Consider the following 72,089-nt stretch of genomic DNA (forward strand, 5'->3'; position numbering starts at 1 on the left):
TAAAGGAAACTCTGTCATATCAACAATGATAAATCTGTTTCAGATACTTATTCCTGTTTCAGGAAGATGGCGGGAGGTGCACTGGGCTAGCATGGCTGTTGCTGTTGGCCATCCAGAGACCTGCTGCTCTAAAGGAGCACTGCCACAGAATGAAACCTCACCTGACCACTTTGTGTGTGTCTGTTTAAAGTGAAATTCTGTCTTATCAACAATGATAAATCTGTGTCAGACATTTGTAAATCTGTCACAATTTGCTGCCCAGGATTTCAAGCACAGGGGTTGCAAAAACACAGCTAAACTGTTGCATAACAATATAGAAATGTGCCAAAATTATACAAACTAATACTTATACAGTCTGCCCCATAGAACAACTCTATATCAATATTAAAAAAAAATAAAATTAAAAAAAGTCCAAAAAAAAGTCCAACCAAATAAATATAAATCCAAAAAATTCAAAAATAAAATAAATGAAATATTCGTGACAACACTCTGGTGATTATCCAAATAAGAATATCATTTTTTTCTTTTGCTAATTAGTGTAAAAAGTGAATCAAGTGAACAAACATAATTAAAAAAGAAAAATTAGTGCAAAACACTGTGTACTGTGAATCACTCTTCCAGTGCTCCAAAACAAATCCACACTGTGCCACTTCTATTGTAGTAAGGAATATATACCCTTACCAACACTCCTCAATAAACCTGCTTTCAATATTTAATAGTATCCTATGGATGGGATCCTCCTAAAGTGCTCCCCAGATTCCACTATATTCAGTGCACTATTCCAGCAGGATTTTCCATATCTCCATATCATTGGCACCATATAGACAAAAAGCATATGAGGGACAAATAGTATAATACCGCCAAAGTAATGTACAGAAAAACACTTTATTAAAACTGCTCACATTTGAAATGATTCAAAACCGCTTTTAGATACCGTGAAAACCGCCAGGCTACTATCCAGGGAACATCCAGGGACCAACACACAGTCCTTATCCTCTTTTTCCCTTTTGCAAAATGGCCACCGGTCGACTTCCGGTTCCTGTATGCGTCTTGACGTCACAGCCCTTGACGCGTTTCATCATCGACTTAATCATAAGGGATCCCTTATGATTAAGTCGATGACGAAATGCGTCAAGGGCTGTTTTATTTTATTTTATTTTTGATTTTTTTGGATTTATATTTAATTGGTTGGACTTTTTTTTGGACTTTTTTTAATTTTATTTTTTTTTGAATATTGATATAGAGTTGTTCTATGGGGCGGACTGTATAAGTATTAGTTTGTATAATTTTGGCACATTTCTATATTGTTATTTCATATCTTCAAGGGTGAAGGTTTTATTTGTGCTATGGGGATTTAAGTTTTGTTGTATATTGATTTTCTGAATTTGTCACTTATTATATTTGAGGAAGTGGTAGTTATAGATAAACTGTTACATAGGCATTTTATCAGGAGGTAGCCTGGTTTCCATCTAATTGTGTTGCCAATTTGTTTGATAATTGTCTCCTAATATGTCTAGGTGCCTAGTATATTATGACTGGTAATACTCCAAAAGCAGGGTAGAGAGGAATGGGGAAAGCACAGGTTCACTTTGTCCTTAACACCAAACTTAAGTCCCACCCCCTAAGCTTAAAGGAATTCTATGGTCACAGCACAGACTTTCCTTTTTTTAACATCAGTACTGTGATAGCAATACAATCAATAGTTATTTTTGACAATCCAATATAAGCTTACTTAAAAAAAATTCTGCTTTCATGTCATGAGTCCTGCCTGTCTGCTGGCCATCTCTTTCCACAATTTCTCAGATTCCCTGCATGCTTTCCAGCTGCTCCTCTGCTGCATGCTCGCCATTTCTAAGGACTACATATCCCATGGTACCTTGCTGCCTGCAAGCTGTGATTCCTGTACTGACTCCGCCTCCTGAAACTCCTCCTCTGAGAACCTCTGTAGTTCAGAAGGCAGGCTCTGTGAAATGTGTGACACAACAGTGACTATCAATAGGGCATAGCGAATTTATGTCACAGAATTCAAGCAGGGAAATGTCTGGGGATCTTTACAAAGTGAATTGAAACCTTCAAGGTTATTTAGATGAATGGGAATAGGCTAGAAATAATTGAAACACAATATGGAAATGAATATATGATTTTAAATTTTGATCATAGATATGCTTTAAGGGCTCCTACACATGGGTATCTGGGGATGAGGGGGCACGGTAAAAACAAGTGGTTCAGACGTGTTTTTTTTGCGCCCTGGCTGCTGTAATTACTGTATTGTTGTTACAATACACCTGGATGGGGCTGTACACATGCAGCATTTTTTACTTGAGGTACAGAGTTTGATAAGTAGAAGCTACTGATCTGAGACCAAGGGGCAGAGTGAGAGCTCTGCTGGCAGTGATGGTAATAAGGACTTCCATGTGATCTCAGACCAAGAGACTTCAGCATACAAACATGGGAACAGAATACATACATGATACCCCGGTTTTCTCCTGTTCTCTCTGCGTAGTTCGGACGTATTCCACTATATTACGTAGCTTCCTGTTCTTGATCAGACGAGGCCTCTTTGGGTACTTTCCTCTGCATTCAGGACAGGTATAATATATACCCCCTTCCTGGGTGTCCAGTGCAGTTACTATACAGTCGTGGCAGAAGTAGTGACCACATCTCAGTGATACGGGATCCGTGTAAATGTCCAGGCAGATAGCACAGGTCAGCTCCTCTCTTATAGCAGCAGACGCCATGATGAACACAAAATGAAAGTGAAAGAATTTCTAAGAAGAACAGATGACTTCTTGGAAACCCCCCAGATACTGAGTCACTGGTCCAGGATAAGTATGGAGGAAGTAAAAATGACAGTTGCTTATCTGCGTTCTTGTCTTGAATGGGTGAAGATATTCAGCACATACTGGAAACGACAACGAATGCTGAATACTTTCAGCAGCCGACCCAAGAGATGAATGCAGATCACATGTTAAAGGGTATCTATAGCCAGGGTCACTGATAGAAATCCTGTACAGTCTACCTGATAGGGCCCCCTTTGACTCCACCCTTGATCCCACCCCTGGCCCCTCCCCTGACCCTGCCTTGAAAAAAAACTTTTTTTCTGGACCTGAATGGACATGGAGGTAGGCGGATGTAAATGGCAAGAATTCCATTTACATCCAGACTCCTGTAGACCCACATGGAGCTTTCAATTAAGGTAAGCATGAAAAACTGGCAGGTGGCCCTAATTGGAAAAGCTTGGGTGAAAGATTCTTAAAGGAGAGTCCTATCTTTGTATTTGGCAGAAAAGAATTATAAAGCTGCCCCAAACACCCCTGTTGAGCTGATGGGGCCCAGGTCTAGTACAACAAGACCGGCTGAACTGTCTTATCAGCAGCCCTGTCTATAGCCAAAGCCTTGGCTGGATGCTACGCAGTAACGCTTCTTTTGACCTTATGTGGGAGCAGGGGCGGACTGACAACTCATGGAACCCCCGGGCAATAGGGGATCATGGGGCCCAAACTCAAAAAAGCCTATGAAAAAGGTACCAGGAACATCTCATGGGGCCCCCTACTGACCCCGGGCCCTCGGGCAGCGCCCGAGTTTCCAAATGGTCAGTCCGCCCCTGTGTAGGAGTAATCCTAGATGTCTGTTCTTATGCTGGCAAGGCTATTGTACAGTATCCCTTCTCTGGAATCCCTTGAAAAAGGTTGGATGGCTACTCTTAAGAGCTGTAATTCCTACACCCTTCCTCCAATTTGGATGTACATACCTTCAAATTAAACCTGAGAGTGTGCACTTTCAGCCCATATCCATGATATAACTATAGTTTGAATATGTGTTGGTAAATACCTGAAAAAAAAACTAAAATTGTGCCTAAATATATATGAGCTGAACTGTACGTAAAGCACTACGTAAATTGACAGCGCTATATAAGATTGTAAACTCGAAAGAGCAGGGCCCTCAATCCCCTCATGTTTTGCATTGTATTGGTATTGTTCTGTCACATGTTCTGTCCCCCTTTGTAATGTACAGCGCTGAGCGAATCATCGGTGCTTTATAAATACTGTATAATAATAATAATATAAGTACCTGTAATAATAATATCTGCGCGACACCTCATTTTTTAATCTGAATGTTTTAAGTCAGGTGCATTGCTTTGATTGTAAAAAATTTTGTGCAACCCTGGGCGCACTGGAAAGAGAAATCCCAAGGAACGTACAGTATATCATACCACAGTGAACGTTGGAACAAAAATAAAAAAAGAAACCGCATGCCTTCCTATGCACAAAATATAGACATTAAGCTAACTCTATGCCTTTGCCTTCCTTAACTTCAACATTTGTGGAAAAAAATAGAGAAAATGCAAAAAATAATGAAGCATATACTGTGGAATTGCAACACAAGCCATGTTGTAATGTTATCTTATTAAAATTACCTTTCTTTTTCAATCTGATGCTGTAATCTTATGAAAAATTCAATGTAATATGGCAACCTGATTGTGTTCTATACACTGCTGGTGTAGAGAAGGGTCCCAGAAATTCATATTCCTGTTTATTTGATTGGTTCACTAAATTTCCCAGATGTTTTCACTAAGATATAAGTAAAATTTTTAAACACCCCCTGCACAAGGGATTTCAGTTTGGGTTAGGTACTCCCCAAGGGTTAAATGATTCTTCAGGGATGTAGATACTGCAGCTTTTCTCATTAAAATACTGAGAGTACACCAGCTGATTATAATGAGTCAGCCCCTCCCATTCAGAATCAGTCTGCAGAGGACATGGTGAAACAAAAACAGAGAAAACTTCATGGTAAAGGGCAAGGCAGGAATCTGCCACAAAGTTTGATAAAATCCTTGAGATGTACATTGGTCACCCAATAGGGATTGGAGCATACAGGTGGCGCAAACACCTAGTGCATTATCCAAGTTTTATTGAAAAGTAAAAAAGACGAAAACATACTCACAGACATATCATGTGTGTAAAGCTTTGTATGATAATAGAGATGGCCACTACAATGGGCAGGGTGTTCCTACTGTCAGTGTGGTCGGCTTGCTGACACGTTTTGGGGATGAATCCCTTTCCTCAGAGCTAATGATGGAAGCTTAGCTTAGCTCTGAGGAAAGGGATTCGTCCCTGAAACGCTTCAGAGAGCCAACCACACTGACAGTCGGAACACCCTGCCCATTGTTGTGGCCATCTCTTATTATCATACAAAGCTTTGCACACATGCTATGTCTGTATGTTTTTGTCTTTTTTACTTTTCAATAAACCTTGGATAATGCAGTAGGTGTTTGCGCCACCTGTTTGCTCTTTTTAAGTTGTTGATTTCCCTATCTGAGGAGGGCTGCATCTCCAAAACGCTATCCATAGGCCACCTTTTGCCTTGGTTCCCCTGGCCTTCCTTTGGCAATTGATTCCCGGAGTGCTGGAGAGTACACTGTTACCCAATAGGGCTTGCATTCTTCTCAACAAAAGTAGAGTTACTCTTTAAGTAAGAACTTGATTAACTAGGTTGGGTACTAGTTAGCAATCAGCAACCGCTGAGATAACAAACCCTTAGGTCAGGAGTATGTAATGTACAGCACAGCTTATGAAATTCAGTGGTATTTTTGCAGTATGTTCACATAGTGTTCAGTGTGGTATCACCTTATATTCCTTACATAGGCAGTCATAGGTGAAGTGCACCTTTTCACTGATTGTCAGTGGAGAAGTGTCTCCTACATTAGTGGTCAATGGTAAAAGTGGTCCTTTTAGGTTGGTGGTCAGTATTGTGTGCCCCTTCCATTGGAGGACATTAGAATGCCTTCTTTTGTTGGTGGCCGATTGTGAGTGCTCCCATCACTTTCCATTTTGTCACCTGACCAAACAGGGAAGGAGCTGCAGAGAAATATATTATTATTATTATACAGGATTTATATAGCGCCAACAGTTTGCGCAGCACTTTACAAAATGAAGGCAGACATTACAGTTACGATACAATTTGGTACAAGAGGAAACAGAGGGCCCTGCTCGTTAGATATGTTGCATTATTACCATCTCAATAACTAATAAAAAGCAAATTTTCAAAAACTAACTTTTTTTCAGCCTTCTGGACATGTCAGGGCCCACACTTAAAGTGATATTAAAGGCTATAATTTTTTTTGTTAAAGTAAAAAAAAGAGACAACCTTTAAAGCTCTCACCCCCAGAATTGCTCCATGGATTGAGCCTAACCATACTGTATCTTAAATCAAAGGAATAATATACGTTAGTTTGACTAATGTACCACGATATGATTGGTTTAACAGTAACTACTTAATAATTGACCCCCCCCTTTTTTTTTTTCCTTCTCTCCCTCCCCTCTATGACATTATCTTTCCTATCTTTTCATCTGATGCTCCCTTCTCCTTTCTTTTCCTTCTTTCCTTCACACCTTTTTCTTACCCAACTGACTATATCTCTTATAAGGGATGGAGTGTCCTCTCGCATATAGGTGTGCATGTCCTTTATAAAAAAAAAAACCTACATTTTTTGGATACGGACACATACGATATGCACGCCTTTAGATGATATCGTTGTCCAATGCTTCATTGTCCTATTATGTGAGCACTCCCTACTCAATAGATCAGCATCCATCCTAATTTTCTAGACTACCATTTATAATCAATACTTTACTGGTTTATATCGTTCACCTGTTATAATGTGTTATTTTGCTTCAGAACGATTCACACTTCAAATGAATATCTGATAACCCGTCTGCGTTACGGGAGAATAGGCCAGATGTATATACGCGGACTGTGCTCCGTATCTGTATATGACCTGATATGCCTTTTACTTCAATAAATACCTTTTGGAATTAAAAAAAAAAAAAAAGAGGTTATACTTACCTGCTCTGTGCAATATTGTGGCTTTTATTTTAAGGTTTTATTTAAAAGGTCCCTTACCTCCTCTTTGGCAATTCCCTACTGGCACTGTCTGATCCTCCTGCTCCTCCTCTGGGTGCCTCCCCAGCAAGCCGGATGCTAAGAAGGCACCCATGTGTATGCGCTCCCAAGCCGAGCGGTGTGCATGCATAGATACACACAGCGCTGGTAAGCCATGCCCATGCTCCCTCCTTGCAGGAGTTTGACTGGCAGCAGAAGGAGCTCCCTTCTATCTGACACAAAAAATGTTTGCTTTTAGTTATACTTTAATTCCAGAAATAAAGATTGCAGCACTTCGGTACTTAAGAGTATAGTAACAACTTCTGCTTACACCATGTTATCCTGGAGAAAGGGGCCCTAAAACATTTCCCAGTCCTTAGCTGCATAATGATGTGAGGAAGCATAACTTATCAGATAGAGAAGAGTCTGGGCCTTCTTCAATTTAAATTCTCAGACCACTGAGAACCATACAGAAGAAGTTGGACAGTTCCCCAATAACCCTTGAAGTCTTCATCTGTTATATTTCAGTTTCATACATGCGATATCACCTACAAATAATTTGTATTTATTCATTCTATGCAGGCAAAAACTGAAAGGTTATTTGCCCAGCGTAAACCTTGATTGGTATCATATAAAATAAAAATGGTGAAAAATAAGAAAAAAACTTGTACTCTTCAATGGGCTTTTGGCTACTGGCAACCATTAGAATTCATACACAAAGACCATTTTTATTTGTTAGTTGTATAGTTTTTTTATTTTGAATCTTTAGTAAAATCTGCATGGCGGCACCACGTAAGTTCACACGGTAGGTTCTGGCACTGTTCGCTCAGTTGGGCTACTGATGTCAGTGAATCTTGCTTCATTTTGCCTTTCAGTTCTGTATTGACTTTATATCCATGTACCTATGCTGTAAAAAAAAAAAAAAAAAAAAGAGAGAGAAAGTAAAAATATTCAACAGAGAAATACTATTTGCTATTTGTTTTTGCAGCACTACCTGTATATACCCAAGACAATCCAAACTATTGTGTTAGAAATTGTTAACTAAAGCTGACCGTAGACAGTTCCTCCAACTACACAAACGGGTTGGATGGAGGAATCCATCAACCCCTCCTACCCAACTGGGATATTGTATTCTGACAGTGGGGCCCGGCGCTGTCAGAATACACTAATTAGCAGCTGCAGCCAATTGACTGCAGCAGTTGATCATCAAAAGTTTTCCGGCTTGTTCATTTGACAGTCATCAATCTAAGGGAAGGTCTCACACTAATTGAAATTTGTCCGGTCCTTGCTGAACTGGTCAAATTTTGATCCATCTATGGCAAGCTTTAGTCTCCAGACTAAAAAACCCTGTATGATGACTATATAAAGTCTCCTGAGGAAAAGGACATCATGCTTATAAACTGCACATTCAGACCTATTTATCAGATAGGGACACAAAGGAAGAGGGGATATTTGCCTGCAGCCCAGCCTGGTTCATATCTTCTTACTGACATACATATGTATCTGCATCTTTACTGACCTGGGGCCCATTCTGCTTTGCATAGATCTCAGAGGATCCACATAAACCACCAATAGTCTAATGCATTTTATAAAGAAGATGTATACTATGTATGTATGTGTGGTTATATTGGTGCTGATATCACATTTTTATAGGCATTTTTGCACACTACATAAGCACTATTTAAAAGAGACAAAGGGTCAAATTTATATCCATAGGTTGATTGGATGGCTGCATAGAATTTAACAAAACAATACAGTTTTTAGCACAAACAACACTTTCTTTTGATTATATTGTCTTGCAAAAAAATATTTTATTGTCTTTTAAATCCATAGAATATCTATCTATCCATTCAGTTGTATCCGACCCTTGGCAATTGCATGGACCATCACTCGCAAGCGACTTCTTCCATGAATTCTCTTAGCAATTATTGTACAGGGTAGGTTTCCAGGTCTTTCCCCAACCCCTACCATGCAGGAAATCCCGCATGGCCAGGGATAGAATATAAATAAATAAATATATATATATATATATATATATATATAAAAACTGTTTTGTTTTCTACTTTGAAAAGTATTTTTTTAAAACAACTAGTGTAGTAGATAAAAATGTCTACATTGTTCTTTGATTTGTCCAATTTATAACAACACTAAACTTACAATAATAGAACAAAGCATTGGTGGACCTACTTATAATCAAAATAAAAGTTTTTTTTTTTTTTCATTTGGAGCATTTTTAATGTGATAATAAAATAATTAGGGAAAAAAATTAATTCAATCATTAGAGAAATAGCTAAGGGGGGGGCGCAAGGGCCCAATCACAAGTGTGACCTTTGCGACCTTGGTAGTTCCGCCACTGGTGTCAGTAGTTTTCTTTATTGTTGTTGTTTTATTTTATTTATTATTCTTTTTACCATTTTTAAATTTTTTAAAATTATTTTTTACAATTTTGTTTTTAGGAGCTCTTTGGCTTTGGTGAGATATCAGGGGTCTAAACAGACCTCTGATGTTCCACCTTTGGGACAGAGAAATGAGATTAAGGAGACAGCCCTCAATCTCATTCTCTGCATCCTCAGCTGCACAGAATGAATGGACAGGAATAGGTCTGTACAGATTTCCCTGCCCATTCATAAACTGAAGCATAGTAAACACAGTTTACTGTGTTTCAGTTATGAATAGATAGAGTCAGTGATTGGTACTGATCACTAACTGTCTGTTGAGAAAATGAAAGGGCCGCTAAATGACAAAGCAGAAAGAAGCTGGATAGGAGGAGATAAGGGGGAAGCTGCATATAGAGGAAATGATCTCTCGATTTTCCTCCTGTAACCACTGAATTCCTGCGGTCGAAGCTGCCCTGCCTCTCCTCCTATCCAGGCGTACAATTGACCACATGGGCTCCCTGAAGCATGGGGCCAGGTCTCAGTTGCGACCCCTGTAGGTACACCTCTGGATACAGGCATGCCATAGAGTATAAAAGAGTGCCTGCCTCCCTGCATGTCTGTAGATAGATGGGCATTCCATTATACTCCACAGCAGAGAGTGCAATATTGCAGGAATGCATGCCACATTCAAGGTCCCATTCACAGTGCTGTGTCACATTTGTCACCCATGTTTTTCTGTGCTTTTTCCGCAACAGAATATGGCAGTTTATTCATTTGAATGGGCTGCCCTATGGGGGACAAACGTGCCAAAAGAAGCTCTCGGACGTTTTCGGGCATTAAGTTTCGCACACGTTTTACCATGCCGCAAAACACGTGTTTGCTAGCCATATTTGGGGTACCATTAACAATTAATGGCAAAACAAGTGTGATGTGCATTTTTAACACATTTTTTGAGCATTTCAAGAATGCACATGGAGAGTTTCCGGAATGTGCGCCTTAAAGTGAATGTGCCGCTATAATAAAAAATTCCTGAAATTGGATTCAGTGCCCACTGGATAGGTAAGTACCGTGTTTCCCCGAAAATAAGACATACCCATAAAATAAGCCATAGCAGGATTTCTAAGCATTTGCGCAATATAAGCCATACCCCGAAAATAAGACAGTGATAGGCGTGGCTATGCAGTGTACGGGCGCGGAGCCGGGCAGCCCTTCTCATCTCCCCCATTGTGACAGCTGCTATCTCGGAGGTGAATGGAGAGGTTGCGGGCAGCCCCATGAACAAGGTCGGCTCCCAGTCATTCTGTGCGTGCTGCAAGCCAATTCATAGAGGGAGATGGTGAAGAGGTAGAAAGTGAAAGTAAAAGTCTTCTCAGTGAAGTGAGGATCAGGACGCTCTGCTTTAGGTACCATATTGTGTGGCCTCGGGGAAGAAGTAAAGCTGTGCCTGCTGTTTTACTCGGCACTGTGGGTCTCTCTCCCCCAGCACCAACCAGCAACAGTCTGTGGGTCTCTCTCACCCCCACAAACACCAGTAAAGCTGCTGCTCCCCAGCACTGACCAGCAACAGTCTGTGGGTCTCTCTCACCCCCACAAACACCAGTAAAGCTTCTGCTCCCCAGCACTGACCAGCAACAGTCTGTGGGTCTCTCTCACCCCCACAAACACCAGTAAAGCTGCTGCTCCCCAGCACTGACCAACAACAGTCTGTGGGTCTCTCTCACCTCCCACAAACACCAGTAAAGCTGCTTCTCCCCAGCACCGACCAGCAACAGTGTCGGTCTCTCTCACCCCCACAAACACCAGTAAAGCTGCTGCTCCCCAGCACCGACCAGCAACAGTCTGTGGGTGTCTCTCACCCCCCACAAACCAGTAAAGCTGCTGCTCCCCAGCACCGACCAGCAACAGTCTGTGGGTCTCTCTCACCCCCCACAAACACCAGTAAAGCTGCTGCTCCCCAGCACCGACCAACAGTTTGTGGGTCTCTCTCACCTCCACAAACACCAGTAAAGCTGCTGCTCCCCAGCACCAACCAGCAAAAGTCTGTGGGTCTCTCTCACCCCCCACAAACACCAGTAAAGCTGCTGCTCCCCAGCACCGACCAACAGTTTGTGGGTCTCTCTCACCTCCACAAACACCAGTAAAGCTGTTGCTCCCCAGCACCGACCAGCAACAGTCTGTGGGTCTCTCTCAGCCCCCACAAACACCAGTAAAGCTGCTGCTCCCCAGCACCGACCAGCAACAGTCTGTGGGTCTCTCTCACCTCCACAAACACCAGTAAAGCTGCTGCTCCCCAGCAATGACCAGCAACAGTCTGTGGGTCTCTCTCACCCTCACAAACACCAGTAAAGCTGCTGCTCCCCAGCACCGACCAGCAACAGTCTGTGGGTCTCTCTCAACCCCACAAACACCAGTAAAGCTGCTGCTCCCCAGCACTGACCAGCAACAGTCTGTGGGTCTCTCTCACCCCCACAAACACCAGTAAAGCTGCTGCTCCCCAGCACCGACCAGCAACAGTCTGTGGGTCTCTCTCACCCCCCACAAACACCAGTAAAGCTGCTGCTCCCCAGCACCGACTAGCAACAGTCTGTGGGTCTCTCTCACCCCCCACAAACACCAGGGGATAGGGGAAAAGCTTCAGCTTAAGACAACTTAACTATATTTGAATAAATGTAGATTGCTGTACGATACTTAATAAAAATAAGACATCCCCTTAAAATAAGCCATAGTGTGTCTTCTTGAGGAAAAATAACTATAAGTCGGTGTCTTATTTTCGGGGAAACACAGTATTTAGCTTCTCAGTGTTCTTTCTCTTCCAGAGCTAGTGGCATCACTGTTTTTCAACACTTCCGGGTTTGTAGGTTAGTGTTTTCCCTGCCGTGTTCTGCAGTATCACCTACCTGCTCCTACACTACTTTAAGGTGCTGGAGTGACATAGTGACCAGCAGATGGAACCACAGAGTGCAGTGAGTACACACTATCTGACACACCCAGAAGTGTCAGATAGCAGCAGCACCCTTTAGCTCTGGAATAAAACAAATACTGGACTCTCTGCCCACCGGACAGGAAAGTATTCAGCTCCTTCTTTTACAGAGTACTTTGGGTTTATATCCTGGTATTACAACAGGGTCACTTTAAAGCTTGGAATTGCATTTGCTCTGCAACATATCATATGCACAATATTCTATCATCAGTAAGGGCAGATATGGCTCACAATTATGCCCTTTTGTGGGACATTGTTCTATATCACCAAAGAATACATGGGCAATGAATACACTTACACAGCTGGTTCCTGTTGCTTCTGGCATTCCCTACAGGTGCGCACACAGGACAGTCACGTCGTGTGCAATTCTTCCAATGAGAGATTATCTGCCTGGAGGAAGCGCAGTGGGGAACTAAGGGATGAAAAGGCACAATATTCTGTAAGTGCATACTGTAGGGTAAGATATAAATAAAAACTTTATTTCATTTAATGTGGCCCACCCACTACACGCTGCCTGCAAAATACAATAGGGGCAGATACAAGACTAGTCACCCTGCACAGGGAGAGAGATTAGCAGTGACCAGTCTTTATTAGGTCTTTATTCATAGCCATGGCTATGAATAATGTTTTTTTACCAAAATGCGTAAGCTGCTGTAACTTGCACACTGTACCCTTTATTAACCATTTCCCATCCTGCTGTTGTATATAAACGGCTGGACGGTGGCAGTGCAGGGTGGAGTGGCCGTTTATAAACGGCCTCCCCGCACCCTGCTTGTGCGCGCTCCCTGGGAGCACGCAGCACCACGATCTGGAGCCCGCTGTGTCCTCCGGACACAGTGGAACACCGATCGTCAGATGGGACTGTCACGATCGCGGCGTCAGACCCCAGGCCTTCTCATTAAACTTGTGACCGAAGGACTAGCTGATCTAAAACCGCGATGTCACGTGCGTAACAATGCCACACCCAACTGCACCCTGCACAATGATTTTCCAGCTAATTGGACCACAATCGATGTACCGGCAGCCTGAGCGATTGTTACTGGGTCAGGTTAATTACGCAATTAACCCTTCACACTGCCACTACCTCCTTTTTGTACAGAGAAAGAGGAACCTCGGAAATCTCAGCAATAACACTATAATGGTTGAGGTAATCGTCTGCATAACACAGTTATACAGAGGATTAAACAAACAGCAGCATTTTCTTTAGAGGCAGGAATTCGTAAATTGCAATAAAAGCGCTATAGAAACAGTTCAACACTTTCAGAAGGAAAGATTTATTACTAAAAGGTCAAACGGGTGCAATAAAAATATTTACAGAAAAGAGGTAACTAAGATATATATATAAACATACAGAGACCAACAGCACAGCAAAGAGATATCAGAGAGAGGTGAAAGGGTTAAGGTACTTGCCAAAATCCTGGGTTAGCAGATCCAAGTTTCAGAGCAAAAGGGCACGGGTCTCCCCAGGTGGCATTGATGTTAAAATGGGAGACGTCTTCAACTCCCACTCTTAGGCCTGACAGCCTATTTTGTAGTCCCCAGCAGGGGGTGTCTCTGAAGTCAAGGACCAATACCCCGTGTAGGGCGTGGAGGTATGGGTGGATACCTCAACTAGAGCCAAAATCTCCCGTTACTCATATTTTGGCCCTTAACTTTCCATCTGCACAAGTGACATTCCACCCGCAGGTAGATTATTATGCAGACACGTCTGAGGATTGATTAGAGGTGAAATATGTAATTCTATACTGAACGGTTCACGAGATCTACTTTTCTGCTTTCCTGTGTATTCGAGACAAGGCAAGTAATCCAACAAACTGTTCGCCTTTTTGTAGCCAATCTGACGATATGTCAGGTTTTTATGTAAGTCTCTCATATTCCAAGATATGAGACATAGGGGGAAAATGGATTTTAACAATGGTTATCTGATTCTGTCACATACGCTGAGTTAGGTTTATTAGGTCGGAATCTCTTTCAACTCCTGGGAAAGCTTACCTTATCTCTTCTGAGGTGTTACAATTTTCAGGATCTTTGGACAGGGAGGCCCCGGCTCCCTTGGGGGGCTTTATAGCTCCTATGACCCTTCTGTGACACACATACACACTGGCCAAATGTCGCTGGGACTCTCAGAAAGGTAGGGGGGAAGAATCAGGGAGAAATATATTTGTCAGGATGGTTAATCCCTTTGCCAAGATGGAGGTTGAAGCCAAAATGGTTGAACTGCGTCCATTTCTGGGTATACGCTGTTACAGGGACCTCTGTGCGAGGTCCCGATCATGTGATCACTGATTGGCAAGAGTAGTAGGGAAGATGTCACTTCTGACATCACTGCTTACTACGTGTGAAATCTGTGAATGATCACAGAGGTCACATGGTACAAGGCTATTTACAACAGCTGTGACCAATCACAGCTCACACAGTAGTTCTCAATGGCTGCAAGAATGCAGCTACAGAGACAGAGAAATTATTGCTTTTACAGCCTTTATGGGTGTAAAAGCAATCAGTGTAAAAAAAAAAAAAATCTTCATCACCCCCCACAAGTAGTACAATGTCACCATGGTGACACTGTACTGCTAAGGTGACAGTATGTAAAAAAAACCCATAAAAAAGAATATAAAAAAATAAAAAAAATGTTTAAAAATTATAATTTTGGGTTATAAACTAATTTGGGTTATTTTTATTTTTTTACTAAAAAGATAACGGAATAAATTTTGGCCAAGATTTATGATGAAATACTATTTATTTGCAAAATTTTATAAGAAAAACACTTTTTTTCAAAATTTTTGGACATTTTCATTTACATAGCAAAAAAAAATAAAAATCCCAGTGGTGAATAAATACCACCAAAATAAAGCTTTATCTGTCTCAAAAATATGCTAAAAAATTCATATGGGTAAAGTGTTGCATGACCGCGCAATTGTTATTCAAAGTGTGACAGCACTGAAAGCTGAAAATTGGCCTGGACAGGAAGGGGGTAAAAGTGTGCGGACTGGAAGTGGTTAATAAAGTAGTTTTATCTGGAGAGCGATTGCTGGCTCTTCACCTTATACTCTCATGCTATTTAAAGTGCCAAGAAGACACTGTCCTTTGGAGCACCGTCGGTCTACCTCAAAGGGAGAATTCACTTAGACCTACATCTTCGTTTGTGAATCCCACAGGTTTATTTCAAAAGTTGAAGAAGAAGCCTACAATTCTTTAGACAAAGCTCTGTTATAAAATAAAACACTCTTAAAACATTCAGTTTTAGCCTACCTAAAAGCTTAAAATTGTTTCATCTCAAACGGGCAACCAAATCATAAGCAAGGTGGGCTATTTAATGTAGAATTGAAGAGTCAAATTTGGTTTCCAGCAGCAATTTTATGGAACCAAGAAATATACAGTAAAGACATCGAAAATGATTTAATAGCTGGCTCCTGAACGCTAAGATTTACATATTGGAATCCTATTCACATTCTGCATCTTTTTTCTTTTAATTTCATATTTTACAGGCACTATGATGTCACATTCAGAAGCTACAATGACTGAGCAGCCTGACAGTTTTTGCACTGAAGGCAATGGAAAAAAATATCTAAAAGTAGGGAGTCAAAGGTTGGGAATAGAGATGAGCGAATCGAACCAGGCGAACCGGAATTCGATACGAATTTCAGGAAAAATTCGATTCGCGGCGAATCCGAATATTTGCCTACTTCGGGTGCGCGAATCAGATTTTTCCCGATCAGCCGGCAAAAGTGTCCCTGCAGAGAGCTCCGCTATTTCTGACATTTCTCTGACAGTTCCTTCACATGTACAGCGGTTGAAACATTGTATCTATTAGTTTCCATTTAGGATACAGATGTTTTTATTCGGAAACAGATGTTTCAACCGCTGTACATGTGAAGGAGCTGTCAGAGAACTGTCAGAAATAGAGGAACTCTGCAGATACACTTTTTGCCGGTTTGGAATTCTTATTTTCATCCTACTTCTTCTTCTTCATCCTCATCCTCATCCTCAGAAGAAGAAGAAGAGGATGAGGATGAGGATGAAGAAGAAGAAGAAGAAGTAGGATGAAAATAAGAATAATTCCAAGCCGGCAAAAAGTGTATCTGCAGAGCTCCTCTATTCTGCAGATACACTTAGAGGAGCTCTGCAGATACACTTTTTGCCGGCTTGGAATTAATCTTATTTTCATCCTACTTCTTCTTCTTCTTCATCCTCATCCTCAGAAGAAGAAGAAGAGGATGAGGATGAGGATGAAGAAGAAGAAGAAGAAGAAGAAGTAGGATGAAAATAAGAATAATTCCAAGCCGGCAAAAAGTGTATCTGCAGAGCTCCTCTAAGTGTATCTGCAGAATGTCATTTATGGAAACAAATAGATACAATGTTTCAACCGCTGTATGGAGTGAATGTCCCAGAACTGTCAGAAATAGGCTATTTCTGACAGTTCTGGGACATTCACTCCATACAGCGGTTGAAACATTGTATCTATTTGTTTCCATAAATGGATTCATTTATGGAAACAAATAGATACAATGTTTCAACCGCTGTATGGAGTGAATGTCCCAGAACTATCAGAAATAGGCTATTTCTGACAGTTCTGTGACATTCCCTCCATACAGCGGTTGAAACCGCTGTATGGAGTGAATGTCACAGAACTGTTAGAAATAGACAGAAACTGTCACAGAACTGTCCTTCTTCTCATCCTTCTCCTTCTTCTCATCCTTCTTCTCATCCTTCTCCTTCTTCTCATCCTTCTCCTTCTTCTCATCCTTCTCCTTCTTCTCATCCTTCTCCTTCTCCTTCTTCTCATCCTTCTCCTTCTTCTCATCCTTCTTCTCATCCTTCTCCTTCTCATCCTTCTTCTCATCCTTCTCCTTCTTCTCATCCTTCTCCTTCTTCTCATCCTTCTCCTTCTTCTCATCCTTCTCCTTCTTCTCATCCTTCTCCTTCTTCTCATCCTTCTCCTTCTCCATCTTCTCATCCTTCTCCTTCTCCTTCTTCTCATCCTTCTCCTTCTCCTTCTCCTTCTTCTCATCCTTCTCCTTCTTCTCATCCTTCTCCTTCTCCTTCTTCTCATCCTTCTCCTTCTCCTTCTTCTCATCCTTCTCCTTCTCCTTCTCCTTCCTCATCTCCAAGGGCATTTAAATTAAAGGTACAGTGTTCTGCACTAATTTAAAGGCTCTCTGAAGCCTAGAAACCCTTTTTATAAGTTAACTTCGTAGCGAATAAATTCGCATCGAATCGAATTTCTTCCTGAAATTCGCCGAATCAGCCGAATCGAATTTTTGAATAATTCGCTCATCTCTAGTTGGGAACATGGTACAGTGAATACGGAGCAGCAGTAAAGGTTATTTTAACAACTTGGTACATTTGATAACAGCTTACCCTGGCAGGTTCTCCCAGCTTTACAATGTGGCATGTGATTCAGAACATTCTTCATGGTAAGACAATGGGGAAGACTGCATACATGCATGACACCACTGCCTTTCTGCTGTCGTTGACACTTGTGTGCATGTAGCAATAACACCAACTGCTGCTGGATAAGCTTGCGACGTTCTAGGCCAGTAAAGGTTCTGGTTCCCATTGAGGAAAGTGTACCTGTGCTGGTTTCAGTGGTAGGAGTTGTGGCTACCGGGTGAACCCAAGCCTGTAAAGGGGACTGGAGAATGGAAAGAAGACATCCAAACACTGTAAAGTACATACGCTAAAAATAAAGCATACTTTATTCAATCAATAAAGTGTATAAGCAATAAAGACATGGGGCAGACATAGAGAGAGCTGACAAAAACTTACCCACTTCAATCAAAAATTAATAAGTGCAGTCAGAAAAAACAAAAAACCTACAACAAAGTGTTAGCTTTATGCTCCAAGCATTGCCTTGAATCTGTCGGGGAAGGCTCTTGATTTAACTTAAATACAAAACAGTCTTCAATCATATCAAAGCAAACCAAGCCCTAGCAACCTGAAGGTTGCAGACTGATAGTGCTAAGCCACTATCTTCCAATTGACAGTGGCATTGTCAGTCTGCTGTGCAAGTTGCCTTAGTTGTCCATTTGGCTGCCTCTCTGACAAATCTGATAGGCAGCCCTATGGCCAACTGAACGAATTCACTCATCAGACTGGAAATGGTAACTGGAAACACAAGGGAAATGTGAAAAATATTCTGAGAATTACATGGGACGAAAGTGATCAAAAGGTGAAGATTAGGTGGCCAAAGGAATATTGTACAAGTAGGAAAGATGACAAGGTGAGTTATATGGGGTCATTGAAGGTTTATGAGGAGTTACCTGGAAATAGTGAGTGAGGTGTGGTCAGGCAACAAAGGGTTCATGAAATGGTGTTGGTCAATGTGATTTAGGTGTGGACAGCCAGCACAGGTTTCATGGAGAAGTTCTGTATCAGAAATAGAGGAGTGATGTGTAGTAAGGTAGTAAAGGGTTCATGGAAAGGTGTAGGACAGAGGTAAGCAAGGTGTGGTTGGGCAACAAAGGATTCCTGGAATAGAAACGGAGAGGTGAGTGACGTGGGGACACGAATCAGAGGGTTCACAAAGAGGTGTCGGGAAGAGGAGAGTAAGTTGTAGGCAGGCAGCGGAATGTTCACAGAGAACAGACAGGTAGAGATGAGTGAGGTGAGTGATGTGTGGACACAAAAATAAGAGTTCATGAAGAGGTGTCAGGTTGAGGTAAGCAAGGTGTGGGCAGGTAGGAAGAGGGCTCCTGAGAAATGTGAACGAGAAGTGGGCAAGCAATAGATTGAGATTAGAGAAGGAGAGTGGATGGCAAAAATGGAAACATGAGCAGAATGCTCTTAAAGTAAAAAATATAGGACATATAGGAAATTAATAAGGTGTAGTCAGGCAGCAGGGGTTCATGGAGAGGTGTTAGGGAGAAGTGGGTCAGTTGTGGTCAGGCAGCAGAGGGTTTATGGAGAAATGCAAGTGAGATGTGGACAAGGCATAAAATAGCTAGTATTGGGAGGTGTGGACAAGCAGCAAAGGGTTCATAGAAAGGAAACAAAGAGATGTGAGTGAGGTGTAGATGGCAAGCAGAGGGTTCATGAAGAGGTGTCAGGCAGAGGTAAGTAAGGTGTGGGCAGGCAGAGGGTTCATGGAGAGGAAACAGGGAGAGGTGAATGAAGTGTGGGCAGGAAGAAAGCGGGTGGGAGAGGTGAGAGGTGGGAACAAGTTGGAGAGGGTTCATAGGGAGATGTTGAGAAGAGGTGAGCGAGGTGGGGACAGGTAGCAGAGCACTGATTGAGATTACAGAAGGAGAGTGGAGGGCAAAAATGGAAACACAGGCAGAATACCCTTATGACAAATATATACAGAACAGAATTGGTAGCAGGGGTTCATGGAGAGGTGTTGGGCATTGGTAGATTACGTGTGGTCAGGGAGCAGAGGGTGTATGGAGAAGGGTTGTGTAGAGATGAACAAGTTGTGGACAGGAAACAGAGAATTCATGGATAGATGCAGGTGAGTTGCGAACAAGGTGTGGTATGCCAGAAATACAATCTAAGAAACAACAAGAAGCTATTTAAATTGGCCAGTGAGCTCCTAAATCACCAGCCTGGCATGTCCTCTTCATACATTGTGGGGGACATTTAACAATTTTATTGCACAGCAAGGTAGTGCTAAATAGGGATGAACTCTGGTGTGTTTGGATCCTAGTCTAAACTCTACTACTTACTCCGCATTATATTCACATCATCCTCTGCCTCGGAGCCTCTATACTGGAACACAAGACTAAGATTCCAATACTAGAATCTACTTATCTGAGACCAGGGTTCAGAATGAGAGCCCTGCTTAAAGTGGTTGTGGGGTTGCTAAAGCTGGAGAAACACTCCCTGAGCACAAAAGACAATAAAGACTTCCATGTGATCTCATACCAACAGACTTAAGGATACAAACACGGGAACAGAAAATGAAATAGAATACATACATGATACCCCGGTTTTCTCCTGTTCTCTCTGCATTGATCTGAAGTATTCCACTATATTACGTAGCTTCCTGTTCTTCTTCAGACAAGTCCTCTTTGGGTACTTTCCTCTGCATTCAGGACAGGTATAAGATCTACCCCCTTCCTGGGTGTCTAGTGCCTTCACTATGCAGTCATGGCAGAAGTAGTGACCACATCTCAATGATACGGGATCCATGTAAATTTCCAGACAGATACCACAAGTCAGTTCTTCTCTCATAGCAGCAGACGCCATACTAAACAGAGCAAAATGAAAGTGAAAGAAATCTCAGGAATAGGTGACTTCTCAAGGACTCCAGATGGTGTCAATACTGAGCCACTGGCCTGAAATAAGCAGAGAGGTAGAAAAAATGACAGCACCTGATCCGCATTCTTGTCTTGGGTTGGTGATTCTTTACTTCTGACCTTCAGCCAGCAGTAAACTTGTACAAATACGGGTAGATAAGCGTTGCCTTATTGGATATTCAAACGCATAAGTGCAACACAACGTGTAAACAAATATCACTATAAAAAGTCCATCATATCAAAAGTACATTAATATCAGTGCCAGTGTGCTGTTCTCCATACAATTAGTGGCAAATTCACATGCTGTGCTCCCCACCAATGATCCCACTCACTCACCGACTTCAGCGGACTCTTAGACTTGGACTCTAAAGCACTTAGTGGGAAATTCTGGCTCTGCTGGGGCTTGTAGTGCTCCTTGATTCAGACGATATCTTAGAATGTAAGCTCCAAGGAGCAGGGCCCCCCTAACCCTCTTGTATTGAACTGTATTGTTGCTGTATTGTCTCCCGTTATATTGTAAAGCGCTGAGCAAACTGTTGGCTATATAATAATAATAATATAATCTCCACATATTTATTTATTTCAGGTACTTATACAGCACCATCAATTTACACAGCACTTTACATATATATTGTACATTCACATCAGTCGCTAACCCTCAAGGGGCGTACAATCTAAGGTCCCTAACTCACATTCATACATACACACACTAGGGCCAATTTAGACAGGAACCAATTAACCTACCAGCATGAGTGGCGGACCAATGGACTGTAGAGCCTGTGCAAGAGTTTGGAGTGGAGAACTAAGAGAGGAGAAGGAATAAGGAGTTTTCCAGGAGGGATATACCACTGAGGTGGAAACAGCTCTGCGGCCCTGTGAGGGTCAAGGAGGGGAGGTGAGCAGGCATTGCTGCCATTTGGAGGATTCATTTTACACCTAGAAGTGGAGAACACGAGTGGTTTTAAAAGCACAGAGTCACATGCATGGACATTTTATCACCTATGATGTATATATAATGTGTGTAAATTAGGCACGATATTTTAGTGGTTAATTGATATATTATATGAGTTTTTATTCACTTGTATATTCACTCTTAATTTGATTTGTGGAGTCCTTTTGATTATATGCCCTGCAAAATAGTATCTTTCACAGTGTGTGTTAATTCACCAATTTAATAAGTTTGGTTGCACCATTTTTCTTCCTCCACTAGAGGGAGATATTAGCGTATATTATATAGAGTTGTCACATATTATTATATTTATTATAATTTTTGAAGGCACTTTTTATTTTATATTAATTTTTATGTAATGTAAGAGCTTCACTATTTTTCTTTATTTATTGTTGCTGTATTGTCTCCCGTTATATTGTAAAGCGCTGAGCAAACTGTTGGCGCTATATAAATCCTGTATAATAATAATAATGTAATCTCCACATATTTATTTATTCCAGGTATTTATATAGTGCCATCAATTTACACAGCGCTTTACATATATATTGTACATTCACATCAGTCGCTAACCCTCAAGGGGCGTACAATCTAAGGTCCCTAACTCACATTCATACATACACATACTAGGGACAATTTAGTCAGGAGCCAATTAACCTACCAGCATGTCTTTGGAGTGTGGGAGGAAACCGGAGTACCCGGAGGAAACCCAAGCAGGCACAGGGAGAACATGCAAACTCCAGGCAAGTGGTGCTGTGGTTTGGATTTGAACCAACGACCCTGTACTGCCAGGTGGAAGTGCTAACATTTTAGCCACTGTGCTGCCCAACATATACCAGGATGTCCCGGTTTGCACAATCACAGGTAATGGATGCTCATGTATGGAAAATAAAGGATGGGGGCCATGTAGTGTAATTTATGAAAAGCGACATGTTTACTTACTTTCCCTCACCCCACCCACCTTGCTTAAAGTGGAACTCCACTTTCTCAACATTGATTATTTTAATTTTTTTGCTGCCAGCAAATGAGGTCATACATCCCAGGAGTCTTCGGGAGGGGAGGAGGGGTTTTCTCAGCTAAGCACACCTTCCTGCCTGTATTCCTGAGCTAAGGGCAGATAAATTCCAGGAAGTGAATGTTACATGAATCATCTGCCCTTACTCAAGATGGCAGCAGCCAGAAACGCTAGGGAGTTGTTTTTCAAAGTGATTTATAAAAGGACAATAAACCATGGAGACATGGCTTGATGGGGGAGTTTGCTTTGCATATTAAAAATGAATTAAATAGCGATCTTGGTTTGTGGTGCTCAAATGCAGTGTAGTTCCACTTTAACTTAAAGGAATATTTTACTGAAATGAAACAGAATATAGACAGATAGCTAACACTTTGTCTGAGCCTACCTTGAAGAAGAATTTCATTAAAGTGCTTCTAAACGCAAAACCTTTTTTACCATTAAAGTTAAAAAAGTACTGCAATACCTGTCCTAGCCCCCCTGCCCCTAAACATCTAGCTGGCTCATCTCACCAATCCCGTGCTGTCTTGGCTGCAGCACTGCCCCTCCACTTCCTGGGTTCAAAGGCTCCTACTGCTGTCATCAAACTTCTGAGGAGGGAGCACAGATGTGGCTTACCAGTGCTGTGTGTGTCTATGGATGCATACAGCCTTGCTCGGAACCGCTGCTGCACGGGTGCCCCCTTAGCACACGGCTTACTGAAGGGGCACCCAGAGGAAAGGGGAGCAGACAGCACTGGCAGGGGACCCCAAAAGAGGAGTTAAGGAGCCGCTCTGTGCAATATCACAGAATATCCTTCTACAGAGCAGGGAAGTATAACATCTTTTTTTATTTTAAAGCAAAAAAAGTATCCTTTAGTATTGGTTTAAAATAGTTACAAACTACACAGCAATGAGCAACTTTTGAGAAAATAAACACTTTATGCATAATTACTGTATGTAAAACATAACATAGCATATCAGGTCTATGTGACGCTCTAAACCAGTGGTTCTCAACCTGTGGGTCGCGCCCCCTTTGGGGGTCAAACGACCCTTTCACAGGGGTCCCCTAAGACCATCAGAAAACACATATTTCCGATGTGTAAAGAGCAGCTACTGTGTAGAAAGCAGCTGCTGTGTTGAAAGCAGCAGTATTGGAGGTAAAACGACACTCATGAATTATAATTACTGGATAAATAATTTTATGGTTGGGGGTCAACACAACATGAGGAACTGTATTAAAGGGTCACGGCATTAGGAAGGTTGAGAACCACTGCTCTAAACCGTATATAGAGCATAGCGGTCAGGACTATGCAATGTACATAGCAGTGCTGGAGAATGTACTTACATTTCTGGTCAATGGCAGAACAAATACCCCAGCATCAGTGGAAGGAAGAAGCCTCAGCAGCAGTGGTCAGTAGGGGAAAATGCCTTAGCTTCAGTGGTTAGAAACAAATACTTGTGGTTAGTGGGAGGCTGAATATCTGGCATCATTGTCTGGTGGAAGAAGAATGCCCTGACTTTGGTGGTCAGTAGGAAGAAGATTGCCCTGGCGAACATGAGCAAATTAGTTTTTTTTTCAAAGTGTAAAATCTTCAGATCCCCCTTTACATTGGTGGTCAGTATGAGGGCTTTCTACCCCGACCACCAATGTAATCTGAGCATTACAATGACCACCAATATAATGGAACATTTACATTAACCACCAATGTAATGGAGCAATTACGCTGACCACAGAAAAAAAATGGAGAGTTCTACATTGACTTAAAATTTAAAGACGATCCTACACTGCCCCGACCTCCTTTCATCCACTGATCACCTCTGCACCCCCTCCACCTGCTGGTCAATTCTTCCCCCACCTCCATCCTCTGGTTACCTCTCCACCTCTTTCCTTAATCCACTGGTCACCTCTTTACCCACCTCCCATCATCTACTGGTCACCTCTGCACCCCCTCCATCCACTGGTCATCTCTGCACCCTCTCCATCCGCTGGTCACTGCTGTACCTCCTTCCTTCTCTGCTTACCTTTGCACCCCTTTTCCATCCATTGGTCACCTCTACCCCCACCTCCATTCACCAGCAATCTCTGCATCCCTTACCTTCATACGTTGGTCATCTCTGCAACCCCCCCCTCTTCTATCCACTGGTCACCTCTGCATCCTTCCTCTATTGGTCATTTCTGTACCACCCTCCATCCACTGGTCACCACTGCACCCCCCATATCACCTCCATTGCTCACCTCTGCAGCCACTCCCTTCCTCTGTTCACCTCTACACCCCTCCCTCCATACACACTATATTGCCAAAAGTATTGAGACACCCCTCCAAATCATTGGATTTAGCTGTTCCAATAATTTCCATGGCCATAGGTGTATAAAATCAAGCACCTAGGCATGCAGACTGCTTCTACAAACATTTGTGAAAGAATGGGTCGCTCTCAGGAACTCAGTGAATTGAAGTGTGGTACCGTGATAGGTTGCCACCCGTGCAATAAGTCCATCCGTGACATTTCCTTGCTACTAAATATTCCACGGTCAACTGTTAGTGGTATTGTAACAAAGTGGTAACAACAGCAATTAAGCCATGTAAAATCACAGAGCGGGGTCAGTGCATGCTGAAGCGCACAGTGCGCAAAGTCACCAACTGTCTGCAGAGTCAATAGCTAAAGGCTGCCTTCATATTAGTTCAACAACAGTGTGTAGAGAGCTTCATGGAATGGGTTTCCATGGCTGAGCAGCTGCGTCCAAGCTTTACATCACTAAGCGCAATGCAAAGCATCGGATACAGTGGTGTAAAGCATGCCGCCACTGAACTCTAGAGAAGTGAAGATGTGTTCTCTGGAGTGACCAATCACGCTTCTCTGTCTGGCAATCCGATGGGTTTGGCGGTTGCCATGAGACTGGTATTTGGCAAACTGCATTGTGCCAAGTGTAAAGTTTGGTGGAGGGGGGATTATGGTGTGAGGTTGTTTTTCACGGGTTTGGCTTGGCCCCTTAATTCCAGTGAAGGGAACTCTTAAGGCGTCAGCATACCAAGACATTTTGGACAATTTCCTGCTCCCAACTTTGTGGGAACAGTTTGTGGATGACCCCTTCCTGTTCCAACATGACTGCGCACCAGTGCACAAAGCAAGGTCCATAAAGACATGGATGAGTGAGTTTGGGGTGGAAGGTATTGACTGGCCTGCACAGAGTCCTGACCTTAACCCGGTAGAACACCTTTGGGATGAATTAGAGCGGAGACTGTGAGCCAGGCCTTCTCGTTCGACATCAGTGCCTGATCTCACAAATGTGCTTCTGGAAGAATGGTCAAACATTCCCATAGACACCCTCCTAAATCTCGTGGACAGCAGAAGAGTTGAAGCTGTAAAGGTCGGGGCCAACTAAATATTGAACCCTATGGACTAAGACTGGGATGCCATTAAAGTTCATGTGCGTGTAAAGGCAGGCCGAACAATACTTTTGACAATATAGTGTATATGGGACTGGCCTCATAATTATTTTGAGGGGTATTTTATGTGGTGGAGGGGAGGGAGGAGAGTGGACACACGTCCACTCTCCTCCCCTTCTTGCTGTGACCCAGAAAACTATGTGTATGACATCTTTTCCAGGTCACTTGTCACTTTCGTTGGCTAGCAGAGTCGGGAAGGAATGTATTGCAGTGCGATTTGCATTGCAGTACACTCAGTGAAGTACAGAGGAGACATCTTTTAGACTGAGAACCTGTCACCTAAAAATCATCAGCAGGTAAGTAACTTCAGTGCAGAAGAGACAAAGCATGTCTTTTCTGCATTAAACTTCCTGCCTGTTTGCCCATTTTTATTATTTTAGCTAAAGTACCACTTTATTGACTGTAGGCATGTGGCCCTTTCATATATGATGTGTGGCCCTCAGACCTTAGTGGTCTATAGTGGAAACATCGATTGGGGCAATAGAATTGATGTTTACTAGTTTCATGTAACGTGTTCCCTGTTTTCTATTGTCTTCAAAAGCACACCCCCAGCCCAAAATGTGGCACGTCTACACTCTCTAGCCCTCATTTTCATCTATTAAAGTCTGAAGTCTCCGACAGTCCACTCAAGCATTATATATATTGAACAGTATGTGCGGTCCTTTGGTGATGTCAGGGGCCACATTTGATGCCCCCTTTATCTCATACGTTGACAACCACTGATCTAAAGTGACTATAGATCTTTCCATAGGGTGCGAATGAGCCAGTCATTAAAACACACAGGCACATTTTCCTTACTGCAATGATTGGAAACATATTTTTATTATAAATACTTTACTGCCAAATAACAGTACAAAAGCACCAGTGATTATGTACTAGGAATTTAAGTCCAATACCAGTTCTGGATTGGTTGAGGTCATGAACAGCCAGATGCGTCGTGACAAATCAGGACCAATGCGCCTCTCTCTTGTCTGGTCTTGGTCATTAGACTGTGTGACATCTTCATCTGGATACTCCATATCGTCTGTGGCACCTCCAGCACGTGGTACCCTCAGGTTACTGAGGAGAGATAGTCTCTCTTTATCAGTATTACATGCCACGTATGCCTGGATAGAGAGAAAAGATACAGAATTTACTTTCTTTGAATAACATCAGCTTTATACACCGACTACTAGAATTAATACGGAACAGATGAAATGCGTACATGTGAGCTTATTTACCTGCTAAAGGATTTGTGTTTCCGTCCATCCGGTCTTACCATTTACACAGCTCTGCCTCACAGCACATCCCTGCCTGGAAGGGGAGGGGACTTGATTTGTCTCTGCTGTGGATTCATTTTTACTTACAGATCTATTTTCCACCCCACCCTGTGTCAGGGCAATGAAAGGAGAAGCAGCACACTGCGCTCATCCCTTCATCACTGCTCTTTTATCAGCATGCTCCTTTTGCACTGCAGCAACACCTGGCTGATTGTGCTTCCTCCTTTCTGAGCTCTGCTGTACAGGGGAATGCAGGCTGATACCAAGCCAAACATGGTGCTTACACTGCTGACACTGAAAAAAATACATTAATATGATGTAATAATGATTACAGAACAGCATCAATGTATGTTTCTATTAAACTAGTAAGGTAAAGTCTAAGAAATACTTGAAGCACTTACCTTTTAATACCTTCCAGACTAATATGGTAAAGTCTAAGAAATACTTGAAGCACTTACCTTTTAATACCTTCCAGACTAATATGGTAAAGTCTAAGAAATACTTGAAGCACTTACCTTTTAATACCTTCCAGACTAATAAGGTAAAGTCTAAGAAATACTTGAAGCACTTACAGTACCTTTTAATACCTTCCAGACTAATATGGTAAAGTCTAAGAAATACTTGAAGCACTTACCTTTTAATACCTTCCAGACTAGTATGGTAAAGTCTAAGAAATACTTGAAGCACTTACCTTTTAATACCTTCCAGACTAATATGGTAAAGTCTAAGAAATACTTGAAGCACTTACCTTTTAATACCTTCCAGACTAGTATGGTAAAGTCTAAGAAATACTTGAAGCACTTTCCTTTTAATATTTTCCAGATCCACCAGAGATCCCCATATTCTGGGGTGCTCGAATATGCAAATATTGCCTTAAAAGAGTAATGGTGAGGGTTGACACCCCCTCCCCCTCTCCTGGCTCCTGTGCCTCCCTATTGGCCACTGAGCTTACCTGTCAGTGGGGAATAGTAGATGAGAGGGGCTTTGGGAAAGATTGTAAAATTTCAAAACCATCTTATACAAGCAATTAAAAAACAAGGTCTATTTTTATATATACTGTACATCAGCTTGATGTAACTAAGTAAATGTCTTACTTCCAGTCAATTTCAGATATGTGCTTTTCTACGGCATGCCTTAGAACAGTGGTCTCCAAACTGTGGCCCGGGGACCAGATGCGGCCCTTTACTTGCTTTTATCTGGCCCTTGGGGAACTATTTCATCCAATGATACCAACAATGGGGCATAATTACCCTCACTGACACCAATGATGGGGCACTATTCCTGCCAATGACACCAAGGATGGGACACAATTTCTCCCAATGACACTAACAATAGGGCCATATGACATTAATGATGGGGTACAATTCATCTCAATGACACCAACGATGAGGCACAATTCCTCCCAATGACACCAAAGATGGGACAGAATTTATCTCACTGATACCAATGATGAGGCAAATTTCCTCCCAATGACACCAAAGATGGCGTCAATGACTTTTCCCCACTAACATCAGGGACTTTTTTTACTCCTAATCCAGCCCCCAGAAAGTCTAAAGGACATTACCCCTTGGCACCGGCGCCTCCTGGCCCTTTAAGGGTTTCAGAAGTCGGGAGGCGGGGCAGGGTTTAGCGTCATGTGACCTCCGTGACACACTGTCACATGATCGGGAAAGGTCGCGATCGAAAGAGGAGATTGGGACCTTTCCATGAGTACTGGACATGTGTGCTGGGAGTGCGCAGGCGTGTGCTCTCAGCACATATGTTTTTTTAATAGAACGCAAATGTGCGGCCGCTCAGCGTCTAGGCCCAGACACCGGGAGGCCGCACATTTGCATGTGTCAAGAGGTTAAACTGGCCCTTTGTTTGGAAAGTTTGGAGACCCTGCCTTAGAAGATGGTCCATTGTTTTGATAGGAGTGACCAATGATCCCTATGGCTATACACTCCTCTGTCTAATATCTGCAGATGCTCAAGCTTTCCCTTTAGTGTGAAAAATAGTGGGGGAGATTTGCTAAAACTGGTGCACACAGAATCTGGTGCAGTTGTGCATGGTAGCCAATCAGCTTCTAGGTTTTATTGTCAAAGGATAACTGAACAAGCTGAAGATTGAAGCTGATTGGTTACTATGCACAGCTGCACCAGCTTTAGTAAATCTCCCCCATTGCATGTGGATCCTGGGCAGAAAACACATTACACAAAGACACTGACCTGCATAAGGAGTTGTGGAGAAGGATAGGCCTCTGTTATAGTTGCAGCCATTGCTGGACTGACTCTATTAAACTGCTGAATCTGTCTCTTCCAGGCCAATGGTAAGCCAGTGAGCGATCCTTTGGGTCCCCACCCTCGCCAGGTGCCTGCTGAGGTGCAGAAGGAGTAGCTCTGAGCCTCCCAGTGCAACCTGCAGACAGAGAGAGAACGTTGTTTACCACGGTCCACCTTGCTGCACCATCACTTATAGGTCATCTGACCTCAATGTTTGCTGCAAAGAAAAGAAAAATTTGGGGCATGCATGCGTGTGCCCACTGCTGACCCCCACTGAGACTGGACACTGTGCAATTTTGTCAGCAGGTTTCATCCAATGATTTATGGCTGACACCTGCTGATTGGCTGTATCCATTCACAGCACACAGCCCTGTGTTTACAAACACACAGGACTCTGTACACAGAACAGCGATCTGTCTGTTTCTTCTCCCTGAAAAGCAGGGAAAAAAAACAGCCAGATCTCTTGGGCCCCTTTCACATAGACGTTCTGATCGGGTCCATCTGCCCGTTTTTCAGGTGGACCCATTGAAACCTCTATTCTCCTCTATGGAGCGGCGGGTGTAAATGGACATGTGTCTGTTTACACCCAACGACATCCAATCCGATTTGATCCGTCGAAAAGAGATGGATGGGGATCCATTCCCCTTCTGTCCACCGGATCGGATGGGATGGCCGTTGGATGGAAACACACAGGCGGTTGTTTTCCATTCGACCGCTCATAGAAGACAGTTGATCCGCTGACTGGTCCACCCCGTCTGAAAGGGGCCTTAGTAAAAGCAGCACATATTACACATACAACACTTGTTAGGCACACAGTTAACCCCTTGACTGCCCCTTGATGTGAACCCTTTCCAAGCCAGTGTAATTAGTACAGGGACAGTGTAAAGTATTATATCTGATCACTGTATTAGTGATGTCAGTGTCATTTAATTTACCTCCCAGTGACGGTCTGTTAGCACTAGATTGCCCACCACACTATCACAGTCCAACTGTAAGTCACTGATCACCAGCACAGCGTTAAAGCTGCGTAAATTCCAGTATATATACACCATAGTTTTTAGATGCTATAACTTTCAAACAAACCAATTATTATACACTTAGTGGGATTTTTCCTTTACCAAAGACATGTAGCAGCATTTTGGCCTAAATTTATGAAGAAATTAGATTTTTTACATTTCTTTATTTTTTATAACAGAAAGTAGAAAATATTGTGTTTTATTTCCCCAAACTTTTTTGGGTTTTTTTTTGTTTATATAATAAAAAATAACACCAAAAGAAGACTCAAATTTCACTTGGGTACAGTGTTGTATGACTGAGCAATTGCCAGTTAAAGTAGCACAGTGGTGAATATAAAAAAAATTCCCTGGTCATGAAGGGGGTAAAACCTTCGAGAGGTCAAATGATTAAACAGAGGCTAAGAAAATAGCTTCCTTGGCTGTAAAGGGCAAGAGGGTTTAGCTCTGCTCTAAGTGTATGTTATTTCAAGATGTTGCAGTTTGGTTATTGGCGTACACCTAAAACGGAAATAATTTAGTAGGCATTCAGTGGATTCAAAATAGACAATTCATTTTAAATGTAAATTCTTTTTCCTTTATACCACCTGAAAATGCTGATTTGCTGAAAAACAGAAATCTAAATAATCCATTAAAGCAGGGCAATGATTATAAGGCTGCTCATGTCACTTGTATAACCTTTCACTCACAAGGAATTTACATTGTCCAGTCACTTTTTTGTGAACTCACCGGAACGGGCGCTGAGCTATACTCTTGGTCACAGCACACACATGTTGCCCCAGTTCTCTCCATGTATCCAAGAATAAGACTTCGGTCTCATGGTACAGCTGTAGAAAGATAAGTGCCTACCTCCACAGAGGAGGATAACAGTTATCAAAGAAGGTGACATCACAGAGAAAACTTTATTAGAATATACATAATGCTTTCACATTAAAATTTAGATTTGACAGCATGCCTAACAGTGATAATAAACTAGAGAAAAATCAGAGTTAAAGGGCAACTCCATCTTTTTGCACCATGTTACGCCCATATTTAGGTGCTGCCCCAATCTAAAAGGATCTTGTAAAGAGATGCAAAGGTCGCTCCTTTTCTTACAAAATAATTTTACATTCATGACTACAAAAAGTAAAAAAAAAAACAAAAGAAAAAAAAACACCTAAGCCGGGGCCACTGATGCAGAGAAGGTCTGAGATTCTTATTACAGCTCTGAAACTGATCAGAAAGAGGGCTGATCTTGCCACTTGGCAGTCAGTTTGCAAAAAGTTTTGACAATAACTCAGTTTCTACTGTAAATTACACAGGAAGGTTAAATAAAGTGACAAATCTTTAGTAAATTCTCCCCAGAAGCTAGTTTGAAAAATATATTATGGCTTCAACATAAAAGCCTCATTGCTCACTGGGTGTTTAGCCCCCCGTGCCTGAAATCCTGGCATTTTGGTGCAAATGAAAAGTTCACCATCCAGCCCCACTGCTGACAGTCTGAAAAAATCTATGAGAGGCTGAAAGCTGCTGCGGATGGATGGGACTGGATGGTGCGCAGAGTGGTACTAACATTTAGGGCAGTATGTTCCCAGGAACGAATACCCAGAATACATGCAGTGTGCACTCCCAGCATTCATCCTTGGCCACATACTGCCCAGGGGCGGACTGACCATTTGGAAACTCGGGCACTGCCTGAGGGCCCGGGGTCAGTAGGGGGCCCCATGAGATGCCCCTGGTACCTTTTTCATAGGCTTTTTTGAGTTTGGACAAGGACACAGGGGCCCCATAATCCCCTATTGCCCGGGGGCCCCATGAGTTGTCAGTCCACCCCTGATACTGCCACAAACATTAGGAACACTCAGTGCAACATCCAGGCCTGTCCAGCCGCAGCAGCTTTCAGCCTCTCATAGAGTTTTACAAGTTGCCGACAGTGAGGCTGGATGGTGCAACCTTTGCCTTCCGCCCGCATCAAGATGCTGGGATCTCATGCTTCGTTGCTAAATGTCTAGTGTGCATGGGACCTGAGGTGTCTGGAACATGTAAACTTAAAGTGGAACTAAATGTAAAATAGAAACATTTGTGAACAGGCAGTCTTTTTATTGCAGAAAAAAAATGCAATGTTACACTTTCCTGCCTATTTGCAGTCCTCTGTAGAATGTACACTGAACTGCACAAACTGGCAAACTCCCAGCGTGCCCGGATGACTGCACTCCTGCACATGTATGGGAGTGATGTCATCCCACATCAGCCAATCAAAACAAACAAAAACCAGGGTCCAAAAGAACCCAGGGAGAAGAGAACAGCGCCGAGCAGGGACTTTATGGGTGTCAGATTGTTGGAACTAGAACTAAGGTAAGTACGTGTGCCTTTAGTTCCACTTTAAGACAAAAATGTATTGCATAAGCTCACTGGGCCACATAGTCCCCCCCCCCCTTTAGGACACAATGCAGCAAAGTAAAAGAACTATGTAGCAAAACAAAATTCATTTTAGGCTCTTGCTTAAAACAAAAAATTGTATTCAAAATTTAGTTTCCAAAACTAATCCTAGAAGATGATACTAAAGAAGATGATGTATGGAGAAGTCTTTAACCGAGGACTGGTATTTAAATGTAGATTAGCTACCAACCTCATCTATATGTCGCCTGGTCACTTGGCTTTCTGGCTGTTCATCATAGCAAAGGCTTGGCTCTAGAGAGTGTCCCTCCATCTTACGCGACAGTCTTTGACATCTGGTGGTCAAAAAAACATTTACTATTAAAGCTCAGTCAGTTCACTTATACCATCTCAGTGTTTTCCGTCTTCAAGCATAAAAAGAGAACCCCAAATAAATAAATAAAAAAGTGAGTGCTTTCAACGTCAGCAGCTATGCACTAAAGGTAACCAAATAAAACTTCAGTCAAAACAGTAAGTAAAGTGCAGCGCTATAAATAATTAAATAAATGATAATAATGTCCGTATAAAATGAATATTCTTATGGTGACAATCCGTGTGTAGAGTGCCCACTATGGCGGTACTTCAGTGCTTGTGTTTTTAAAAGTGGGGTAAGAATACGCACTCACCAGATGTGTAAAGAAATTACGCATTTAAATCAATCATCAGAGGTCCCCTTTAAGGAAGCGGATTAAGCCATGTATAGAGATATCCTCCCTCTGTATGGGTGGTATGTCAGGCACTTCTGGGTGGTATATGGATCCAGTAAACCAGAGGTCCCCTTTAAGGGATGAGTGGGTGTAGCAACCTGTGTAGCAGGAACTCCCTCCTCTGTGTAATAAGGTAGATCTTGATTCAGGGGTGAGCTCTAGGAAATCAATGACTCCACTTCATTAAAGGGGACCTCCGATCATTGATCTATATGCGTAATTTATTTACGCATCTGGTGAGTGCGTATTCTTACACCACTTTTAAAAGCACAAGCACTGAAGTACCGCCATAGTGGGTACTCTACACACGGATTGTCACCATAAGAATATTCATTTATACGGACATTATTATAATTTATTTACTTATTTATAGTGCTGCACTTTACTTACTATAAAAAGAGAACCCACCTCTTTGTTACGTTAGCTTTTGGAACCAGAAGTCTGGTGTTGTTAGTGCACGGTTTTTAGCAAAAAACTGAGGACTTGGGGTAAATAATGCAGGTGCCTGTGAACTACACCCACTATGCACTGATTACACTTGCAATGCTCTGCAGGACTGAATGCATATATTTAAAAGAGAAGCATTGCCAATCGTCTCCTATGGATCATAGGTGTGCAGCTTGTTCTGCACTCCTGTGATCCATTTTCTGACCTCACAGAGCCAGTCCAGGCTCCGAAAGATCCTAACCACATGGTTGGAATCCACCCAGAATCCTGGACCGGCAACTGACTCAGCTTCTCAGCAATCCACTGATATCCTGAGCCAGCCACTCCCACCCCCGCCTATCACTCCAGTGAGTGCTGGAGGGGCAGAGCAGAGAGCCAGTCACTGACAATCACTGCTCCCTTCTCAGAGTGGAGGGGAGAACTGAGCGATCAGCAGTGTCTGATCACTTAATTCTCAGTGGATAGCCGGTGGGGGACAGATGCAGCATCAGATTGATGCTGCATCAACCTAGGTGAGTAGAAGATTTTCTCTTTGTATAGCCCATACTTCTCTTTTAATAAATGCACATTTTTGATTTTATTAATGTGTGTGCAACCTCACCTTCAACACTTAACCTTTAAGCAGAAATCGGGGCAAAATGTTTTTTGAACCATTCAGTGGTGCTGTGCCCATACTGCACGGGCCATCTGCTCGTTTTTGTCTAGGGGTCATAAGAGTGAAAATATACTTACCGAATCAGATGATCCTCAGAGCGCAACACTGGTCCTTGCCGCTTCCCCCCCCCCCGCATACTAGCGGTCTTGTCAATGGACTGTTCCTGACGTCATCATGCCAACAGACCGTCTCAGAGCCTGAGGATGGCAGGAACAGTCCACCGCTGGACTTGGGGGAGCGTGGTTTTCCGGAGGATCGGAGGACGGGATATATATAGCTTTTCCACTAAACCCCTGGACAAAACGAGCAGTTTTCCCATGCAGCGCACAGCCCCACTGCATGGGAAAGTAAAATTTTACATGGAGTTCTGCTTTAAATTTCAATCTGTAAACCAGACTTGCATCTTAAAATCAGACTGACTATTGAACACTGTAGCTTTGAACAGAAAGTTTTTTGGACAAAAAAATGTAAATAAAAATGTTTAACTTGAATCAGACTAATGGTATTATTTCAAAAGTGAAAGGTCCTCTTTAACCACTAGCCGACCGCGCATAGCCGAATGACGGCTGCACCGCGGCCGGCCAGTTCTGAGTGGACGTCATATGACGTCCTCCCAGAACGCGCTCTCCTGCGCGCCCCAGGGGGCGCGCACCCGGCGATCTCCGTGATCGCTGTGTCCTATGGACACAGCTGATCAGGAGATGTGGTGAAAGGCCGAGCCCACCGGCCTTTTACCACGTGATCAGCGGTGTCCAATGACACGCTGATCACAGGAAAATGCAAGTGCCGGTTCTCGGCTGCACTTTCCTCACGCTGTCAGATCGTGAGGAAAGTACTGCCGAGAACCGGCAGTTGTCACAGCGGGGATCGGCACCGATCATCAGGGCACTGATGATCAGTGCCCTGATGATCGGTGCCCAGCAGTGACCCCCGCATTTCCGGTCAGCAGTGCGCCCACTAGCCCCGCCCACCCATTCCCAGCAGTGCCCCCACCTGTGCCCAGCAGTGCCCCCACCTGTGCCCAGCAGTGCCCCCACCTGTGCCACTCTGCAGTGCCACCTACCTGTGCCCAGAAGTGCCACCTACATGTGCCCAGAAGTGCCACCCACCTGTGCCCACCCACCTGTGCCCACCAGTGCCACCCACCTGTGCCCACCAGTGCCACCCACATGTGCCCACCCACCAGTGCTGTCCACCAGTGCCACCCACCAGTGCCACCCACCAGTGCTGCCAGTCAGTGCCACCAGTCAGTGCCCAGGAGTTGTGCCAGTCAGTGCCGCCAGTCAGTGCCCAGAAGTGATGCCAGTCAGTGCCGTCTATCAGTACCCATCATCAGTGTCACCTATCAGTGCCGCCTATCAGTGCTGCATATCAGTGCCGCCTATCCGTGACCCCTAATTAGTGCTGTCTATCAGTGCCGCCTATCCATGCCACCTCATTAGTACTGCCTATCAGTGCCCTTTAGTGCTGCCTATCAGTGCCCATCAGTGCCGCCTATCAGTGCCCATCAGTGCCGCCTCATCAACGCAAATCAGTGAAGGAGAAAAAATACCTGTTTGAAAAATTTTATAAAAGAAACAAATAAACTTTTTTTTTTTTTTCAAATTTTTTGCACTTTTTTTAATTTATAGCGCAAAAAGTAAAGCGCCCAGTGGCGATTAAATACCACCAAAAGAAAGCTCTATTTGTGAGAAAAAAATGATCAAAATTTCATATGGGTACAATGTTGCATGACCGCGCAATTGTCAATCAAAGTGCGGCAGCGCTGAAAGCTGAAAATTGGCCTGGTAAGGAAGGGGGTATAAGTGCCCGGTAGGCAAGTGGTTAATGAAAGTTGCAGTCTGTAATCCAACTTACCTTCTATAATCATGTAGCCCCAAAACAGCCAACTTGATCTTCTTTCCAGAACACTTCCTATCTATTCCAAACACAGAGGTCGGAGTCATGGCGTTTTCAGGAGCCAGGAATGGAGAGGGATCAGCTACTTTAGATCTTACAAGGCTGTTATTAACTTTTTCACTGCTGGGCCCGATGTCCATTTTTTCACCTCACATACCCAGACCACTTTGGCAATGTTTTCACTGGTTATGATCGGCAGCTGCTGATTGTGGCCCTTCATGAATTAGGAGAGTCTCAGGTACCACTCTGCCATAAGTTCATGATCAGCGTAGTGGCTATTAGCTTATAGACTAAGGCAGTGGTCTCCAAACTGTGTCCCGGGGGCCAGATGCAGGCCTTTGCTTGTTTTTTCCAGTGAAAGGATTAAACACAACCTCCACCCCGATCATGCCATGCTTTTAATACCAATGAAAGCGGATCTATCATTACAAATTAGAAAGCACATGAATCAATATGGGAACATTTTACCATGACATTCTTTTGAGTAAAAAAAGTACCTTTTTGTTGTTATTAAAAAAAATGGCTGCTCAGGTGATCTAAAGCCTGAGTGGAAGAAAATGTGGGTTCAGTTCGCATCACTCCCTTGTTTTCCCCTTTGTTCTATCTGTATACTTCATATCTTTTCTATATCCATCTACAGTACATGCCTTTTCTTACATATTCCTTTGTAATTAAACTACTTCCACGTATAATCTCCCAAAATGAAAACAACTGAAATATACATAGACATTTAGCAACATTTTACTACTTCAAGTCTCTCTAAGGTAAGATTCACACTACTGTTGGTTGTGAACAAAATTGTGCGCTTTCCTGACGCAAAACATCCTGTACAACAAACACTTTACTCCTGCGCTAGGAAAGGACTCAGTAGACCTAATAAGAATGTTCTGGAATTTTCTGGAATATGCACTGCTTGCTGCCCTCAACAGACCGGGGTGGTCCGAATACACTGGATACAAATGGAGAAACAGAAAAAGGGCGCACCGACCTAGTGCATTATCGTTTAAAATAATGTATTAAAGAAACAAAAATAGGTATCATACTCACAATGGACATAATAACACAGGTATGTCAAACTGAACAAGGTGTATGATCCAAACAACATCTGAGTCCATACGATGGAACCCTGGATGACCAACTGGCTAACGCGTTTCGAGGACACAACCTCTTCTTCAGAGCCAACACTACAGGAGTCTGTACTTCTCTTTATATAAGTTACTAAATGGTAACAAAAGGGCTGTCCTTTGGCAGACACGTGGCAGTGCCAATATTTCTGAATTAATTAATTATTATTATTAGTAGTAGTAGTATTTATCAACTCCTAATGGCACTCCCATGCGTCTGTTTTCACACATACTGAAATGCAGGGTACGTTTTGATGCGGCATAATTTTTAACAGGGGTCAGGGGCTTCTTTACCATGATTCCTACATGTAGGGAAGCCCACTGAAATTAATAAACTGATCCACACATAACTCACAGGAACTTGATAAAAACGCAGTTAAACGCACAGATGTAAACTGAGCCTTAAGGCGGAGCTCCTCCCAAAAGGTGAAGTTCCGCTTTAAGGACTGCTCCCCCGCTCCCCATTAAGGACTGGCACCTTTGGGTGCCCAAATTTGACAGGTACCTGCTCCCATTTCCGGTCTGATTGCCTAGGCGATTGGAAACAGAAGTTGTCCTCCCTCCCTCTCTGTAGTCTTTTGGGACACGTGACAGGTCCCAGAAGACTACAGGACCATTCAGGAAGTGCAGCACTACTCGCGCATGTGCAGTGGGTACCCGGCTGTGAAGCCGCAAGCTATCACAGCTGGGTGCCCACACTGAAGATGCCGGCCTCCTGGAATACATGACGGCCTGCTGGCCTCCTGGAATCCAGGACGGCCGGTGAAACGGGCTGCGGGAGACACACCACAGGACCGAGGGACAGGTAAATGGCTGTTTTTTAAAAGTCAGCAGTTTTTGTAGCTAATGAGTTATTTTTTGACAAGTGAGTAGAACTCCACTTTAAAGTGTTACTAAACCCTGGACCCTGCATTAACTATATCTGGCCTCCCACAGTACATAGAACATAGAAATATAATTATTTTAGTAAATATAAACTGCTAAGTACCTTTTCTTTTATCAGCGGGTAGAGCAGTCCTGAGACTTCTATCAATGTCCAGCAGAGTACTGGATAAAGATGGTAGGAGGAGTTTTCATTCTCCCGACTGACTTATGAGGCTGCATGACCCCTAAACCTCTGTCTGGACAGTGCTTATTGACCCTGTGCTGGATATATGCACTCTCCCAAGAAAATAAAAAAAGGTCTCTAGCAATACACACCAAACTGTGCATGTGCAGCTTGTCTCCAAGGCTCTGTTCTATCAGCAGATGGATTGGGGACAGCAGTAGAAGGGGAGGATCAGAGAAGTCTGGATCAAACATAATTTTTACACAGTGCAGAGGATTAACCCCTTAGGTTCCACAGTGAGTATAACAAGCATGATTTACTGCATATACAGACTGATTTTACTGTTGTGGGTTTAGTAACACTTTAAGCACAAAAAAATAAAAAATCTAGGACACATACTGTAAACCTTTTTTTACATCTATTATAATTGACCTCAGCAAATGCAATTATTGTACATATGGCACATGGATATTGAGCTATATGCCCCATGGGTCCCTATATTATTATTAGTATATTATTATACAGGATTTATATAGCGCCAACAGTTTGCTCAGCGTTTTACAATATAACGGGAGACAATACAGCAACAATACAAGAGGGATAGGAGGGCCTTGCTCCTTGGAGCTTACAATCTAAGAGGGAGGGGCTAGTGGTTCAAAAGTTAGTAACTGTGGGGGATGGACTGGTAGGAGGAGTAGAAGATTCCATTATTAGCTGAGGGCAGGATAGGCTTTCCTGAAGAGATAGGTTTTCAGAGATCACCTAAAAGTGAGCAGAGTAGGCGATATTCTGATAAATTGGGGTAGAGAGTTCCAGAGCATGGGGGAAGCTCTGGAGAAGTCCTGGAGATGAGCATGGGAGGAGGAGACAAGGGAGCTAGAGAGTAGAAGGTCGTGCAAGGAGCGGAGAGTACGGTTTGGATGATATTTGGAGACAAGATTGGTGATGTAATTTGGGGCAGAGTTATAAATGGCTTTATATGTTATTGTTAATGTTTTGAATTTTATCCGTTGGGCAATGGGAAGCCAGTGGAGGGATTGGCAGAGAGGGGTGGCAGATACAGAATATATATAAATCTGCATGTTCTTCACCTTTCCAAATTTTACCTGAATGTAATAGAAGACACTCTTGAGAAATTCTCTAGGCTCCACCAGAATCAGCATTTGCTCTTCTTTCCCTTTACATAGATCCAGACCATCCTGGAATATAAAAACAGCGATTGGAAAATCCAGAAATATTTTTGTGTTAGCTGAATGAAAAGAGTTCGGAACTTAATTTCTGTGTTTCTCGTGTGTAGAGCAGTCCATGGAAATGAACAGGCTGCCATTCATGCCACACATGGAAATGCACCTGCATTTGGTTGCATCTGCAGGTGTGAACCAAATCTAAGAGGAAGAGAGGACACCCCAAGATAGCAGCTCTCAATAGCTGGCATTATATCACCATTCTGAGTAAATATTTGTAGTAGGTCTTATGTGCACTCCTTATCCCCCCCCCCCCCCACACACACACACACACACACACACACATACTTCTTTTTGCCTCATAACATATTATTATTACAGTGCTAGTGTTACTGTTTGTGTTCTTGTTGTATAATTTTGCTGTTGTTTTGGTAAAAATTCTCTTCTTTGGTCCCGGTAGAGTAACAATTTTCTTACTTAATCCCCCAATACCAGGGTGGATTTGATTTAAATCAAACTGATTTAAATTACGATTTAAATCACTAGTCAGTAAGGCTTGATTTAAATCAGAGTTTTCTACATAAAGACTAATTCTTGCTGGTATAACTTTAATATGCAAGTAGATGAAGATTTTTAGAATAACAACTTTTCATATTAGTTTTTTTATCCCCAGTTTAATAGGTTAATCATTCATATTTGGACAACTTTTCTGTTGTACTTAGGAAGGAGAAAAATAATCATTACCTTAATAATAACAATTTAAATAGATTTATTCAACTGAAACAATAACATTCCAGCATATGTTATTTGCTTAAACAAACATCCATGTTTATTTACTAATTTGGCTAAACAAAATATATATATTTTAAGAAACTTAGACTGTCAGCCCCTTCCTCCTCACACTTAGTTTCACTTTTTTCTTGTGCAGATCTATTCCACTCCAAACAATCAGAAAAATATTGTTTCTATTCTATTCACTGAACTTCTTGAAACTTAGCAGTGAAGGGGTTGATTCTGTATTCATAGGTTTGTAGAAGTTAGGATGAAGGTCTTTTTCTTAACTCTGTTCATGTTAAAACATTTTTGCTGTGAAGAAGAGGCATGTGATCTCCGCTGAGTCAAATTCAGTTTTGAGAACTGCAAAAATAAACCAAGCATCTGTGATAATATCTTGTAGGCAGAGAAACTGCCCAATAATCTTACAAAAACCTCTGGAAGAGCAAGACATTGTGAATGGATTCATGGAATTTATTTACCCAAAAAATTAAACATATACAGCCTTATTCTACATAATTAAAAAACTAATCTTTATTTCATGATGGAATAACCTTTGGATGGTAATATATTTTCCTCAAAAAAAATTTTATTAAAAAAAAATCCGATTTAAATAAAAAAATCAGATTTTTTAAAAAAAGCATTGATTTTTATCCACCCTGCCCAATACTGATGATCTCATCCCTCTGATTCCCACCCTTGGAGGCTGCTCCCAGTGTTAGCCATGATAAGCTCAGAATACCTCTCTCAGTCTTAGTGCCCCCTGTGCAGGCTGATATCAAGTCAGAGGATTTTCAAAGTCCCCCAAAAAAATTAAAAGTCAGCAGCTACAAATACCGTAGCTACTGACTTTCATTATAAGGATATTTAGATATCCATGGATCAAGTGCCGCCCTCACCTGGGCTGGTTACTCACTGGTCTTTGGCAGCCCGGTGCAAGCATGTTTATTAATTGAAGTGCGCAGTGAGCCCTAACAGCTTCACAGCCAGCTACCTACTGCGCATGCACAAGTTGAGCTGCACTTTGTGAATGGTCTTGCAGCTTTCTGGGACTTGTGATGTGTCCCAAAATGTTGCGGGTTAAGAGGGGGGTGGGGGTGAAGTTTCTCTTGGATCGCCTGGGTGAAGTTTCACTCGGATTGCCTAAGCGATCCAAGTGGAAGTGGGAGCAGATACCTGTCAAAACTAGATACCCGCTCGACCCCCCCCCCCCCAGTATGACCGTAACGTAACAACGTATGACCAAACATGTTGGGGGGTGAGTTGGCGGCAAAAAAGAAGAACTCCCTCTTTTGTGTGAAATTCCACTTTAACACTGTATGCTAGTTTTATGATACATTGATTATAGTTTACTGAATACTTACCAGATTACATGATGACATTATATACATGCTTAGCATTTGGCATTCAGGTTTAAAAAATGTATTCTGCATATAGGTAAAAGGAATTACAGAAAACAGTGTGTGAGAATTACATTGTGTGCAGTGGCTTGCTGTTTGTGCACAAAGGTGGTGCCATAAAAAGAATACAATGGAAACCTTTTCTCATAAAATATGAATTATTAGAATGTATTATTCTCTTTTTAACATAATAACATAAAGGAAACCAGTACTGACACAGCCTGGATGCCTTCATTACTGACCTTCCCCTGAAAATGTTTGTTGTTTGGCTATTTTTGGCATCAATAAATTCAGAGCTTCCAACTAGAGATGAGCGAATTATTCAAAAATTCAATTCGGCTGATTCGCCGAATTTGCGGGAGAAATTTGATTCAATGCGAATTTATTCGCTGCGAATTTAACTTATTAAAAGGGTTTCTAGGCTTCAGAGAGCCTTTATATTAGTGCAGAACACTGTACCTTTAATTTAAATGCCCTTGGAGTCTGCTGGGGAAGAGAAATAATACTGTCAGTCAGTATGACATGCAGATGAGTGCCGTCGATCTTAGAATCACCGCACACTTCACTCATTTGGGCAGTCACGGGGCACAACGAAGAAGAAGAAGAAGAAGAATGAAAAGAAGAAGAATGAAAAGAAGAAGAAGAAGAAGAATGAAAAGAAGAATGAAAAGAAGAATGAGAAGAATGAAAAGAAGAAGAAGAAGAATGAAAAGAAGAATGAAAAGAAGAAGAAGAAGAATGAAAAGAAGAAGAAGAAGAAGAATGAAAAGAAGAAGAAGAAGAATGAAAAGAAGAAGAATGAAAAGAAGAAGAAGAAGAATGAAAAGAAGAAGAAGAAGAAGAATGAAAAGAAGAAGAAGAAGAATGAAAAGAAGAATGAAAAGAAGAATGAGAAGAATGAAAAGAAGAAGAAGAAGAATGAAAAGAAGAAGAATGAAAAGAAGAAGAAGAAGAAGAAGAATGAAAAGAAGAATGAAAAGAAGAATGAGAAGAATGAAAAGAAGAAGAATGAAAAGAAGAATGAGAAGAAGAATGAAAAGAAGAATGAAAAGAAGAATGAGAAGAATGAAAAGAAGAATGAAAAGAAGAAGTATTCCAGTACAGCAAAAAGTGTATCTGCAGAGAGCTCCGCTATTTCTGACAGTTCTCTGACAGTTCCTTCACATTTACAGCGGTTGAAACATTGTATCTGTTTCCGAATAAAAACATCTGTATCCTAAATGGAAACAAATAGATACAATGTTTCAACCGCTGTAAATGTGAAGGAACTGTCAGAGAACTGTCAGAAATAGTGGAGCTCTCTGCAGGGACACTTTTTGCCGGCTGATCGGGAAAAATTCGATTCGTGCATCCGAAGTTGGCTAATATTCGGATTCGGCACGAATCGAATTTTTCCTGAAATTCGAAACGAATTCCACTTCGCCTGGTTCGATTCGCTCATCTCTACTTCCAACCTAGGGCAAGAATTTAGCTAATGAACCCAGAGAAAAATCAGAACGGCTCATCTAATCTGAGTTATTGACTCAAAGTACTGAAAGCCTTTGGGTTAGCATAATAGTCCAGCAACTAGAATTTCCAAAAGAGACTTTAGTACTGACAGCTCCTATTTGCTCTTACCAATTGTTCAGTGTCTGCCACCCCTCTCTGCCAATCCCTCCACTGGCCTCCATTCAGTGTCCTCCACCCCTCTCTGCCAATCCCTCTACTGGCCTCCATTCAGTGTCCTCCACCCCTCTCTGCCAATCCCTCCACTGGCTTCCATTCAGTGTCCTCCACCCCTCTCTGCCAATCCCTCCACTGGCTTCCATTCAGTGTCCTCCACCCCTCTCTGCCAATCCCTCCACTGGCATCCATTCAGTGTTCTCCATCCCTCTCTGCCAATCCCTCCACTGGCTTCCATTCAGTGTTCTCCACCCCTCTCTGCCAATCCCTCCACTGGCTTCCATTCAGTGTCCTCCACCCCTCTCTGCCAATCCCTCCACTGACTTCCATTCAGTGTCCTCCACCGCTCTCTGCCAATCCCTCCACTGGCCTCCATTCAGTGTCCTCCACCCCTCTCTGCCAATCCCTCCACTGGCTTCCATTCAGTGTCCTCCACCCCTCTCTGCCAATCCCTCCACTGGCTTCCATTCAGTGTCCTCCACCCCTCTCTGACAATCCCTCTACTGGCTTCCATTCAGTGTCCTCCACCCCTCTCTGACAATACCTCCACTGGCTTCCGCTTACTCAACTAATTAAATTCAAGGTACTTACAACAACTTCTAAAGCCATCCACAACTCAGCCCCCAGCTACATCACTAACCTAGTCTCAAAATTCCAGTCTTCCAGTTCTTTTCCTTCCTCCCAAGACCTCCTGCTCTCCAGCTCCTTTGTTACCTCCTCTTATTCTTGCCTTCAGTACTTTTCCAAAGGTACTCCCATCCTCTGAAACTCCCTTCCCCAATGTGTCCGACTATCTCCTACCCTGTCCACTTTTAGACAATCCCTAAAAACCTCATCTCTTAAGAGAGGCTTATCCTGCCCCCTCCTAGCAACGGTACATGTATTTTTCTCTATCAGCCCATCCCCCGCAGTTATTACTTTTTGTATCAATTGACCCTCCCTCTTAGATTGTAAGCTCTACTGAGCAGGGCCCTCTGATCCCTCCTGTATTAATTTGTATTGTAACTGTACTGTCATCCTTTGTGCAAACTGCTGGCGCTATATAAATCCTGCATAATAATAATAGTACAGATTTCCTCAAATAGGACTAACCCTCTCAGATGGATATTTTATTGCAGGTGACGTCTGGCAGACTGAGACTGCCCCAGGTTTCTTTCTTAGATCTTGATTGCTCTTACAGGGAGATCTTCCTGCTATAATCCATGACTGTTCCTGGCCACCTTTGCTCTGGCTATGTTTTCCGCAGTCTAAAATAAATATGAAAACCCAATAGAGAGAATGGGACATCTCATAATGGCCACATCAGTTGTGAAAACCTGTGATGCTCAACAAAGATCTCAATAAGAGAATCCCCAGGAGATATAAAGAACTAACAGGCATTTTATCTCAGCAGCACCTACAAAGAACTAAAATATCAGTTTGGAGTTGACTGATCCTTCCACTTTAAATATAAGCGGCTCTAATACAAAAACGTGTTGTCTGTTCCAATCACAACTTACTACACATGTCCAGTCAGCAGGCATCTCTCTTCTCCAGGTAATGCTCCATGGCACAGAGTGTGGCTCTAAGGAGTAAGTATACCCAGCTGAACTCAGAGCTTCCAGCATACCTTCTGACCCTGCATCTTGGAGAAGACCTGCGCAATAAGAGATCAATCAACAACACAATGTAGACATATATGTGTGATTTGCAATGATGCAAAAAGTTGATCTGTAATGTTAGCAAGCACCAAAAGACAATTTATATAGTGCCAACTCTCAATGAGTCAAATTTGCTTGTAAACTCTACATGTAAGAACACAAGGCCTAACCTTGCAGATACCCTCTTCTGGTCCTCCAAAAAAGCTGCCAAACACTAATCTGAAATGGTAGCTTGCGCCAAAAGACTATATATATATATATATATATATATATATATATAGCCAGTTCTCAATGTGCCCCATTTGTTTGTAAACCCTGCATGGAAGAACATAGAGGTGACCAAGAAGTCCTGGCTGGAGCAATTCGATGAGCCTTGCTACTGGAATATTACTAAGGTCAAAGTGGATTACAGAGCTGAGGTGAGGGAGAGTTCAGAAGATCATGACCGCCGTCCTGCAAAATTGAGAGGGTAGAAAGTGGCGCTGACAATCTTAGCCAGAATACACACCATGGTATTTAAGCTCATCAGACTCTAAGGACTGATTCACACTAGGAATCGCACCGGTATGCGCTGCACGTTCCTGTACGATTCATATGCAGTTATGTGCAGTACGATTTCAGCCTATTCATTTTAAATGGGCTGAAATTGTACTGCACTGCACCTAAATTAGTGCATGCACTACTTTTGTAAACGCACTACAACTGGATTGCATGGTACTTTTGTACCATGCAATGTGGTGTGGGCCAATGCACTGTGTTTACTGTGTCAGTAATATTGCACTGACACCCACTGCAGGTCGCAAGGGCAGCGCATTCAGAATGCGGTGCACGAAACCCGCGCAGCATTCTAGTGTGAATCAGCCCTTAAGGATACTGCACACATGGACATGGTAGACAAGACAGCACACTTGCTTGCCTGCCTCTTACGTCTTCTGCATGTTGTGTTCATTTTTGTGGGCTAGAAGCCAAGGTGGGGTCATGTGTAATATAAGGCTGTGGTGATGCCATGGGAACCTCATTTCATTTTTTTTCCCTCCTGGTGCATCAAGGGAGGGAGGCCTTGGGGTACTTTACAATGCCACGTCATCAGGGGGCTTGCTGAGGCTCTGGTTCTTGCAGCCAGCCCCCTGATGAAGTGAAACATGCATGCCATCATGAGGCCAGCTACAAGAACCCAAAATAGATAGTTCCCCCCTGATGTTGTAAGTAAATGAGATGGTGGAGCAAGACCTGGAATGCTGCAGTGGATCGGTGGTTTGACCCAGGACAACACTATATCAGCTGGATGTGTAAGTATGTATTTTGAAGGTAACCCTGCTAACAAGATAGGAGGGGAACAAAAATAGAACACAGGGATGGTAAAGGGTCATTGAGGTTGCTCTTTTAATAATACATAGAACCTTCCTAGATCTATTGCCATCATTTTCCCTACAGTTCTACATATCACTATTCTTATAGTAAATTATTTATTGTATGGTGACATAGGTTCAGATGTAACAAATACTCCAGTACAGGGTGGATTTGATTTAAATCAAACTGAGTTAAATCACAATTTAAATCACTAGTCAGTAAGGCTTGATTTAAATCCTAGTTTTCTACATAAAGACTGATTCTTGCTGGTATATCTTTAATATGCAAGTAGATGAAGATTTTTAGAATAACAACTTTTCATATTAGTTTTTTTATCCCCAGTTTAATAGGTTAATCATTCATATTTGGACAACTTTTCTGTTGTACTTAGGAAGGAGAAAAATAATCATTACCTTAATAATAACAATTTAAATAGATTTATTCAACTGAAACAATAACATTCCAGCATATGTGATTTCCTTAAACAAACATCCATGTTTGGTAACTAATTTGGCTAAACAAAATATATATATTTTAAGAAACTTAGACTGTCAGCCCCTTCCTCCTCACACTTAGTTTCACTTTCTTCTTGTGCAGATCTATTCCACTCCAAACAATCAGAAAAATATTGTTTCTATTCTATTCACTGAACTTCTTGAAACTTAGCAGTGAAGGGGTTGATTCTGTATTCATAGGTTTGTAGAAGTTAGGATTAAGGTCTTTTTCTTAACTCTGTTCATGTTAAAACATTTTTGCTGTGAAGCAGAGGCATGTGATCTCCGCTGAGTAAAATTCAGTTTTGAGAACTGCAAAAGTAAACCAAGCATCTGTGATAATATCTTGTAGGCAGAGAAACTGCCCAATAATCTTACAAAAACCTCTGGAAGAGCATGACATTGTGAATGTAGTCATGGAATTTATTTACCAAAAAAAATTAAACATATACAGCCTTATTCTACATAATTAAAAAACTAATCTTTATTTCATGATGGAATAACCTTTGGATGGTAATATATTTTTCTCAAAAAGCATTTTATTCAAAAAAATCCGATTTTAAATAAAAAAAATCAGATTTAAATAAAAACAAATTAGATTTTTTTAAAAAAAATCATTGATTTTTATCCACCCTGCTCCAGTATATACACTATATTGCCAAAAGTATTGGGACACCCCTCTAAATCATTGGATTCAGGGGTTCCAATCATTTTCATGGCCACAGGTGTATAAAATCATCACCTAGGCATGCAGACTCCTTCTACAAACATTTGTGAAAGAATGGGTCACTCTCAGGAGCTCAGTGTATTGAAGTGTGGTCCTGTGATAGGTTGCCACCTGTGCAGTAAGTCCATCCGTGACATTTCCTTACTACTAAATATTCCATGGTCAACTGTTAGTGGTATTATAACAAACTGGGAAGAACAGCAACTCAGCCACAAAGTGGTAGGCCACGTAAAATGACAGAGTGGGGTCAGCGAATGCTGAATCGCACAGTGTACAGATGTCGCCAACTGTCTGCAGAGTAAGTAGCTAAAGGCCTCCATACTTTGTGTGGCCTTTAGATTAGCACAACAACAGTGTGTAGAGAGCTTCATGGAATGGGTTTCCATGGCCAAGCAGCTGCATCCGGGCATTACATCACCAAGTACAATCCAAAGCATTGAATGCAGTAGTGTAAAGCATGCCACCACTGGACTCTAGAGCAGTGGAGATGTTTCTCTGTCTGGTAATCCAGTGGACGTGTCTGGGTTTGGCGGTTGCCAGTAAAACGGTACTTGCCTGACTGCATTGTGCCAAGTGTAAAGTTTGGTGGAGGGGGGATTACGGTGTGGGGTTGTTTTTCAGGGGTTGGGCTTGGCTCCTTAGTTCCAGTGAAGGGAACTCTTAAGGCATCAGCATACCAAGATATTTTGGACAATTTCATGCTCCCAACTTTGTGGGAACAGTTTGGGTATGTTCCCTTCTTGTTCCAACGTGATTGTGCACCAGTGCACAAAAGAAGGTCCATAAAGACATGGATGATTGAGTTTGGGGTGGAGGAACTTGACTGGCCTGCACAGAGTCCTGACCTCAACCCCATAGAACACCTTTGGGATGAACTAGAGCGGAGACTGTGAGCCAGGCCTTCTCATCCAACATTCGTGCCTGACCTGACAAATGTGCTTCTGGAAGAATGATCAAACCTTCCCATAGACACCCTCCTAAACCTTGTGGACGGCCTTCCCAGAAGAGTTGAAGCTGTTATAGCTGCAAAGGGCGGGGCCAACTCAATATTGAACCCTACGGACTAAGACTGAGATGCTATTAAAGTTCATGTGTGTGTAAAGGCAGGTGTCCCAATACTTTTGGCAATATAGTGTATGTTTAGATAGCACAAACTGAGAGCTGTTGATTTCATGATAGATGTACCAGCTACATCTTGCAGAACTTTAGTTAAACCTCCAGTGTATACTTATGATAGGGACAGATTATAATTTAGAGTTGTTATTGAAAGACTGTCAGCTAAGAGCACGCACACATAAAGAGGTTTAAGGGGTGTTTTCTTTGATGTACTCCAGTGAAGATAGCTGCAGGATTCTAGAATACCACTGAAGAACTCTGAAGACCTAAGGTGACCGAAGGAGGATGGATAAATTTGAAAGGTTATGTTTGCCAACTTGCTTGATTTTCCTAAATAATATATGAAACTAGCTAGGTTTTGTTAACAGTGTGCTCATTCTTTAATCTTAATTTACATATTTTAACTTGTGTTTGTGTCTTCCAGAACATGGACCATGGGCAAGCCTGGGGTTATTTAACATATCGCGGTAGGTCCTGGTACATTAAATGTCATTACAAATTTTAAAAAAAAGCAACAGACCAAAAACATACTGTAAAAAGTTTAATAGAAATCCATGTTAATATTTTAGTTCAACGAAATTATTAAGGGAAAGTTAATGTGTATTAAGGTAAAAAAAACCTTCTGCATGTAGCTTCCCCTTGTACTCACCTGAGCCCAATCTCAATCCAGCAGTGTGCACAGGAGCAGCCGTTCTCTTGGCTCTCTCCCTCCTCATTGGTTCCCACTGCTGTCAATCAGAGCCAGGGAGGAGCCGCGCTCTGTGCGTCTATGGACACACAGAGCCAGCTCGGAAGCAAGCATGCTTGCTATGAGGGCACTCGGTGGGGGCAAAGAGCCAGGAGTGCCAGCAGGGGAACTCACGGAGAGGAGAATTGGGGCTGCTCTGTGCAAAACCATTGCACACAGCAGTTAAGTATAACATGTTTGTTATTTAACCACTTCAAGTCCGGACACTTTTACCCCCTTCCTGTCCAGGCCAATTTTCAGCTTTCAGTGCTATCACACTTTGAATGACAATTAATATTTGGCAAATAATATTTCATCGTAAATCTTGGCCAAAATTTATTCCGTTTATCTTTTTAGTAAAAAAAATAAATAAATAACCCAAATTAGTTTATAACCAAAATTATAATTTTTAAACATTTGTTTGTACATTTTTATTTTATTTTTTTATTATTATTATTATTATTTTAACATACTGTCGCCCTAGCAGTACAGTGTCACCATGGTGACACTACTACTTGTGGGGGGTGATGAAGATTTTTTTTTTTTTTTTTTTTTTTACACTGATTGCTTTTACACCCATAAAGGCTATAAAAGCAATCATTGCTCCTTCTCTCTGGCTGCATTCTTGTAGCCATTGAGAACTACTGTGTGAGCTGTGATTGGTCACAGCTTGTCACATGGTACAAGGCTGTTGTGAATAGCTTTGTACCATGTGACCTCTGTGATCATTCACAGATTTCACACGTAGTAAGCAATGATGTCAGAAGTAACATCTTGCTTAATACTCTGCATGTGATCACTGATTGGCCAATCAGTGATTACATGATCGGTACCTTGCACAGAGGTCCCATACGACGATCGGTGTTCCACTGTGTCCGGAGGACACAGCGGGCACTAGATCACAGTGCTCCCAGGGAGTGCGCACAAGCAGGGGGCGGGGAGGTTGTTTATAAATGTTTACCCGACCCTGTACTGCCACCGTCTGGCCGTTTATATACAACAGCTGGACAGGAAGTGGTTAAAAAAAAATAAAAAGCAATCCTTTACAATTAGTTTAATAATTAAGGTTGGTGGTAAAAATGTCTGGATGACATCTAAAATACTGTTTTCTATAAAGGAAGGGGTGTGGGAGTTTGCTTAAAACCGTGCGTACATGCTCTCTGATGATCCCGTCCAGCTAGTCTTGAGGGAACATATCAACGTAGAGAAATCTTGTGGATGCATTTTGTTATATAATTCTGTTTTCATAGATCCTGTTGTCTGCAGATGACTTTATTGAAGAAAAAAAAAAAAAGCAAGTCTTTCTGGCAGGACTGCTTAGAACCCAGTGCAGCCTTCAAATGATAGCATCTGAAAGGGAGTATGCCATAAAATTTGATTGCAACATCCGACCTTTTACTCATAGGCAAGCAACACAAACTGAAGCCACAGCAAATGAGGGGTTATGAAATGTGAAAAAAAAAAATAATTGGCCAAACTAACTCATTATATTAATTTTCCAAATTCTAGTATACATTCTTACACATATACATAGGAATAGATTTACTAAAACTGGAGCGTTCAGGATCTGGTGCAGCTGTGCATGGTAGCCAATCAGCTTCTAACTTCAGCTTGTTCAATTAAGCTTTGACAAAACCTGGAAGCTGATTGGTTTCTATGCAGAGCTGCACCAGCTTTTGCACCCTCCAGTTTAAGTAGATAACCCCTATTGTTTCCTTTTAATTCTTTGTAGAGTTTGCAGTGAATAGTTTGGTAAACAGTGTAGAAAAGTAATTGATGAACTAAGCTGTTTAACCACTTGCCTACCAGGCACTTATACCCCCTTATTTACCAGGCCAATTTTCAGCTTTCAGCGCTGCCGCACTTTGATTGACAATTGCACGGTCATGCAACATTGTACCCATATGAAATTTTGATAATTTTTTTCTCACAAATAGAGCTTTCTTTTGGTGGTATTTAATCGCCACTGGGCGCTTTACTTTTTGCGCTATAAATAAAAAAGTGCAAAAAATTTGAAAAAAAAAAAGTTTCTTTGTTTCTATTATAACATTTTTCAAACAGGCATTTTTTTCTCCTTCACTGATGTGCGTTAATGAGGCAGCACTGATGGGCACTGATAGGCGGCCCTGATGGGCACTGATAGGCAGCACTAAAGGGCACTGATAGGCAGTACTAATGAGGTGGCACGGATAGGCGGCACTGATAGACAGCACTAATGAGGTGTCACGGATAGGCGGCACTAATATGAAGCACTGATAGGTGGCACTGATAGGTGACACTGATGATGGGTACTGATAGACGGCACTGACTGGCATCACTGCTGGGCACTGACTGGCAGCACTGACTGGCACAACCCCTGGGCACTGACTGGTGGCACTGACTGGCAGCACTGCTGGGCTGCACTGGTGGGTGGCACTGGTGGGCAGCACTGGTGGGTGGGCACAGGTGGGTGGCACTGGTGGGCACAGGTGGGTGGGCACAGGTGGGTGGCACTGTTGGGCACATGTAGGTGGCACTTCTGGGCACAGGTAGGTGGCACTGCAGAGTGGCACAGGTGGATGCACTGCTGGGCACAGGTGGGTGATCTGCTGGGCACAGGTGGGCGGAGCTAGTGGGCGCACTGCTGGGCACAGGTGGGCGGAACTTGCGGGTGGCACTGCTGGGCACCGATCATCAGGGCACTGATCATCAGTGCCCTGATGATCGGTGCCGATCCCCGCTCTGACAACTGCAGGTTCTCGGCAGTACTTTCCTCACGATCTGACAGCGTGAGGAAAGTGCAGCCGAGAACCGGCACTTGCATTTCCCTCTGATCAGCGTGTCATTGGACACCGCTGATCAGGTGGTAAAAGGCGCTGTGATTGGCCTTTTACCACATCACGTGATCAGCTGTGTCTGTAGGACACAGCGATCACGGAGATCGCCGGGTGCGCGCCCCCTGGGGCGCGCAGGAGAGCGCGTTCTGGGGGGACGTCATATGACGTCCACTCAGAACTGGCCGGCCGCAGTGAAGCCGTCATTCGGCTATCTGCGGTCGGCAGGTAGTTAAGAAAGAGAGTGAAGTACACTATATGGTTAACGATTTGCGGACATTTATTGACCATCAAACCCATATGAGTTTGTTGGACATCTCAGGTTAATTAAGGGTATTCGTATTGAACAATTGCCACCAGATTGTAATTGTCTGAATGTCTTTAGGAACAATCGAGTATTGTCCATGATACTTTTTTTATTTGCACTAAAGCCTGGTACACACTGAATGAGAAAAAAAACGGACAGCTCAGGAGGAGCCACTGTACTAATTATTATTGTTATATAGGATTTTTATAGCGCCAATGGTTTGCTCAGCGCTTTACATTATAGTGGGAGACAATACAGTAACAATACAGTTCAATACAAGAGGGAATTGAGGGCCCTGATCCTTGGAGCTTACAATCTAAGAGGGAGGGGTGAGTGGTACAATAGGTAAAACTGTGGGGGATGGAGTGGTTGGAAGCATAGAGGATTCCAGTATTAGCAGAGGGCGGGATAGGCTTCCCTGAAGAGAGAGATTTTAATGATAGCCTAAAGGTAAGTAGAGTAGGTGATAGTCTGATAGATTTGGGTAGGGAGTTCCAGAGAATGGGTGATGCCTTGGAGAAGTCTTGGAGATGAGCATGGGAGGAGGAGATAAGGGAGCTAGAGAGTAGGAGGTCTTGCGAGGAGCAAGGAGTACGGTTTGGGTGATAGAGATAAGATCAGATATGTAAATTGGGGCAGTGTTGTAGATGGCTTTGTATGTCATAGTATACTAATGATCCGATATTGGTACAGCGAGCTCCCCTGCTGTGCTATTGGGTTCTGACAGGGATGCCCCCCATCCCGGACAGAACACTTCGGTCAACACTGTCAGCCATTGGCTGAGAGCACTGATCAGGAGCTGATCAGCAGACCTTCTTCAATCATGCCTCTTTGACAGAAGCCGACCGAACGTCTGGCTTCTGACAGACCGGCTACCACATCGGGCCAAATATGCAATAAAAATTGGAAGATGCCAAAATACCGCTCGACATTTGGCCCGTGTGTAGTAGGCTTGACATCCAAATCTAAATGTCTTTGTATGCTAGAGAATTGTAGAATGAACAGTACCCTTCACTAAAACACATTCACTCAATTATTTGGAGTGGGGTCCTTGTAGCTTTAGCCATATAGCGTATTTCTCATCCAGGATCATAAGCAGAGCCTATCTTAGGTAGAGTGACTTGATGATCTTATATTGATGGTCATCTTCTTCATTCACCCAGGTAAAACCGTGCCTGAAGAGCAGGAGATCAGCAAAGTCATGTACCATGACTGGCGTCTTATACCACGGCATGAAGAAGAGAACTTCAAGCAATTTATCCCTCTGCCGGAGCCAGAACCTGTCCGCTATGTGCCATACCCACCACTACTGAGGGCTATTGCTCTGGCTCAGTTGCAGAAAGAAGGAAAGCCTTTAACAGAGCCCATGCTGGACATTGGGAGATTACGGGAATCTGATCATGAGCTCCAAAAGGAGCTTAAAGTGAGGAGAGCCAAAACAGGGACACCAGTGTGATAAGGCCATGGACTTCTGCTACTTCCTAGAAACATGGATTCATGTACAGTTTATTGTCAGCAGCGTGACCTTCAAACCAAAATGGCAACAAAGTGCCATGGTAATTGGGGTTGTGGGCTCTGCTCTTTGTTGAGGGTTGTTTTCAGTTATAGACCATACTGAGTAAAGACTACACAACACCTTCCGTAATTGAAAATTGTCATTTTTACTCAATGACACCATAAGTAACTGTTGGACTTTCCTATTTGATGTTTACTGGGCTGTTATAAAACTTTATATAAAATCACACCATTATGTGCTACTGAGAATTTAAAGGCATTCCATATATGCAGTGCTCAGCATAAATGAGTACACCCCTTTTGAAAAGTAAGATTTTATTCAACATCTCAACACAAGAACAATTTCCAAAATGTTGGCAAAACTGAGTTTTATGTAACATTTGTTTTGCTCATTACATGAAAGTAAGGTTAATAGTATAACGTAGATTACAAAATCTTCAGTTTTACTCCAATTAGTTGATGCAAAAATGAATACACCCCACAACAAAAACTACTATATCTAGTATTTTGTATGACCTCCATGATTTGTAAGGACAGCACCAAGTCTTCTAAGCTTGGAATGAACAAGTTGGCAACATTGCAACATCTACATTTTTCCATTCTTCGAGAACAACCTCTTAGAGCCTGGATGCTGGATGGAAAGTGATGCTCAACTTGTCTTTTAAGATTTCCCCATAGGTGTTCGATTGGGTTCAGATCAGGAGACATACTTGGCCACTGAATCACTTTCACCTTGTTCTTCAGAAATGCAACAGTGGCCTTAGATGTGTGTTTTGGATCATTGTCATGTTGGAAAAGTGCACAACTTCTCTTTCAATACAGAGCAGTACATCAGTGAATTCATGATACCATGAATTAAATTCAGCTCCCCGACACCAGCAGCACTCATGCGGCAGCACAGAAGGACATTGCCACCACTATGTTTCACTGTAGGCACCATGCATTTTTCTTTGTACTCCTCACCTTTGCAACACCGTACAGTTTTGAAGCCATCAGTTCCAAAAACATTTATCTTGGTCTCATCACTCCAGAGTACAGAGTCCCAGTAGTCTTCTTTTTGAGTATGCTCCCTGGCAAATTCTAGGCAGGATTTTTTGTGCATGGGAGAGGTTTCCTATGTGGATGACACCCATGCATGCCATTCCTATGCATGCCATTGCAGTATACGCCATATTGCGTCATAGGAAACAATTGCCCCAGTTTTTGCTTTCTATTTTAGACAACTGCAATGAACTTGCATGGAGATTTTCTTTAACCCCTCTCATCAGAAGACGCTCTTGTCGAGGTGTCAACTTCCGTGGACAGCCTGGAAGTCTCTGTGAGATGGTTGCAGTTCCATATTTTTTAAATTTTTGTATCACTTTTGATACAGAATTCTGACTGATAAGTAAAGTGTTGCTGATCTTCTTGTAGCCTTCACCTTTCTTGTGTAAAGAAATTATTTTCTTTCTCAGGCCTTGTGACATTTCTCTTCCATGTGGTGCCATTGCTGACAGCATGAAATGGGAGGGGTTTTCTTTGTTAAGTAATGCCCTTTTATAATCAACTGCTGTACACCTGTTTAATGAATATTTAGACTCACCTGTAGTTGAATTCTTGTTAATTAGGATTTTATTGTCTAAAACTTAGCTTTGCGTCTAAGACTTTCATTGAGGTGTATTCATTTTTGCAATATGGTCTTGAATGAATTTGTTAGGAAAAATATTTTCTTGAATATTACTGAATAAGTTTAAACTAGGTGGAAACTGAACCCACATCAGAGGGAAGCAACTCTGCCCATGGTATCGCAGGACACTAGCACATCGAGGGGAGGGGATATATGAGCCGTGGCATATAGTGTGGCCCCTCTCGGAAGCCACGTAGGCCGTGAACCTCCAGCTCTACGGATGGGGGTCAAACAGAACCCGATTCCCCGCTCCAGGCAGCGGAGCAGGTCTACAGGGATCCCCAATGTCGGCAGGATCCCATTATCCCCAGGATGGAGACAGATGCTGTAAGGTGCTTTTTATGGTGGTATTTATTCACCACTGAGTTTTTTTTTGCTAAATAAACAAAAAAACACAAACTTTTGAAAAAAAAACCACGCATTTTTCTTTGTTTCTGTTATGAAAATAACCCAAATTATTGTATATTATTAGTCTGTAGGAAAGTTATAGAGTCCACAAACCATGGTATATACAGTGGGGATCGAAAGTTTGGGCACCCCAGCTAAATATTTGTATTAATGTGCATAAAGAAGCCAAGGAAAGATGGAAAAATCTCCAAAAGGCATCAAATTACAGATTAGACATTCTTATAATATGTCAACAAAAGTTAGATTTTATTTCCATCATTTACACTTTCAAAATAACAGAAAACAAAAAAATGGCATCTGCAAAAGTTTGGGCACCCTGCAGAGTTAATATCTTGTACTGCCCCCTTTGGCAAGTATCACAGCTTGTAAACGCTTTTTGTAGCTGAAAGGAATTGACTCTCGTTCCTCTCGAGCCACTGACCCCCGTCAGTCCCTGGCCTTGATCAGTGTCTGTCCTCAGGCCCGGAGCCCCCTCTGAGACACAGGAAATGCACACAGACACAAGGTGGTATCTCAGAAGGAACTGAATTTATTCTTCCGTGTTTAAACTTATATATGAAACTTAAAACAATGCATGGAAATAGAAGAACCAATCAATTGTCAGATATGCATAAACCAATCAGAATATTACATACGTCAGTCATGCCCAATCATTTGGCATTTATGTAAATTATTATTAAGTGCGTCAAACATGAAATTTTGCTCAGTATAGAAAGTAGACAATTTCCCTATTTAACATTGGCTATAATTATTAATAATCTTGCAACAGGATATATCCAACCGCAGACTTTCAGTCTTGTGCTAGCTAAAAGAAAAAGGGAAGTTACACCTGAAGGGAAAAGAGGAACCTTAGGCTCTTATCGAAAGTAAAAAACAGTCTTAAAACACAAATTCATCTTTAAGTACTGACTAAGTTTTAAAATGGATACTTATCTTAAAATGGCAGAGCTTAGGCTAAGAGACAAAATGGCGGTATGGTAATGCTGAGAGGCTGATTCCTTCAAACCCCCTCTTAGGTCACGCACGTGACCTTACACCTTTTTTACAGGTTGGTACCTGGGGCCCTTAGTAGGTCCTTTATCAAGATACTGATTCCACATGGTTCTAGTAATGGTGGCGTCAATAAGTTTCTGCATTAAACCTCGGATGCAGGGGATACAATAGCAACCACACAGAGTTAATACTGCAGCAGCCATTACTATGGAAATCAGCATAGTTTTCATCAGGGTTCCCCATTTACCAAACCGATTTTCAAATAAACCAGCTAGTGGATTTTCTACTCCTGAGTTTTCAGCCAATTCTTCAGACAACATTTGGAGACCTTGAAGGGCTCTAGTAATGCTTCCATCAGGAGCGGTGTTATTGGGGATAAAAGTACAGCAGTAGGAACCAAACATTTTACATACCCCTCCTTTCTCAGCTAATAACATATCAAGAGCAATGCGGTTTTGCCAAGCAGTAAGGGATGTTGCATCAAGTTGGGCAGAGACCCCCTTTAGAGCATCTCTAGTATAGTTAACAAACCTTTGTTGATTATAATAAATGTAAATAATCCAATCCACATTTTTGTTAGGCTGTACCCATATAGCAATAGAGGCAAACCCTGCAGCAATCTGGTCCTGAGCTTTAAATTCATCAGGGACTCCTCTTGGTACACCTATAGCATCTATGTAAACTCTATTGTCAAAGGAACCACTGGGTGCATTTCTTTTATACCGTCTAGATCTGGATTTTTCCAAGATGGGCAAGCTTCTTATCCCATCTTCTACTTTGATCATAAGAAAGGCATGAGAAGATGGGTCAGAGCGCAGCTTCCCTTCCATCTGCTGGGGAGTCTGGCTCTGAGTCTCATATCTCCACACAGCCACCACACATCTGACAGTTGCTGCCGGTGGTCCTGAAACCATTCCTTCCGGTAGCCTTCTGCGGAGGTGCGGTTGGTCTTAATACAGTAATTAGGTGGAAATGTACCTAAATCTTTACCCTTAGCATCATCATGTTCAAAGCAGGTGAAATTTCCTGGTACCGGTTTAGAGGCCAAAGGTAAATTTCGTAATCCGGTAACAGGGAACTTCTTAACAAAATCAGAACATTCCTTCTCAGTGATGTTATCTTTATACATTCTAATTAGGCAGGACATATTAGTTTCTTCTTCTAACAAAGGAACTGTGGCAAGTAGGGGGCGGGGATTGGCACATGAAACACAGTCTCCCTGTCCCTTGCTCTTAGTGGTCCATCTCACCCATTCAATCCATTCATTTTTGTCAGAGTAACCAGTTTCAATGCTTAATCTGTCTTCTGATTGCATCACTACTCCTGTCACCTCATTATCCAGTCGATCCCTAACTTTGGGGAATGAATTGTCTATGGTATTGACATGGACTCTTGGGGAGGGTTTTACCTGTAATATGAGGTTGGCCCAGGGGTCTGTTCCTGACACAGTTATTCCCAACCTATATTCCCCACTATCTCTGACCTGTGGGTTCCTTATTGTGAAAATGATATTCCCTTGGCCTTTTGCTATAGAGATTCTTTGATAGGTGCCTATGTCCTCTAGGGGAATTCTAGCTGATTGGGTCTCCCATTTATGAGGGTCTGTTGTCCACCATATATTCTCCCAGTAACCACAGGGCTTATTCCTCCCACACATGTACACATTATAAGGTCCAATATCATAAGTAACTTTAGTCGGGTCAAACACCTGGTTTTTAGTCAGAGTAAACACTATGGTCTGATTTACATCCTCAGTAGTCAAGACTGGTGTTTCCTGTAACCCCCATCCCTTATCTTGTATTGACATTCTTCTCATCCTTCTCTTAGTGCGGGTTAGACCTCGTTTCTTTCTGACACTAGAATGTTGTGTACTATGGTTTTGTGTGTGCACTGGTTCTGCATTATCTGGGTCATTAGCTTGGATGGGGGTATTACATATACTCTTAATCACTCCATAATCATCTGGGTGATAAATACAGTTAGTTATTGTCCATACTGGGAGGAACACAGTCAGGGTTGCTAGTATGAGGAAGCAAAATGTCTGCCCAGAGTTCTGTGAGAGCATCAGAAAGGTCATCTTCTTCAAAGACTTTTACACCGGCTTCACTTCCTTTTTCTTCTTCTCTATCTGTGTCTTTGTCTTGCTTCTTAGGGGCTTGGTTCACCCTTTTTACACGACTGGCATGGATCCAGGCCTTGGAATCCTCAGTCAGGACAGCGGTCCTGGTGACAGCGATCACAGAAGTAGGGGGCCCAAAGGGATACTCTTGCTTCCGATTCCTATGGAGGGCTTGTATCACCACACGGTCCCCGACTTGGAAAGAGTGAGTTGGTTCCTGTGAAGAAAGAGGAAAGGTGCGAGCAACATTTCTTTCAACCTTGTCCAAAGTTTCAATACGTTTTCTCACATATTCCTCCTGAATCAATTCCAAATCCCCTCTTTCTACCATGAGTGGCTGTCTGGCCCAGGGAGTGGGACATTCCTGACATACCTTGGCCACAAATGCTGGACCGTTGTCAGAATTAATCTGGAGTGGACATCCCCACCTGGGAATAATTTCCAGTGTGAGGATCCTCACTACAGTTTGGGCATCTTCTTTTGTGGTTACAAAGTTTTCTACCCAGCGGCTAAACATGTCCACAATTACCAAAAGATATTCTTGTCTTTTTCCTACCTTTGGCATGTGTGTAAAGTCTACTTGTAGGTGGGTAAAAGGTGTTGATGGGTATGTCAGGTGTTCATGTCTTGCCTTGTGAGGATTGTTTGGGTTATTCCTTATGCATGTAATGCATCTAGACACATAAGATTTTACCAAAGAGGGAAGGCCAGGAATGAAAAAATCATTATCCAGCAGTTCACATGTAACCTGCCATCCCCTGTGACCTACTCCATGATACTGTGAGATGAACAGAGGTGCACTAGCCTTTGGAATGCATGGTCTCCCCTCTGACACAAAGTCCAGTTTATGGATCTTTGGTCACACCAGCTGCATTCCACTGCTTAATATCTTCTGAGGTAGCATATGTCTGTAAATCCTGCAATGTTTGATCCAACAGTGGCATTTCAGGGGTGAGCATTGGCATCTGGATCATGGCAGGCTGGGTAAGGGCCGCCTCTTTTGCTACTTTGTCAGCTAGAGCATTTCCCTTTGCAATATCAGTTTGTTCATTTGTGTGTGCCCTACAGTGTAGGATAGCAAGGGATCTTGGCAGTTGTATGGCTTTGAGTAAAGCCTTCACCAGAGATGAATGTGAGATGGATTTTCCTCTCTTTTCCCAAATTATTCCAAAATCGTGGCACACGCCAAACGCATATCTGGAATCTGTGTAAATATTTACATCCTGTCCCTCAAAAAGCTGACATGCTCTTGTAAGGGCTATCAGCTCAGCGGCCTGAGCTGACTGGTATGGGATGGGTTTTGCTTCAAGTACTTTATCTGGCAACTGCACCACCGCATATCCTGCATGGTAAACAGTATTAGTGGGTCTCGAGCAAGAGCCATCTACAAAAACATTCTGTGCCTCTGGAAGAGCCACAGAAGACATATCCTGTCTTGGGGAGGTGTCCTGATGAATCAATTCCAGGCAATCATGCTGTGGAACAACTTCATCCTGCTCTCCCTTTAAGCCTAATAAGGCATTCAAAATTGGAGCTGGACCTGAAGTGGGAGAGGTATATTTTATTCTCAACTTAGGGTTTGACAACAGTATAACCTCATATCCACTAAGTCTCTGGGCTGACATGTGTTGGGTATGTATATTCTTGAGTAGAATAGACACATTGTGGGTGGTATGTAAGGTGGTCTCATGTCCCAGAGTGAGTGACGTAGCCATTTGGACCACCATAGCGCATGATGCTAGTGCTCTGAGACACACAGGCATGCCTTGGACCTGTACTGGAACCATTTTTGAGAAAAAAGCAACAGGGCGGAGTTTTCCTCCATGCTCCTGGGCCAGGATCCCTGCCATAGTTTTACAATTTTCCCTAGCATACAGATGAAACATTTGATCATATGCGGGCAGACCAAGACCAGGGGCTATTACCATAGCATTTTTCAGATACACAAAAGCATTGCACATATCATCTGACCATTTCACAAGATCGGACATTTCTGAACCTGTGGCTTGTCTCAAAATGTTGTCATAGTAGGAACAGTCAGGTATCCATTGGCGGCAGTAACCAATCATACCAAGAAAGGTGAGCATGTCTTTCTTGGTCAATGGGAGGGGCAGACCCATAAGAGCCGCAGCTCTTTTGTGGCTGACTTTCCTTTCACCTTTTGTGAGAACAAAACCAAGGTATTCAACAGTTTTCTGACACCATTGTAGCTTTTTCTTAGACACTTTATGACCACATTCATATAACCAGTTCATGAGATCTACACTATCCCCCTGGCTGGCTGCCCGATTAACACTACAGAGAAGCAAATCATCTGCGTATTGAACCAAAACTGAACCATGGCGAGGAGTCCATGGCTTTAAGGTAGCCTGGAGGACGACAGAGTAGACCACAGGCAAATCTACATACCCTTGCGGTAACTTACACCAAGCAAGGGTCTTTCTCCTGTAATGAAACGCAAAAATTGGGCGTGTCTCCTTGGCAACAGGGATTGAAAAAAATGCATTTGTCAGATCAATCACTGTGAAAAACTCAGCATCAGCTGGGATGGAGGAAATGAGTGTTGGTACATCAGGCACTATTGGGGCAATGGGAATCACAAGATCATTAATGGCCCTCAGGTCCTGCACAAATCTGTAAGAGCCGTCCGGCTTCTTAACTGGATTTATTGGGCTGTTGTATGGTGAAATCACCTCTTCAAGAACTCCTTCCTTGAGAAAGTGTTCCACCATGGGCGTTATTCCTTCCTCCTTTTCTTTTGACAAAGGGTATTGTTTGTGAAACACAGGTTGAGCCCATGGTTTCAGTGTGGCCTTATATGGAGTGCAGGAAATGGATCCCACATCCAAGGCACTTTTTGCCCAAACTTTGTCATTAATTATTCCAGCAGGAAATGAGGGGTCTTCTTTAGTAATCATTGTCATGGCAGGGATGATTGGCATTTTGGCAGAGTGAGCCACAATACCACCTCTCTTTGTGGATTTCAAGTTGATGTTCAACTCTCCCAGGAGGTCTCTCCCTAACAAATTAACTGTACAATTGGGTATGATTCTGAATGAGTGATCTAGCAGAGTGATTCCCTGTATGGGGTCAAAAATTGGAAGAGGCGGTGTTTTATAAGTCTTGGTCAGTATCCCATTTATTCCCATGGAAGGTTCAGCATTCATTACCTCTCCCTTATAATAATCCTCACTCAGACTCGAACGAGTGGCCCCGGAGTCCAACAAAAATGGGATTAATTTGCCCTGTATATGTAAGGATACAAGGGGTTGTTCCTTATAAGAATGAGAGACAAGCGGGAATGCTGGGATACCACCTTCTGGGCACCTTCATTTATTTTGTGATTGTGTCTGCCAAGAGATAGGAAACCTCACATTCTGCTGTGGGAGGTCCCTTTGTGGTTGGCCTGGGGAGGGGCTATGCTGGGCGTGGTCCTGAGTTTCATATGGACATTGATTTCTCCAATGATCCTCAGCCCCACAGTTGAAACAACCCGTGTCCCGTCCCCTATTATTCCTCCCTCTTCCCCTAAACCGGCCTCTGCCTCGGTTATTGAAACCCCCCCTTCTCTTGTACGGCGGGTTTGTGTGGGGAAAAGGATCTTCCTGAAAATGAGTGGCCACCGCCTTGGGTATCTCTAGACATCCGGCAGCATCTTTCTCAGTCAATTTTAATTGAAATTGTTCTCTGGTACAAGTGGGCCATTCAGAAATCATCTGTTTTACAGTTAACATGACACTGGGTTTTAGATTGGACAGGAAAGTCTGAATCAGTAGACTATGCATGGTGTCTTGCAATGTCAATCCTGCCTCTTGTGTCCATGTCTCATTAAATCTTTTCCAAAAATCTAACACAGTTTCTCCTGACTTTTGCTTGCAGGCTACTGCGGTAGGGAGGGAGGATCTAGATTGGAAAGCTCATTCCATTTCTTCTGAGACCTCTCTCCACATATTGTCCCTATCATCTTCTGTGTTTAATTTATAATTTGTGGCAGTAATGTTGCCTGCTTCTAAGATGGATATGGTCCCAACATTACCCCAATTCCAAGGGGATGTTTGTCCCAATATTCCATCGAGGATAAGGCGCATATCCTCTTGTGTGTAATTTCTACCTTTACATGCTTTCTTCAAATAGCTCACAGTAGCCGTTGAAGAAACAGTGGGTCTTGGACAATGTTTGACAATCCTATTTATGTCTTCTATCTCAATGGATCTTTAATAGATTGTCTCCTATTGTCATGAAGGGCATCTGTTGTGTATTGGAATCAATACCATATTGGGTATTATGGCGTGTGTGTGATGGACTTAGCATGTCCACTATACCTAGACTATTAGCTGCTCTGAACAGCAGAGAGCCTGAACTAGCGGAATCATCAACAAGTGAGTCATCTGCTTCAGTAGTTGAAGAAACAGCTATTCCCCCTGTCACTCCCTGTGTGGTAGGAATTTGAACCACACCCTGGGAGTGCGCGGGAGTTTGAACTGTACTAGGCTGTGTGGTACAAATGTAAACAGCACTAGGTATTTGAGGGGTCTGTGGAAGTGTTGGTGCTGGAGGTGCAGTGGGGTGCTGGACTGCATAATGTCTGGCTAAAAAATCAATATCTTCTTAGAGATGGATAAAGTTTTGTGGGCTGTGGGACAGGTGGGACATATGGGGGAGGGAATGGCATGAGAGGGTGTGTGGGTCTGTCTATTTCTGACTCTAATGCATGTCTTTTAGTGGCATCTACATTTCTAGCTTTGGCTTTATTTTGTTTCCCAGTTTGTCTATGAAACCAGAGAGGGGCAAATTCTAACCAATTTTGTCCTCCTCTGGCCATATATTTCTGATCCCACGCAGGATCTCCCTCATACCATGGAAAAGCCTGTTTATCCCCCAGACAGAGACCCCTAATCATATCCATATGAAAAGTATCATTACTCCCATCACGGGGAAACGGGTCAACACTTCCCATGAATTCACTCCAGTCTGCTAATTTATCCACCCAGGGGTTAACTAGATAGTAATCTGTCCCACAGATACGGGCTACATAATCTTTACATATCTCACCAACATTTGGGGGGGGGAGTTTATCCTTACTTCGACCACTTCCCATTTTTTACACTTACAAAGGTCTGTGTTACAAATCTGTCCTATAGGCTGTCCCAAAAGACAGGGGTCAACTTCCAAATGACAATTTACTTTATAAAAATGTCTGGACTTAAGATATTGATTGGGTCTTTCTCTAGTGGTTGACCAAAAGTGGAGATTATAACCTGGATATACAATACTTCTAATAATATCCTGACTCTGACTACCTCCCACTTTTTCTAACAATAAGCCTACAACACAATTTGAACAAGACATTTACATAGGCACCCAACTCAGTGTTGCCACGCAATCACCCCATCCAGATCATCAACCAATAAGGTTTAGCTGAAGGGATGGGGCATGTCACACTGAAATTGACAATACCTTCAGTAACCGCTGGTCCATACACTTACCACCTGGACACTTGTGTCACACAAACAAATTATCTTATACTTCTATGCGATAGGAAGAAAAGCAAAGAGTTGCAGGACAGAACTGATCAACCCCGGACTTTTTCTGGTTTCTTCTCAAAGAAACTCTTTTCAGTCCCTTCTCTTAAGAGACTTGCAGTTCCCAAAACTGCTCCGGTCTTTCCAGAGTGCTTCCCACAGCACTCTGCGCCTGGCCACTGGCGTCTTATGACGTGAGGTCCAGTGCTACAATAGGGCATGAAATTTTTATCAGAGCCTTAACGGCAAGAGACTTATTTGGCAGAATGACAAAAAATCTTACTTACCGAAGGGTGATTATCTCATCCCGGACACGAGCCCCCAATTGAAAGGAATTGACTGTCGTTCCTCTCGAGCCACTGACCCCCGTCAGTCCCTGGCCTTGATCAGTGTCTGTCCTCAGGCCTGGAGCCCCCTCTGAGACACAGGAAATGCACACAGACACAAGGTGGTATCTCAGAAGGAACTGAATTTATTCTTCCGTGTTTAAACCTATATATGAAACTTAAAACAATGCATGGAAATAGAAGAACCAATCAATTGTCAGATATGCATAAACCAATCAGAATATTACATACGTCAGTCATGCCCAATCATTTGGCATTTATGTAAATTATTATTAAGTGCGTCAAACATGACCTTTTGTTCAGTATAGAAAGTAGACAATTTCCCTATTTAACATTGGCTATAATTATTAATAATCTTGCAACAGGATATATCCAACCGCAGACTTTCAGTCTTGTGCTAGCTAAAAGAAAAAGGGAAGTTATACCTGAAGGGAAAAGAGGAACCTTAGGCTCTTATCGAAAGTAAAAAACAGTCTTAAAACACAAATTCATCTTTAAGTACTAAGTTTTAAAATGGATACTTATCTTAAAATGGCAGAGCTTAGGCTAAGAGACAAAATGGCGGTATGGTAATGCTGAAAGGCTGATTCCTTCAGTAGCCAGCCAAGAGTCTTTCAATTCTTGTTTGAGGTATCTTTGCCCATTCTTCCTTACAAAAGTCTTCCAGTTCTTTGAGATTTCTGGGCTGTCTGTCACGCACTGCTCTTTTAAGGTCTATCCATAGATTTTCAATTATGTTGAGGTCAGGAGATTGTGAAGGCCATGGCAAAACCTTCCGTTTACGCCTCTTGATGTAATCCCCCATGGATTTTGAGGTGTGTTTAGGATCATTATCCATTTGTAGAAGCCATCCTCTCTTTAACTTCAGCTTTTTCACAGATGGCATCAAGTTACCATCCAAAATTTGCTGAAATTTTATTGAATCCATTTTTCCTTCTACTCGTGAGATGTTCCCTGTGCCACTGGCTGCAACACAACCCCAAAGCATGATTGATCCAACCCCATGCTTAACAGTTGGACAGAGGTTCTTTTCATTAAATTCTGTGCCCCTTCTTCTCCAAACGTACCTTTGCTCATTCCGGCCAAAAAGTTCAATTTTAACCTCATCGGTCCACAGAACTTGTTTCCAAAATGCATCAGGCTTGTCTATATGTTCATTTGCAAAGTTCAAACGATGATTTTTGTGGTGAGGACGTAGAAGAGGTTTTCTTCTGATGACTCTTCCATGAAGACCATATTTGTACAAGTATCTCTTTATAGTGGAATAGTGTACCACAGCTCCAGTGTCTGCCAGATCTTTCTGGAGGGATTGTGCAGTCAAACGTGGGTTTTGAATTGTTTTTCTCACAATCCTGTGAGCTGTTCTGTCTGATATTTTTCTTGGTCTTCCAGATGTTGCTTTAACTTCCACTGTTCCTGATGATTGCCATTTCTTAATTACATTTCGAACAGAGGATATTGACATCTGAAAATGCTTTGCTATCTTCTTATAGCTTTCTCCAGCTTTGTGAGCGTCAACGATTTTCAGTTTCAGTTTTCTAGACAACTGCTTAGAAGAACCCATGGTGCTGATTGTTGGGGCAAGGTCAGATGAGTCTGGGCATTTAAAACCTTTGAGCTTGACATCACCTGGTCTTCCCAGACGATGATTGAGAACAATCCATGACAATGGCAGGTCTCAGATTTGCAAAGGGGGCAGTGCATGCTATAAATTCTGCAGGGTGCCCAAACTTTTGCAGATGCCATTTTTTTGTTTTCTGTTATTTTGAAAGTGTAAATGATGGAAATAAAATCTAACTTTTGTTGACATATTATAATAATGTCTAATCTGTAATTTGATGCCTTTTGGAGATTTTTCCATCTTTCCTTGGCTTCTTTATGCACATTAATACAAATTTTTAGCTGGGGTGCCCAAACTTTTGATCCCCACTGTATATCTACCAATCAATCAATTCTAATGTACTGATGGCCAATCTCAATTCTTGAGGCCCAAAAATGCCAGGACAGTACCAATACCCCCCAAATGACCCATTTTTGGAAAATAGACAGCCAAAGTTATTTAGTAAGAGGCACGGCAAGTTTTTTGAAGTTGTAAATAAATATATATATATATATTTTTTTTTTTTTAACATATTGTCACCAGTCCAGTCCAGTATTATCATATAAGTGGTGTGGTGGTGATTAGGGACACTGACCTGGTGACAGTATGTAAAAATAAATAATAATTTAATTATTTTTTTCAGTTTTTTTATTACTTTTTTATTTTATTACCATTTTCAACACATGGTGCCCAAAGCAATACAATGTTACCATAGTAATATTGTACTACTCTGGGCAAGGATTTTTTTTTTTTTTTGCATTTCATTGGTTTTAGCAACCATTGTTACTGAATGAAACTGAAATAGTCTGGGGGAAGGGTTCGATTTTTGTCTTTTTCTTTTTTTCTATTGGTGTCCCCATCTGGGGAGATTCACCCTTCACCCTCTCTATGCATCCTGCAGACCACTGCCACTGGGACAGAAAGTGCGACAAAATGCAGAATGTTAGCATTTCCACTAGAGCAAGAAGTGAAATGAAATGGCGTAGTGGAGACACCTGTTCCTGTGAAAAAAATGAATTAAAAAAATTGTTTTAAGCCGCCACCCCCACGCATATTTAAAAGTAAACACGTATGTAGCATGTGCCCAGGATTTTTATATTATTGTGGATCATGTGTTTCCTACTCTAGGTGGGAGGAGGATACATTGTATCTTTCTCTTCTTGCACGAGAGGAAGAAGTAAATAAACAAATGTGTGTAAAGAAAATATATTAGAAAAAATGAAAACAAAGAAAAAATTAGCTATACCATGGTACGATCTAAATCAATGCCAGGGTCAGCATTAGGGTTAAGGTAAAGGTAAAAGGTCAAGGACAGTATATTTTAAGTAGGATTTAAAAAATAAATTTTTTTTTTAAATTATTAATTAGTACTGTTTAGGTAGGATAAAAAAAGCAAAATACACACTGTTGTCTATGGGCTGTACTACGGGTACAAACAAATAATGTACACATATGTGGTATCGCTGCGATCATCAGGAGTAGGAGATATTATTTTGGGTTGTTTCTTGGTGGTAAAGCATGGTAATAGCAAAAAATACAAAAGCTAAATTTTTAAAAATAAGTTTTTGCTTTTCTTTTTAAATAATTTGAATCAGTTTCCCTTTGATAATAAAAATAAAAATCAGGAGCTATCCATTACCATTTACCACTATAAGAAAGCCCCATTTGTCCTGAAATACACCATGGTATAATGGACCTGGATACAATAAGTAGTCGCACCGATATGTACAGTTGTACTAACACTTGCCAAAGTTGCAAAATGGTGTTCAGGCATTAACATTTGTTTTACCTTTGGTCACCAAGGGGTAATGCCCCCCACCGTCTACATAAGTGCATGCACATACAAATGTAAACACGTATGTAGAGTGTGCCAAAGAAAAACTGATTGTATCACACATATTAAATATGAATGAGAGAACAATTCTAGGGCCATCATTCATGGTTAACTGTGAACTGAAGAACACCAAAACTACTGCTCCAGGCTGGTCCACCCTTGTCTGCCAGGACTATCAAGTGCTAGTCTAGCTTAGATCTAAGCATGGAGGAATGACTGCCATCCGATAAAACCATTTCTTTATTAGGACAGATCTAAAAAGACAAAACTGATGACCTGCAAAGAGCCCTTTAAAGCATCACCTATGGATAATTTGGGGTATCAAAGTTTGTTGCCATTTCAATTTTATGGCTTGACATGTTGGGTTTGTACTTGGCTCAACCTTATCTTTTATATTTCATCAAACAATGAGAATTTTTTAGTGTTTGTATACATCAAAACTAACTTATATACATTTTTTTACTAACAATAGGGGGTTTATTAAACCGCTGTGCTAGTATGCTGTAAGATAAAAATTTGAAACTAGCATCAATGTGTTCTCCAGAGTCTCTGCTTTCGGAAAATATATAATTTATTAGGAATATAAAGTCATTGTGAGCCACAAATCGTGCAGTTTAGCCGGAGTGCAAGAAAATGAAGAAAGTCTCCAGTGATTGGTCGGTCAGGGTCAGGTGACCTCCACCTGTCACTTCTGACACTAACAGCTCACTCTGCTTTGAGAGATTGGAGAGGAGGGAAGCAGGGAGACTTTGGTAATTTCTAGTCACATCCACAGCGATTTTACAGTGATTTCGTTTCAGAGAAGACCGGAGATGACGTCTGAACGCCCAGAGACAATAAGTGAGTGTTATTAAATAAATTTTTTAAACCGTTGCTATGGTTACCGTTTCTCTGTTTTGATGGGCCTGTCCCCAGCAGTGTCCCTAGGAATCTGAATGGCCCACCAGTAATCCCAATTACAGTGCTAGCCCCACCTACAAGGCCTACCCCTCCTCTAGAGGACTAGTTATTCTCCCTGTGGGTGGGGTTTGGTGTGGTAGGCCTGCCCTGTGGTTTCCAGGCCCCTCCCATATGCCATGATATAGGATGTAGTGATGAGCCTGAGGCTGGAGTCTGTGCAGACTACAAGTCCCAGCATCCCTTTGGGTATCAGGGCTGTGTGTTATGCACAGCCTGCCATCATCCCTATGCAGCAATCACTGAAAGCCCTGTCTGGGGATGATGTAGGAGAAGTGTGCTGTGACAGAAATCTCTTGTTGCCCCTAGCAACCAGTCAGCCTCTAGCTGTCAGTGCTGCACCAGGCTGTGAAATGAATTCTGACTGGTTGCTAATAGCAACAATAGATTTTTCCTTATAATACACTTGTCATACAATGCATTTTTAATCCCCTAATTATGTAGAATTTGTAGAATTCATTCACTAGATCACATTTTGGTGGATGGGGTTGTTTACATTTTGCTAGAATGTTATTGAAGTGTCCCAAGTGACATGTCATTCAGTTCTCTTCATCATTGGGGCCTTGTGATGTGGAGGCTTGAGTCCCTAATGCTGAACAGAAAACATGTCCATGTGTGAGATAGATAGATATATACACAGGGCTTTCCTTCTGGCTGAACTAGGGTCTGACACCCCCACTGATGTACGCGGGGAACGAGTGGGACTTTCTCAGCTCTCTGCAGCTGTGCCGGCCACAGAGTAAGCAGGCGGATGCATTTGCCAACGCTGCCTCTATAGTGCTGGCCGGCGGCTGCAGCAGTTCTGACAGTCTCCAACAGAGATCTATGTGAAGCTGCCCTCTCCCTGTATAGGGTAGGGGATATGCCTTGACAGGGGAGCCAGGAACAGGCTGCAGGGACTGAGAGAGATCTGCTGCCTGTAGGTTTGCTGCCTGTGCCCACTCCTAGTGTCCTCGCTCCTCCTGGCTGAGTGCACAGTTTCCCCATAACTAATTGTTCATGTTACATAGAGAATGTGGATCTATTGTTGCTGCTGAGGAACAGTATAGGCATCTATTGTTGCTGCTAAGAGGCACATTATTGCTGCTGGGGTATCTATTGTTACTGCTGGGCTATCTTTTCTTGATGCTTGGCTAATTATTGTTGCTGCTGGGGTAACTATTCTTGCTATCTATTGTTGCTCATACACCTACTGTTGTTGTTGGGGTATATATTCTTGCTGCTGGGGTAACTATTATTGCTATCTATTGTTGCTCATACATCTACTGTTGTTGTTGGGGTATAAATTCTTGCTGCTGGGGTAACTATTATTGCTATCTATTGTTGCTCATACATCTACTGTTGTTGTTGGGGTATATATTCTTGCTGCTGGGGTAACTATTCTTGCTATCTATTGTTGCTCATACATCTACTGTTGTTGTTGGGGTATATATTCTTGCTGCTGGGGTAACTATTCTTGCTATCTATTGTTGCTCATACATCTACTGTTGTTGTTGGGGTATATATTCTTGCTGCTGGGGTAACTATTACTGCTATCTATTGTTGCTCATACATCTACTGTTGTTGTTGGGGTATATATTCTTCCTGCTGGGGTAACTATTCTTGCTATTTATTGTTGCTCATACATCTACTGTTGTTATTGGGGTATATATTCTTCCTGCTGGGGTAACTATTGTTGCTAGAAGGGGCCTATAATTCCCGTAGTCAGTGGGGGTTATCGTTCATGCAAAGATGTGTTCTAATGGCTCATGCACATGGGAACTGAGAGCTGTACTGTATAAAAACTGGGCATGTTCCTGTGCTAGCAAATAACAGGTCTTGCATTCAGCTAGTAGAAATCAATGCCAAGGTGCAACACACAGCAGCAGTTCCCATTTATTAATGCCCATCCCCCGTGGTACTGGAGTTTTGTGATTGATGTGTATAGGGACATATGCTCTGCATCCCTGTAGGTATTTGTCCCTGTATGGAATTACTGCTGGGATGTGTAAATATGAATACAGCTGCTGCGTATATCATTCTGGTATTGATTTCTACAGGCTGTTGGCAGCCAACTATACATAAGACCTATGGCAAAGATATGCCTGGTATTACACTATATGGCTCAGAGGGCCTATGTGCATGAGCCCTCAACTTCTCTGTCACCCACCAGGCACGGAGTAGTAGAGCGCAACAATATGAAGCGCATCCATGCCAAATATCGCAATTAAAGCCTCATTCAGATGGGCATTGGACCCCGTCCTGTGT

General features: G+C 42.4%; 2 protein-coding genes across 2 annotated transcripts; one reads left to right on the forward strand and one right to left on the reverse strand.

Annotated features, from left to right (window-relative positions):
- Nucleotides 1-26,734: 26,734 nt before the first annotated feature.
- LOC149461606 (structure-specific endonuclease subunit EME2-like) lies at nt 26,735-36,655 on the reverse strand. Its single transcript, XM_089678041.1, has 5 exons — nt 36,474-36,655; nt 33,001-33,103; nt 31,122-31,237; nt 29,326-29,515; nt 26,735-26,965 (listed from the first exon to the last, which is right to left on the reverse strand). The coding sequence occupies exons 1-5, from the start codon at nt 36,653-36,655 to the stop codon at nt 26,735-26,737; spliced, it is 822 nt and encodes a 273-aa protein (XP_089534167.1).
- Nucleotides 36,656-45,253: 8,598 nt separating this feature from the next.
- LOC149461607 (small ribosomal subunit protein mS34-like) lies at nt 45,254-54,337 on the forward strand. Its single transcript, XM_089678042.1, has 4 exons — nt 45,254-45,278; nt 45,681-45,766; nt 49,459-49,501; nt 54,045-54,337. Exons 1-4 carry the CDS (start codon nt 45,254-45,256, stop codon nt 54,335-54,337), a joined length of 447 nt encoding a protein of 148 aa, XP_089534168.1.
- Nucleotides 54,338-72,089: the final 17,752 nt, after the last annotated feature.

Source organism: Staurois parvus, unplaced genomic scaffold (assembly GCF_062004578.1).
Source record: "Staurois parvus isolate SC_StPar_1 unplaced genomic scaffold, SC_StPar_1.0 ptg000197l, whole genome shotgun sequence".
NCBI lineage: Eukaryota > Metazoa > Chordata > Amphibia > Anura > Ranidae > Staurois > Staurois parvus.

What these genes read in the sequence shown, in the direction of transcription:
- LOC149461606 (XM_089678041.1), bottom strand. Translation starts at nt 36,655, where the DNA reads ATGGACATCGGGCCCAGCAGTGAAAAAGTTAATAACAGCCTTGTAAGA. An exon ending in ATAGCTCAGCGCCCGTTCCG is followed by an intron (nt 29,516 to 31,121) that starts GTGAGTTCACAA and finishes CTCTGTCTGCAG; the next exon opens with GTTGCACTGGGAGGCTCAGA. An exon ending in CTCCACAACTCCTTATGCAG is followed by an intron (nt 26,966 to 29,325) that starts GTCAGTGTCTTT and finishes CTCTCTATCCAG; the next exon opens with GCATACGTGGCATGTAATAC.
- LOC149461607 (XM_089678042.1), top strand. Translation starts at nt 45,254, where the DNA reads ATGGCACAGAGTGTGGCTCTAAGGA. An exon ending in AAGTGGATTACAGAGCTGAG is followed by an intron (nt 45,767 to 49,458) that starts GTGAGGGAGAGT and finishes TGTGTCTTCCAG; the next exon opens with AACATGGACCATGGGCAAGC. An exon ending in GGGTTATTTAACATATCGCG is followed by an intron (nt 49,502 to 54,044) that starts GTAGGTCCTGGT and finishes TCATTCACCCAG; the next exon opens with GTAAAACCGTGCCTGAAGAG.